Raw genomic sequence first — 72089 nt, 5'->3', positions numbered from 1 at the left:
ACAAAACCGCCCCTGCACCAATCTCAGAAGCATCAACCTCGACCTGGAACGGAAGAGAAACATCAGGTTGACACAACACAGGGGCACAGCAAAAACGACGCTTCAACTCCTGAAAAGCTTCCATGGCAGCAGAAGACCAATTAACCAAATCAGCACCCTTCTTGGTCAAATCGGTCAATGGTCTGGCAATGCTAGAAAAATTACAGATGAAGCGACGATAAAAATTAGCAAAGCCCAGGAATTTCTGCAGACTTTTTAGAGATGTCGGCTGAGTCCAATCCTGGATGGCCTGAACCTTAACCGGATCCATCTCGATAGTAGAAGGGGAAAAGATGAACCCCAAAAATGAAACTTTCTGCACACCGAAGAGACACTTTGATCCCTTCACAAACAAGGAATTAGCACGCAGTACCTGGAAAACCATTCTGACTTGCTTCACATGAGACTCCCAATCATCTGAGAAGATCAAAATGTCATCCAAGTAAACAATCAAGAATTTATCCAGATACTCACGGAAAATGTCATGCATAAAAGACTGAAAAACAGATGGAGCATTGGCAAGTCCGAACGGCATCACCAGATACTCAAAATGACCCTCGGGCGTATTAAATGCCGTTTTCCATTCATCTCCCTGCCTGATTCTCACCAGATTATACGCACCACGAAGATCAATCTTAGTAAACCAACTAGCCCCCTTAATCCGAGCAAACAAGTCAGAAATCAATGGCAAGGGATACTGAAACTTAACAGTGATCTTATTAAGAAGGCGGTAATCAATACACGGTCTTAGCGAACCATCCTTCTTGGCTACAAAAAAGAACCCTGCTCCCAATGGTGACGACGATGGGCGAATATGTCCCTTCTCCAGGGACTCCTTCACATAACTGCGCATAGCGGTGTGTTCAGGTACGGACAAATTAAATAAACGACCCTTAGGGAATTTACTACCAGGAATCAAATCGATAGCACAATCACAATTCCTATGCGGAGGTAGGGCATCAGACTTGGACTCTTCAAATACATCCTGAAAGTCCGACAAGAACTCTGGGATGTCAGAAGGAATGGATGACGAAATAGACAAAAATGGAACATCACCATGTACTCCCTGACAACCCCAGCTGGTTACCGACATAGAGTTCCAATCCAATACTGGATTATGGGTTTGTAGCCATGGCAACCCCAACACGACCACATCATGCAAATTATGCAGTACCAGAAAGCGAATAACTTCCTGATGTGCAGGAGCCATGCACATGGTCAGCTGGGCCCAGTACTGAGGCTTATTCTTGGCCAAAGGTGTAGCATCAATTCCTCTCAACAGAATAGGACACCGCAAAGGCTCCAAGAAAAATCCACAACGTTTAGCATAATCCAAATCCATCAGATTCAGGGCAGCGCCTGAATCCACAAACGCCATGACAGAATACGATGACAAAGAGCACATTAAGGTAATGGACAAAAGGAATTTGGACTGTACAGTACCAATAACGGCAGAGCTATCGAACCGCCTAGTGCGTTTAGGACAATTAGAAATAGCATGAGTAGAATCACCACAATAGAAACACAGTCTGTTCAGACGTCTGTGTTCGTGCCGTTCTACTTTAGTCATAGTCCTGTCGCACTGCATAGGCTCAGGTTTACTCTCAGGCAGTACCGCCAGATGGTGCACAGATTTACGCTCGCGCAAGCGACGACCGATCTGAATGGCCAAGGACATAGACTCATTCAAACCAGCAGGCATAGGAAATCCCACCATTACATCCTTAAGAGCTTCAGAGAGACCCTTTCTGAACAAAGCCGCTAGTGCAGATTCATTCCACAGAGTGAGTACTGACCATTTCCTAAATTTCTGACAATATACTTCTACATCATCCTGACCCTGGCATAAAGCCAGCAGATTTTTCTCGGCCTGATCGACTGAATTAGGCTCATCGTAAAGCAATCCGAGCGCCAGGAAAAATGCATCAACATTACTCAATGCAGAATCTCCTGGTGCAAGAGAAAACGCCCAGTCCTGTGGGTCGCCGCGCAAAAAAGAAATAATAATCAAAACCTGTTGAATAGGATTACCAGAAGAATGAGGTTTCAAGGCCAAAAATAGCTTACAATTATTTCTGAAGCTCAGGAACTTAGTTCTGTCACCAAAAAACAAATCAGGAATCGGAATTCTTGGTTCTAGCATCGATTTCTGATCAATAGTATCTTGAATCTTTTGTACATTTACAACGAGATTATCCATTGAGGAGCACAGAGCCTGAATATCCATGTCCACAGCTGTGTCCTGAAGCACTCTAATGTCTAGGGGTAAAAAAGACTGAAGACAGAGCTAAGAAAAAAAAATGATGTCAGGATTTCTTTTTTCCCTCTATTGGGAATCATTGGTGTGGCTCCTTGTACTGTTATGGCTGGCAATCAGGCAACACAGCGTGCAGTAATCAGCGCACATACAGAGATCTGGCAATAACCAAAAACAATAGGACGAGCTCTGAGACGTGGAATCTCTGTAGACTGCAGTACCTGATCTATCCTCACACAACTATAAAGCAGCAGTGGATTGCGCCTATAACTACCTATGCAACTCGGCACTGCCTGAGGAGCTGACTAGCCTGAAGATAGAAATACAAGCCTGACTTACCTCAGAGAAATACCCCAAAGGAATAGGCAGCCCCCCACATATAATGACTGTTAGCAAGATGAAAAGACAAACGTAGGAATGAAATAGATTCAGCAAAGTGAGGCCCGATATTCTAGACAGAGCGAGGATAGCAAAGAGAACTATGCAGTCTACAAAAAACCCTAAAACGAAAACCACGCAAAGGGGCAAAAAGACCCACCGTGCCGAACTAACAGCACGGCGGTGCACCCCTCTGCTTCTCAGAGCTTCCAGCAAAAGACAATAGCAAGCTGGACAGAAAAAAACAGAAAACAAACTAGAAGCACTTATCTAGCAGAGCAGCAGGCCCAAGGAAAGATGCAGTAGCTCAGATCCAACACTGGAACATTGACAAGGAGCAAGGAAGACAGACTCAGGTGGAGCTAAATAGCAAGGCAGCCAACGAGCTCACCAAAACACCTGAGGGAGGAAGCCCAGAGACTGCAATACCACTTGTGACCACAGAAGTGAACTCAGCCACAGAATTCACAACAGATATGCTGACTGGGGTCAGTGAGAGACTGAGTTTTTTTTTTCCTGAGAGTCAGCTTGCTGTAACTTGGTGGGGTTACGAAGGTGACAAGCGTCTTGTTGTGGATCGGCGAGTCCACGAAGTCTGCGGTGGAGCAGTATAGAGCATTGAGGAGTGCAGCTGCAGTTGCAGCAAGAGGTTCAGCAGCAGTGGCTTGTGGTTGCCAGCAGGAGCTGGAGAGTTAAAAAAAAACAAAAAACATTTTTTGCAGACTCTTAAAGGGCCAGTGCGACCCAAAGAGACTTTTTTTTTCCTATATTGTGTGAACTGGTGCAGGAGAATACCGTTGGGTGGTGTCCCTAAAAGGGGTAGTGTCCCAAAAATGGTGCGGAAAACCCAAAAAGGGATGGTTGCCCAAAAAGGGGCGGAGTCCAAAAAGGGGGCAGTATCCCAAAAGGTAGTAGATGCCCAGAAAGGGGTGGTGACCCTAAAGGGGGTGGAATCCGAAAAAAGGGCAGAGCCTCCTGAAGTTAAAGGGGTGGCACAGACTGGTGGGCCCCAGGCGCAGTTGTGCTATGCTGGTCCATGCTGTAATGTTTTGTCTCGACAGTGCTCCTTTTCTTTGGATGGAGAAAGTGTGGTGGGCCTGATAGACCCAGGGTGTGAAGCGACTTTACTGAGAACCCCTTCTGAATGCACTGTGTCACCTGGGTTAGGGACAAGAGTAAATGACACAGGTGGGGACGTTAGAGGACATTTGACAGCCTGCCTCTACATTGACACGACAGAGGAGTCCATGTACCACAAAGTAAGAGTAGTCCCAGACTTACGGTACACTATGGTAATAGGGCGATACTTGGAAAGCCTGTGGGACTGGTGGATAAAAGGGAAAGTGTCTGTGGGGTTAATGTGTATGAAAACTGTTGCAGAGAATGCACCCCATATAGTTGACAGTCCTAAGTTAGGCGTGACCAAGGAAAATGGTGGACGGTCCCAACTTACGGACATGATGTCACCTGACGTGTTCCACAATATGACTGTTTGTGATGTGGTAGCCAAAACATGTGGAGCTGAAGCTCAGAAAGAGTGTGACTTGGGGGTTCACCATACTGTGGAGTATGACACAGACTATGCGGGTGACTGTGACTCTGAGGAAATAAGGGAGTACAGTAAAGAAGAGCCCCACCAAAAGAAAAAGTCCTCCCGTCGCTGGAGACGTAAAGGGTGTATAGAAATGGTACCAGTTTCACTTTGTGAAGAAGTGGAGGAGGCCACCAAAAGAGTGGGGCCTGAAGTTGACACCCGGTTGAAGCAAGAGGAGCTTCAGAGACAGGCTGCTAAGTGCCGTGTGGGTGCCTTGGAGAAAGAGGTGGCAGCGCTCAGAAGTCACCTGTCAAAGTGGCAAATTATGACCAAGGTCCGAAAGGAAGACATAGAAGTGCTCCGAGAAGCACTAAAAGGCCCTCTACAAGGAAAAGAGGTTGTGGTCGCAGACTTACCGTGCCAGTACCAGAGTGATAACGAGGTGAAGCTGCTAATGCCCATCTTGACCAGGGGTCTGGAAGACTGTAAAGCTGAAGAAGAGTGTGCGCTAAGAGCGGAACAAGACAGTCACCCGGTCGTGGCAGATGTCCGTGAAGAGAGTGAGACCCCACTTTTCAAGAGCATAATAGACGTACCTGAAGACCTGAGAGAGGCATGTGCCAGGGAGTCTATGCATGAAGGGTTCAAGAAGGCTGTGGGGGCGTGTAAGGTGAGCGGGACCCCGGAAACAAATCAGTTAATGATACTCTCCACAACTGATGTCACAGTAAAGAGAGTAGCTACCCTGAGTGACATGCACTGGAGATATGTGCGCACAAAGTGGATGATCCAATTGCGGAATGAAGATGCTGGTAGACGACTGGAGCATGTGAGAAAAGCTCGGAGTCTTCAGGAAACTGTAATACAGGTACCTGTATCTATGGTAAAAAGAGTCATTGGAAGAAATGGTCAAGCCATGCAAGAAATGGTGGATAAATCTGGAGTGGTGAGGTTGAGAATACCTGGTGTCCACGAAGTACAGTTGCCTCGGATACAGGGTATGGTTCGCTTTTTCATTATGGGAACAGAGGAGAGTCTTGGTGAAATACGAACTCGGTTGGAATATCGTATGGCATATTTGAAGGAAATGGAGCAGCTAAGAGTTGAAGGACGATGCCTTACAGGACTGCTGTGGTCAGTTGATGGAAGATGGCTGTCACATTAGACCCGAAATGTGGACAGAAAAAGGGGTGGTAGCACTCAGCCTAATGAAAGAAGTAGTGTCACCTCAGTTGACTTAGGGATGAGTGACATAGGTGGAGGACCTTGCAGCAAAAATGTGGTGACTAAAGGTTTGGTGACACAGACAGACTGTGAGGTAAGGGCCAAAGCTCAAGGCCTATGTGTTGACCAACTGGGACGGTCCTCTCGACTGGTAGGGCAAGGTGACTTGCACACCCCGTATCGGGACCCCGGGTTTATGTCATGTGTCCACCCCAATAGGGTTGAACAAAGGGGGAGGTATCTGGTGCGGTGACCCATATTACAGCCAGGGGGTGCTGCGTGTGCACTTCAAGATGCACTTGGAGGAATAGTTGTGATGAGACAAAGTCCGGCAGAATTGTAGATGGCCAGTATGTGTGTAGCAGAGGAGGACTCTTATGATCTGGTGACCCTGGAGCTGCATGAGAACTTTCTCTGGAAAAGATGGCCACTATACTGACCGCAATCCTGAACTTAACACCACAACTAGAAGTAGCTGTGGAGTGTACCTAACACACCTAGACACCTCGTCACAGCCGGAGGACTAAATACCCCTAAAGATGGAAATAGGAATACTATCTTGCCTCAGAGAAAATCCCCAAAGGATAGACAGCCCCCCACAAATATTGGCGGTGAGTCGGAGAGGAAAAAACATACACAGGCAGAAAAACAGGATTTAGCACAGGAGGCCACTCTAGCTAGATAGGACAGGATAGGACAGAGTTCTGTGCGGTCAGTATTAAAACCCTTCAAAACATCCACAGCAGAATATACAAAAAACTTCCTACATCTAACTAAAAGATGTAGGAGCGTAAATCTGCAACTCCAGTGAATCCTACAATCAGAGCAGGAATAAAACTGAAACAAGCACACAGCAGTGTGCCACAGATACAAAAACCAAACACTTATCTTTGCTGAATTTGGCAGCAAGCAGGAGAAGCTAGAAAGTGATCGAACACTTCACAGGGAACATTGACAACTGGCAAGGGCTAAAGGATCCTGCACACCTAAATATCCCAGTCAGATTTGTAATCATCCAATACACCTGGCCAGGACTGCGAGTCAGAGACAACTGCATTCCCACCTACAACCACTGGAGGGAACCCAAGAGCAGAATTCACAACAGTACCCCCCTCTTGAGGAGGGGTCACCGAACCCTCACCAGGGCCCCAGGACGATCAGGACGAGCCAGATGAAAGGCACGGACCAAATCAGCAGCATGGACATCAGAGGCAAAAACCAAAGAATTATCCTCCTGGCCATAACCCTTCCATTTGACCAGGTACTGAAGCTTCCGCCTCGAAAAACGGGAATCCAAAATCTTCTCAACAACATATTCCAACTCCCCATCAACCAACACAGGGGCCGGAGGATCAACAGAGGGAACAACGGGCTCCACATATTTCCGCAACAAAGATCTATGGAAGACATTATGGATAGCAAAAGAGGCCGGAAGCGCCAGTCGAAAAGACACCGGATTAATAATCTCAGAAATCCTATAAGGACCAATAAACCGAGGCTTAAACTTAGGAGAAGAAACCTTCATAGGAACATGACGGGAAGACAACCAGACCAGATCCCCAACCCGAAGCCGGGAACCAACACACCGACGACGATTAGCAAAACGTTGAGACTCTTCTTGAGACAACACCAACTTGTCCACCACATGAGCCCAAATCTGCTGCAACCTGTCCACCACAGAATCCACACCAGGACAGTCAGAAGGCTCCACCTGCCCAGAAGAAAAACGAGGATGAAAACCAAAATTACAAAAGAAAGGCGAAACCAAGGTAGCAGAACTAGCCCGATTATTAAGGGCAAACTCGGCCAATGGCAAGAAGGCCACCCAATCATCCTGATCACCAGACACAAAGCATCTCAAATAAGTCTCCAAGGTCTGATTAGTTCATATCGGTCTGGCCATTTGTCTGAGGATGAAATGCAGAAGAAAAAAACAAATCAATGCCCAGCCTAGCACAAAAGGCCCGCCAAAACCTAGAAACAAACTGGGAACCTCTCCGGAATACTATGCAAATGAACCACATGCTGAAAGAACAACGGAACCAAATCAGAAGAGGAAGGCAATTTAGGTAAGGGCACCAAATGAACCATCTTAGAGAATCAGTCACAAACAACCCAGATAACAGACATCTTCTGGGAGACCGGAAGATCAGAAATAAAATCCATCGAAATATGCGTCCAGGGCCTCTCAGGGACTGGCAATCGCAAAAGCAACCCACTAGCATGGGAACAACAAGGCTTGGCCCGCGCACAAGTCCCACAGGACTGCACAAAAGAACGCACATCACGTAACAATGAAGGCCACCAAAAGGACCTACCAACCAAATCTCTGGTACCAAAAATGCCAAGATGACCGGCCAACACGGAACAGTGAACCTCAGAAATCACTCTACTAGTCCATCTGTCAGGAACAAACAATTTCCCCACAGGACAGCGGTCAGGTTTGTCAGCCTGAAATTCCTGAAGAACCCGTCGTAAATCAGGGGAAATGGCAGAAAGGACCACCCCCTCTTTCAGAATACTGACCGGCTCTAAGACCTCAGGAGAATCAGGCAAAAAACTCCTAGAGAGGGCATCAGCCTTAATATTCTTAGAACCCGGAAGGTACGAGACCACGAAATCAAAACGGGAAAAAAACAAGGACCATCGAGCCTGTCTAGGATTCAGCCGTTTAGCAGACTTGAGGTAAATCAAATTCTTATGATCGGTCAAGACCACAATATGGTGCTTAGCTCCCTCAAGCCAATGTTGCCACTCCTCAAACGCCCACTTCATAGCCAACAACTCCCGATTGCTGACATCATAATTGCGTTCAGCAGGCGAAAACTTACGGGAAAAGAAGGCACACGGTTTCATTAAGGAACCAACAGGATCCCTCTGAGACAAAACGGCCCCTGCCCCAATCTCAGAAGCGTCAACCTCAACCTGAAACGGAAGAGAAACATCCGGTTGGCGCAACACTGGAGCAGAAGTAAATCGACGCTTAAGCTCCTGAAAGGCAGAGACAGCCGCAGAGGACCAATTCGCCACATCAGCGCCTTTCTTCGTCAAATTGATCAAGGGTTTAACCACGCTGGAAAAATTAGCAATGAAACGGCGATAAAAATTTGCAAAACCCAAAAATTTCTGAAGGCTCTTCACGGATGTGGGCTGAATCCAATCATGAATGGCCTGAACCTTAACCGGATCCATCTCTATAGACGAAGGAGAAAAAATGAAGCCCAAAAAAGAGACTTTCTGCACCCCAAAGACACACTTAGACCCTTTCACAAACAGGGCATTGTCATGAAGGATCTGAAATACCATCCTGACCTGTTGCACATGAGACTCCCAATCATCGGAAAAAATCAAAATATCATCCAAATATACAATCAAGAATTTATCAAGATAAGTCCGGAAGATATCATGCATGAAGGACTGAAAAACAGATGGAGCATTAGAGAGTCCGAATGGCATCACAAGGTATTCAAAATGGCCTTCGGGTGTGTTAAACGCAGTTTTCCATTCATCACACTGCTTAATACGAACAAGATGATATGCCCCTCGAAGTTCAATCTTGGTAAACCAACTAGCTCCCTTAATCCTAGCAAACAAATTGGAAAGCAAAGGTAAAGGGTATTGAAACTTGACCGTGATTTTATTCAAGAGGCGATAATCTATACAGGGTCTCAAGGAACCATCTTTTTTAGCAACAAAAATGAACCCCGCTCCCAACGGTGAAGAAGATGGCCGAATATGCCCTTTCTCCAAAGACTCCTTAATATAGCTCCGCATGGCGGTATGTTCAGGCACAGATAGATTAAAAAGTCGACCCTTAGGAAACTTACAGCCTGGAATCAAGTCAATAGCACAATCGCAGTCCCTGTGCGGTGGAAGAAAACTGGACTTGGGCTCATCGAATACATCCTGAAAATCAGACAAAAACTCTGGAATTTCAGAAGGTGAAGAAGAGGAGATTGACATCAAAGGAACATAATTATGAACCCCCTGACAACCCCAACTAGTCACAGACATGGATTCCCAGTCCAACACAGGATTATGTACCTGCAACCATGGAAAACTCAGCACGATAGCATCATGCAAATTATGCAACAAATCGACAATCTTCCTGATGGGCTGGCGCCATGCGCATGGTCACCTGTGTCCAAAACTGGGGCTTATTTCTAGCCAAGGGTGTAGCATCAATGCCCCTTAAAGGAATAGGGTTATGCAAAGGCTGCAAGGGAAAACCACAACGCTTGGCAAACTCAAAATCCATTAAATTCAAGGCGGCACCTGAATCCACAAACGCCATGACAGAAAATGATGACAATGAGCAGATCAAGGACACAGATAACAGAAATTTAGGTTGTACAGCACTGATGGTAATTGAACTGGCGATCCTCTTTGTCCGCTAAGGGCAGACAGAAATGACAAGAGAAGCGTCGCCACAATAAAAACACAACCTATTTTGACATCTGAAACCTTGTCATTCCGTTCTATACAGAAGTCTATCACATTGCATAGGCTCAGAAATTTGCTCTCAGGATAATGCCACAGCGCACACAGTTCTGCGCTCCTGCAGGCGTCGGTCAATCTGAATGGCCAGAGACATAGAATCACTCAGATCGGAAGGCGTGGGAAACCCCAACATAACATCTTTAACGGATTCAGAAAGCCCCCTTCTGAAAATTGCCACCAAAAATCATTATTCCATTTAGTCAACACAGACCATTTTCTGAATTTCTGACAATACAATTCTGCCGCCTCTTGACCCTGATACAGGGCCAACAAGGTCTTCTCAGCTTGATCCACAGAATTAGGTTCATCATATAATAGTCCTAAAGCCTGAAAAAAGGAGTCAATATTAAGCAAAGCCGGATTCCCAGATTCCAGGGAAAACGCCCAATCCTGCGAGTCGCCACGCAGCAGGGAGATTACGATTTTTACCTGCTGAATGGAATCACCAGAGGATCGAGGTCTCAGGTCAAAAAACAGTTTACAGTTGTTTTTAAAACTCAAAAATTTAGACCTGTCACCAGAAAACAAATCAGGAGTAGGAATCTTCGGTTCTAAAGCAGGAGTCTGAACAATATAATCAGAAATACCATGCACCCTAGCAGCAAGCTGGTCTACACAAGAAGCTAATTCCTGAACATTTATGCTTGCACCAGGCTCCTCAGCCACCCAGATATTAAGAGGGAAGAGAACACAAAACAGACTGGAGAAAAAAAATGGCTCAAGAGCTTCCTTCCCTTCTTCTGAGATGCATTTAACTCATTGTTGGCCAGTTGTACTGTTATGATCCGGTGACCTTGGAGCTGCATTAGAACTTTCACTGGAGAAGGTGGCCACTATACTGACCGCAATCCTGAACTTAACACCGCAACTAGAAGTAGCCGTGGAGGGTACCTAACACACCTAGACACCTTGTCACGGCCGGAGGACTAAATACCCCTAAAGATGGAAATTGGAATACTATCTTGCCTCAGAGAAAATCCCCAAAGGATAGACAGCCCCCCACAAATAATGGCAGTGAGTCGGAGAGGAAAAAAACATACACAGGCAGAAAAACAGGATTTAGCACAGGAGGCCACTCTAGCTAGATAGGACAGGATAGGACAGAGTTCTGTGCGGTCAGTATTAAAACCCTTCAAAACATCCACAGCAGAATATACAAAAAACTTCCTACATCTAACTAAAAGATGCATGGACCAGTAGGCATGGCCAGGGACATTACGTGTCCATCGCGGTGCACTGGGTTAATGTGGTGGATGTAGGGTCCTTAGGGGACAGCCATAGTGGGACAGTTCTGCCTAGCCCATAGTCTAGGAAACAGTTGGCTGTAGGCGTTTGCCACCCCTCCTCCTTCTCCAAAAGAGAAAGCTCATCCACAGAGCGCAGTCACACGACCACTCCATCCGCAGCTGCCAGTGTTGCACACAAGGTGTCCCATTATCGAACAGCTAGTGGTAAGCGTCAGCAGGCTGTGTTACAAGTGAAGTGTTTGGGCGACAACAGACACACCGCGGAAGTAGTGGCTGAGTACTTGCGCAACAAACTCAGTCATGGCTGGGCAGTGTACATCTTGAGACAGGCAAGGTAGTCAGTGATAATGGAAGGAATTTTATGGCTGCCATAGCCCTTTCAGAACTGAAACACATACCTTGCCTGGCTCACACCTTGAACCTGGTGGTGTAGTGCTTCCTCAATAATTATCTGGAGTTACCAGCCCTGCTCCTGAAGGTGCGAAGACTTTGCTCGCACATCCGCCGGTCGCCCGTACACTCCAGCCGTATGCTGAACCATCAGCGATCGCTGAATCTTCCCCAGCACCACCTAATAATCGACGTTGCAACAAGGTGGAACTCCACGCTGCACATGGTTCAGAGGCTGTGTGAACAGAGGTGTGCTGTAATTAATTTGTGGGAGGATACACATACACGGGCAGGCACTTGGATGGCAGACATGGAGTTGTCTGGTATGCAGTGGTCGAAGCTACAAGACCTCTGTCAAGTCCTTCTGTGTTTTGAGGAATGCACACGGCTGGTAAGTGCAGACGACGCCATCATAAGCATGAGCATCCCACTAATGCGTCTGCTGATGCAAAGTTTGACACCCATTAAGGAGCTGCTGTCTGCAGCTGAGGAGGAGAGAAGCCTTGATGACAGTCAGCCATTGTCTGCTCGGGGAACTCTCCTGGACGAGGTGGCGGATGAAGAGGAGGAGGATGATGGGGATGAATATTTATGGTAGGAGGATGCTTCTCAGGGGGCAATACAAACTGGTGGTGTTGCAAGGTCATTTACAGGGTTTTTGCGGGACACAACTGATGTTGATTTGCAAGAAAGTTCTCCTCAACCCAGCACAAGCAGTGATTTGACACCTGGAACATTGACCCACATGGCTGAGTATGCCTTGCGTATCCTTAGCAGGGACCCCCGCATTATCAAAATGATGACCGATGACGATTACTGGTTGGCCTACCTCCTAGATCCACGATATAAAGGAAAATTACACAATATCATGCTACATGAGAACCTTGAGCAAAGATTGGCTACCAAACAAGCAACTCTTGTAGACCATTTGGTTCAGGCATTCCCAGCACACAGCGGCGGTGATGGTTCTCACACGAGCCGTAGGGGGCATCATGGCAGAGGTGTTAGAGGTGCACAAATCCGAAGTGGCATTGTACAGAGGGGTTTTATGACCAGTTTGTGGAGTGATTTCGCAATGACCGCTGACACGACAGGTACTGCTGCATCGATTCGAAGTGACAGGAGACAGCATTTGTCCAGTATGGTTACAAACTACTTTTCCTCCCTTATTGATGTTCTCCCTCACAGGTCATTCCCCTTTGGTTACTGGGCATCTAAAATAGACACCTGGCCAGAATTGGCAGAATATGCATTACAGGAGCTCGCTTACCCTGCTGCTAGTGTGCTATCAGAAAGAGTCTTCAGTGCTGTTCAATATTGACCAAAAAAAAGACACGTCTGGCTACCCAAAATGTTGATGATCTAACCTTCATTAAAATGAACTTCAAATTATTTTTCCCCACCTTCCCCTGCTGACACGTAGCTTGCCGGAAAAATGTCTTGCTTTTGGTCTCCTCTTACTGACTGCTCCAATTCCTCCATTTGCAGCTGCTGAATGTCCACCTTAGGCCATATGTATACCTCAGAGAAGTATAGTACTTGATGATCCAAATTAGTATTCACCGGAAATATATAACAAAAACTAATATTTACAATAACTTTATTTCAAACCAAAAAATAGGATTAAAAACTAGCACAACACCCAAACCCCTTGTAGTGGGAATGGGTCAATAAAAACCTGGCCCGATGAATAAAGGGCAACGGGTGGGAGCAAATAGATAGAGTATAGGTTCTACTCGTCCCTAAGATGCTCCCTGCCTGTCTGCGGAGGTTGGCACCCTCTTGGACGCAATATGGCGCCCCCGCTCCTCGACGCCTAACCCTGTAGGCCCTGTGAGTCCCTAAATTTATATGGGAATGCTATACTGCTAATGGTAACCCCGAATAGCCCACACCTTAGGGCCCAGAAATACTGCAAACACCAAAAGGATTCCAGGTGGAAATTCACCAAAAAATGTATCCACCAATATGGCCCGGTCTGACCGTACCAAGCCCTATATACATGTATATCCGACCTACTCTGATGGCTAGTACACCCTCCAGAGTCCCTGACCGGACGTCCCTGCACCCTATTGAACGCAAACTGGCGCCCCCGCTCCTCAGCGGCTGTCCCTGTTGACCCTCACTGAATCCCTACAAAAGTTGGGGATCCTATAAAGAAGGTGGTGCCTAAAGGGCTACACTAGTGAACCATAGCCACGGACCCCTATAACTCGGTCAGACCATAGATAAAGCCAGGATTATTTAGAAACACTTAAACCAGATAGTAAAAAACTAGGGTACTTTTTACAGCTCATCAGAGTTAATTTGCAACTATTTCAAAACATAAAGGGGGGGTGTAGCACCTCCACTCCCCAAATGAATATGCATAGATATAGATGTATTTATAGCAGCACATTTAGCCTAGTTCGGATAAATCTTATATTCTAAATTGCATAATAGTCATTGGTGTACACAAATACAAACATACCCCAGTTATAGGTCCACAAATGGTGAAAAACCAATAAACAGTTAAAAACCCGATACACTTATCTGTGTTCTGGTCTCGCCTCTACGCGTTTCCCCCCCATGATATGGTTCCTCAGGAGGCATATGGGTAAATGAAATTCCGTGTGCTTGAATCACATCAGAGATACGTGCTGTGCCTGATTGCAGGTGTAGGGATTACACTGACCAAAATGTCATTAAATAGCCCCCACTTTTAGGATAAAAATCCAGAGGCTAGTCCCAGGTAGACCCCAGATCACCTTCCATAGGGGACGCTCTTTGAAAGATCGGCTTGTACACAGCCATTATAAAAGACCAAAATATGAAGGAACCTGGCTTGATAGACGGATTAACGGTATGTTCAGGTGTGGAAATTGCTCATTCTGTGATTATATAGTACCATGTAAGAGCTTTACCAGTGCTTCCAATGGAAGACACTTTTTTTTGCAGGGATTTTGCTAACTGCAAGACCACTGGGGTGGTTTATATGGCAACGTGTACATGCCCACAAAACTAGATAGGGAAGACCAAAAGAGAATTGAGAAGGAGGATCGGGGAACACCTGGGAGATATCAAGAATGGTAGAGACACCCCCATAGCACGTCACATCTGGGAGACACACCGGGGTGACAATAGGGTACTCTCTTTCTGTGTCCTGGAGGAAATAATTTTTTTTTAGTGATTGCATAAGGCATCATTAATGCGTCATTCATCACAGTGCATAAATAAGTAACATTTATCCTTTGCAGTTCTTCTGACTGCAGTAGAAATTCAATTTTTCTGTAACTCACAGATATCTGATTTGGTGTCACTTAATCTGGCAAGGAGTCCTCCCACGCTATATATTTTTATTGCAAACAAAAATAAATCAGAGCAAGATGTTAATAATTCCAATGTGACTCCTCCACCCTTAATCTAAACAGAAATATATTATTGCATATGTCCTATGAGTGGATTGCCCCAGAGATGCTTGGAAAGTCTGACCATAAATGAACTGTTTATTAGATGTGACTACGAGGGCAATTTCATAAAGATGGACAGATTTAATGTGAAGAATAGATTGCCAGTAGTTGGAGATAAAGACATGCTAAGGACGTAATATCTTGAGATATGACACTGATAGACCTTCGCTTGATGTTTTGAAGATCAATGTGATATATGCTGCTGTTGAAGCTCCATACCGTCTGATGAAATGTTTGCACTTAATAATGCTAGCAGAAGCTCATGAAATTCTAGGACAGGTAATATCTTACAAATCATTAGCCTGAAGATTTTGGGGCCCAAGTCATAATCTGTACCTCTGCCCACCAATACCAGATAACAGCCTCACCACTTAACCATTAATGGCTCCTAATACATGGACTCTGCGGATTGTCAGTAGACTTTCTTCTTTATTAATCTTCCCTTCCTTCCTTATGTAATGACACTCAGAAGTTTGCATCAGATCCATTCATCAGTATGCTCAGGATGAGAAGATTTGTCCTAAATAGTAGAATTGGCATAGATTACATGTAGAGGAAAGGCGATTCTAGCAGATGAAAAGGAAAGGGTTCTTTACATTTGGAAATAAAAAAAAATTCTTGAACTAAAAATAGACAAAATAAATAGTATATATCAATGTAACAAAATTTTATTGGACACCAATCAAGACAAAAATAAATTTAAAAGTAAAACGACAAGACATGATAAAAGACAATAATGTACAATTAAAAACAGGGGGAGCAGGCCACCACATGCGACGTAAACATGAAGAGAGAATGCATGGCATATATAGAAAAATTGGAGAATTTACGACAGTAATATCAAAAGGTAAATAATATTCAAGTATTAAAGTGCTGTGCATAGAAGTATAGACAGTGATTAAGGGGTGCACGCGTGTGGGGTCAGGCACGCACATCCCTGCAGCAAAGCATCACGCAGCTAAGCATAGAGACGCCGCAGTTATTTCAACGGGAGTGAATTAACATCCATCTCCTCTCTTCACACAGGTACAAATATCTCTGCTTGCTGTCATCTGCTGCCTATCATCCTGCAACAATTCCTTTAATGGTACAAATATCTCTGCTTGCTGGCATCTGCTGCCTATCATCCTGCAGCAATTCCTTTAATGTGCCTGCTTAATGTTTGCTAAATTCATTGTATTACTGCATTGTATTACTTACTGCTGTACATCCATGCTGGGGTCGCAGGAGATATTATGGTGTGCAAGGTATTAAAGAGCATATGGCTGTAGCCAGGCTCGGTGCTTTTGATCGTGTAAAGTCCCCTGGGGTGTTGGCCAATTGCTAATTCATCCCAAATAAGCACCCACAATCCCTCTCACCTGATCCTTTACTCAGTCCTATAAATTTAGTAGCATTTTAAGGGGTGCATGCGTGTGGGGTCAGGCATGGGCATCCCTGCAGCAAAGCATCACACAGCTATGCGTAGAGACGCCGCAGTTATTTGAATGGCAGTTAGTCATGGCAGGAGTCAGGACCCCACTCTATGTCGCTGTCTCATTTGTGTATGTCTGCCCAGTAAGCACTTCTTATTACTTGGATCTAGCTTTTCTATTAACCCATCTTACTCCTTCACCATGTTTACATATGCCCTTACAGTGTCTGCTCAACTACTCCTCTCTCTCTCCTTTGCTATCCACAAACCCCAGCACCTTCTACCAAATAAACATCTCCCCTTCCCTCTTGCCTCCCCACCAGTCCTCCTCTGCTGACCTGCTCCTCAACCTCAAATCTGTCCGAATAAAACATAAAACAAGCTGGCCACTGTCCTTCTCCCACATGCTCTCCCTTTCTCTGCTTCTCCTCACTGCTGGAGACATATCTCCCAACCATGGACCTCTACAGCTCATACCTCCCATTACTACCCCCTCCTACTGCTCCCTATCTAACATGAACTACCACAATCTTTCCAACATAAAACCTGTGCCCCTGACACCCACCCCCCTACTCCCTCTCTCTGGAGCACTCTGGAATGCCAGCTCAATCTGCAATAAGCTTTATGTGATTCATGACCTTTTTCTCTCTCATAATCTTGCCTTCCTTGGCCTCACAGAAACATGGCTAACACCCTCTCACACCGCCTACCCTGCTGCATTGTGTTACGGTGGCCTCCACTTCACCCACACCCCTCGCCCTGGCAACAGACATGGTGGAGGAGTGGGTCTTCTCCTTTCTTCAAACTGCACCTTTAACCAAATCCCACCTCTTCCCTCCCTTATTCTCCCCTCTTTTGAAGTCCACTCTGTCCGCATCTTCTCTCCATCCAACCTCCAAGTGGCTGTCATATACAGACCTCCAGGCGCAGCCAATCACAACCTCCCCTCTCCCTCTATCCGACCACCATCTGCTCACCTTCTCATCCCTGTCCTCCTCACCGGTCACCCATGTCCAGCAACATGCACACCCCCATAGAAACCTTGCACACCTAGACACCCACACACGCTCTCTGACTCTATCCTACCACTGGCATCCATATCCTCACTCCATGACACAGACAGTGCTGCTGCTTTCTACAATGCCACTCTCGCATCAACTATTGACAGGGTTGTCCCTTTTGTTCATGGAAGAGTGTGACATATCAATAGACAACCTTGGCACAATAACACCACTAAAAAGCTCCGGCAAGTGTCTAGGGTTGCAGAGCGGCGTTGGAAGAAAACACACTCGCAAGATGACTTCACTGCATTCAAACAGGCAACACTCGCATTTAAATCTGCTCTCACCTCTGCTAAACAGGCCTACTTTACAACCCTCATATCTTCCCAATCCTACAACCCCAAACAGTTATTCAAAACCTATAACTCCTCCTTTGCCCCCCCACTGCCCTCTCCAACCTCCCTCATCTCTGCTGAGGACTTTGCCACACACTTTATAAATAAGATCGACCAAACAAGGCAAGTCTTCATTGTTCAACACCACAACCCCTTTGTTTACCAGGCCAATGCCCAAACCCCATAATCTCCCTATCCAACATCACTGAAGGGGGGGTTAATTGTCTCCTCTCCAAATCGCACCTCACCACCTGTGCGCTTGACCCCATCCCATTCCACCTCCTCCCCAACCTCACCACCACACTTATCCCAGCCCTAACCCACCTCTTCAACCTATCACTAACTTCTGGCACCTTCCCTTCTGCTTTCAAACATGCGACAATCACGCCTATCCTTAAAAAACCAACCCTCGATCCAACAGCTATGTCCAGCTATCACTCAATATCGCTGCTCCCATTCGCTTCCAAACTCCTGAAGCAGCACGTCCACGCTGAACTTTCCTCCCACCTCTCATCTAACTTAATCTTTGACAATCTACAATCTGGTTTCTGCCCCCATCACTCAACTGAGACAGCCCTGACCAAAATCACTAACGACCTACTTACAGCCAAAGCTGATGGACAATACTCTGTACTCCTCCTTCTAGACCTGTCCTCTGCTTTCGACACAGTTGACCACTGCCTCCTACTACAGATCCTCTCCTCCTTTGGCATCAAAGACCTCACCCTATACTGGATCTCCTCATACCTTTCCAACCGCACATTCAGCGTCTCCCACTCCCAATCTACCTCCTCATCCCGTCTCTCTGTTGGAGTCCCCCAAGGCTCTGTTCTAGGACCCTTACTCTTCTCAATCTATACACTTGGCCTGGGACAACTCATAAAGTCTCATGGTTTCAAGTACTAACTTTATGCTGATGACTAGTGATGGGCGAGCACTAAAATGCTCGGGTGTTCGTTGCTTGGGTTGAGCAAATTGGAATACTCGGGTACTCAGCCAGAACAACGAGCCCAATGTAAGTCTATGGGAGACCCAAGTATTTTTACCGCGATCCCCCTGGGGGTCCTTTTAAGGTCTAAAGCATCTGAAAATGATGGAAACACTGCTCAAATGACACATGGACATCATGGAGATCGACCCTGGAAGCATTCCTGACTCCTAGTTCAAAGCTTTAAGCAATTTTTTCTAAGATTCATGCCATTTTTCCCGCTGCCGCAAAAAACACATTAAAATGAAACCAAAACGGGTTTTGCTTGGGAATATGTCAAGGTACATCCTTTGCAGGTTAATGACTTGCCTGTAAGGCCAAATATTTAACACCAGCCAGAAAATTTCCTCCCCCACTTAAGCTTAGTTCAGACGCAGCGTTTTTGAATCGTTTGTCAACTTTAACATTGCTTTCAACCTCTACAAATGCATTCACTGGGAAATGTCATTGTAACATTTAACAACCCTAGCTGGCCATGTGGTGTGTGACACATAAGCAGACCCATTTTGTTTTATTTACGAAGGAGAGACTCTTAAAGTCACAGAGCCTATATTTAATGGTGCATCAGGCGCTATTAATCTTCTTAAAGGGCCATTATGAAACAGTGGGTCTCCTAAGCTGTTGTAGCCTATGCTGTGAGTGGATGGGCTGCCAAGAATTGCGACACACCACAATACCCCTGTGATAAGATGTCCAGGGGGGGACTCTTGAAAAGTGTTGCATTGAATTCAAGGCCTGCCCTGCTACCAATTCATATGCACCCCAATAAGCCTTTGAACCCACATACTGTATGGGCCCATGAAAATCCACTTCACAATATGCATTTTGTACTCCCGTACTCCTTTGTTTTACACATTGGCAGCAAGGCCAGCCCTGCTGCATAGTCAGTCATATGCACCCCATTAGGCCTTGGAACCCACATACTGGATGGGCCCAGGAACATGCACTTCACAATATGCATTTTGTACTCCCATACTCCTTTGTTTTACACATTGGCCGCAAGGCCAGCCCTGCTGCATAGTCATGTGCACCCCATTACTCCTTGGAATCCACTGACTGGATGGGCCCAGGAAAATCCACTTCATAAATGTGCATTTTGTACTCCCGTTCTCCCTTGTTTTACACATTGGCAGCAAGGCCACCCTGCTGCATAGTCATATGCACCCCATTAGTCCTTGGAACCCACATACTGGATGGGCCCATGAAAATCCACTTCATAATATGCATTTTGTACTCCCGTACTCCTTTGTTTTACACATTGGCAGCAAGGTCAGCTCTGCTGCATAGTCATATGCACCCCATTAGTCCTTGGAACCCACATACTGGATGGGCCCATGAAAATCCACTTCATAATATGCATTTTGTACTCCCGTACTCCTTTGTTTTACACATTGGCAGCAAGGTCAGCTCTGCTGCATAGTCATATGCACCCCATTAAGCCTTGGAACCCCCATACTGGATAGGCCCAGGAAAATCCACTTCACAATATACATTTTGTACTCCTGCACTCCTTTGTTTTACACATTGGCAGCAAGGCCAGCCCTGCTGCATAGTCCTGTGCCCCCCATTAGGCCTTGGAACCTACATACTGGATGGGTCCATGAAAATCCACTTCACAATATGCATTTTGTAATCCGTACTCTTTTGTTTTACACATTGGCAGCAAGGCCAGCCCTGCTGCATAGCCATATGCACCCCATTAGGCCTTGGAACCCACATACTGGATGGGCCCATGGAAATCCACTTCACAATATGCATTTTGTGCTCCATACTTCTTTGTTTTATACATTGGCAGGAAGGCCAGCCCTGCTGCATAGTCAGTCATATGCACCCCATTAGGGCTTGGAACCCACATACTAAATGGGCCCATGAAAATCCACTGGTATTTTTTAATGGTATGATGGTTCCCTCTGTGCACAATTATTTACAGGAGTATTTGGCAAGTTTATTTGCCATGTTTTTAACATTAAAGGTACCGTCACACCTAGCGACGCTGCAGCGATACCGACAACGATCCGGATCGCTGCAGCGTCGCTGTTTGGTCGCTGGAGAGCTGTCACACAGACCGCTCTCCAGCAACCAACGATGCCGGTAACCAGGGTAAACATCGGGTAACTAAGCACAGGGCCGCGCTTAGTAACCCGATGTTTACCCTGGTTACCATCCTAAAAGTAAAAAAAACAAACAGTACATACTTACCTACCGCTGTCTGTCCCTGGCGCTCTGCTTCTCTGCACTCCTCCTGTACTGTCTGTGTGAGCACAGCGGCCGGAAAGCAGAGCGGTGACGTCACCGCTCTGCTTTCCGGCTGACCGACGCTCACAGCCAGTACAGGAGGAGAGCAGAGCACAGCGCTGGAGGACAGACGGCTGTAGGTAAGTATGTACTGTTTGTTTTTTTTACTTTTAGGATGGTAACCAGGGTAAACATCGGGTTACTAAGCGCGGCCCTGCGCTTAGTTACCCGATGTTTACCCTGGTTACCAGTGAAGACATCGCTGAATCGGTGTCACACACGCCGATTCAGCGATGTCTGCGGGGAGTCCAGCGACCAAATAAAGTTCTGGACTTTCTTCCCCGACCAGCGACAGCACAGTAGGGGCCTGATCGTTGCTGCCTGTCACACTGGACGATATCGCTAGCGAGGACGCTGCAACGTCACGGATCGCTAGCGATATCGTCTAGTGTGACGGTACCTTTAGGCTCAGATACGGCTTTAAAAAAGGCTAATACTTGCAATACAAGGCAAGTTTATAGCAAAGTAAAAAATTCAAAGAATAGTATGATTGAATAGTGTGAGTGCGTACACTTCTGTATATGTTAACATACACAGTTTAATAAGTACATATAAGGATTAAATAAATATATTGATTACATATATATGAAGACTAACTGCATACAGTATACTTAGATCATCACCAAGAGGCTTTTAAACATCATCCGTCTGTAATATCAGAGAAGCAACACCAAGACAGAGAACCCCTGGGAGATTACCTACACTGAATGGGCGTCCCCAATTATGCAGGTATCAGCACACTGTACATGTACTGGTACCCCAGTTTTGGCATCTGTCTTAGTCATGTTTCTCTGGTCTTATATAGTGATTTACACTATGTAGTAACTCTAGTTTCACCCACACCTTCAAGTGGCCACTTTTCAAGGTTGGATTAAACTGAGATATCATGGAGTCATCAGACTAGGGGCGATAAACCCCTAGAAAATAAAAGCCACAAGGATTTAGATCAAACCACCACAGGCATAGTTTCAGTAAAGCTTAATGTTTTACAATGATAAACAGCAAATATATAGAGACTTAGAACTGTGTGTGAAGTGAATTAACAAACATTTCTCAAAATTGTGTCACTATGAGCACTGTCTGTCACGTCTGTAAATGTGTTACAAGAAATCCAACTATGTGATTGTCTGAATGCATTCGGTATACAGTATTTTATCCTTGGTTACAAATCGCCATTTGTATATTGGCCATTTGTACATTTAAGGCAGACAAAGTTAAGGCTCTCAAGGAGGCAAAGTAATATAGTGGACAAAGAATTAATTTTAATGAACTACTGAGCAAAACTTAAAGCATTGCTTTATCAAATTTATGTGAAGTATATTGTGTCCAATGTTAGCAACCAGGCAACACAAAAAAGGAGCTTTTCAAGTGAGCTCTTTAAGGTACACAAATGTTATAAAGTGTTTGCCAACAAGGATGTGGTTTCACCAATGTCGGGTACCTTTTGTAAAAATAGACTAGTGCCATCACAGCCCCCATTGACCAAACTTCACCAGCCTATAACAGTACAAAGCACATTCACCCTGGTGATCTAGTGGCAGTTATTCAAGAGACATTGCAGGAGACAGAGTTAAGATTTAGGCCCAGTGTAGTGTTGTGTGTCTCTGAGGCTTGTAATGCAGTGCATGATCTGCCAAACAATTCCCCAATGGGGGTATCTTTTCTAAAAGTAGACTAATGCAATCGCAGGCCCCTTGGCCAAACTTCAACAGCCTATAACAGTACAAAGCACGTTCGCCCTGGTGATCTACTGGCAGGTACAGGACAGATTGCAGGAGACCGAGTTAAGAAGTATGTCCAAAGTAATGTCATGCCCAATTCCCCAATGTGGGATCCTTTTTTTTTTTAAATAAGAGTGCCATCACATCCCCCTTGCCCAAAATGCACAGTGCAGAGCACATTCAACCTGGTTATCAAGTGGCAGTTAAAGACACATTGCAGGAGACAGAGTTAACAGGTAGGCTCAATGGAATGTCATGCTCAATTCCCCAATGTGTTGTCCTACTTTTACAAATAAAAGAGTGCCATCACATCCCCCTTGGCCAAAATGCACCGTACAGAGCACGTTCACCCTGGTGATCTACTGGCAGGAACAGGACAGATTGCAGGAGACAGAGTTAAGAAATAGGCCCAAAGTTATGTCAGGCCCAATTCCCCAATGTGTTGTCCTTTTTTAAAAAAAAAAATAAGAGTGCCATCACAGCCTATTTGCCCAAAATGCACCGTACAGAGCATGTTCACCCTGGTGATCTACTGGCAGTTAAAGGACACATTTCAGGACACAGAGATAAGAAATAGGCCCAATGTAGTGTGCGTGTCTCTGAGACTTGTAATGCAGTGCATGATCTGCCAAACAATTCCCCAATGGGGTTACCTTTTAAAAATAGACTAGTGCCATCGCAGGCCCCTTGCCCAAAATTCACCGGCCTATAACAGTACTGACCACGTTCACACTGGTCATCTAGTGGCAGTTAAAGGACACATTTTAAGAAGTACGCCAAATGTAATGTAATGCCCAATTCACCAATATGGGGTCCTGTTTTTACAAAACAAAATAGTGCCTTCACAGCCCCCGTGCTCAAAAATCACCGGCCTATAACAGTACAGAGCACATTCACCCTGGTCATCTAGTGGTTCTGGATGATGAGGATGAGGATAAAGAGGAGGATACCAACAAACAGACCAAATGTGGAAGCATATACCCATGTGTGGTTGTGAAGAGGTGCATGAGAATATACCTCCCAAAAGAGAGAATGTATTTGAGGTTGTTTTGCTGTTTTCACTTGGTGGTGTACAGACGTCTTTCCCAATCCAGGCCTTGTTCATGTTTATAAGAGTCAGCCTGTCAGCATTTTCAGTTGACAGGCGGATGTGCTTACCTGTTATAATTCCACCAGCGGCACTAAAAACTCTCTCTGACAGAACGCTAGCAGCAGGGCAGGCCAGGACCTCCAAGGCGTAGAGAGCCAGTTCATGCCACGTGTCCAGTTTGGATAACCAATAATTATAAGGCACATAGGAATCATGGAGGACGTTTGTACGATCTGCAAGGTACTCCCTCACCATCTTCCCAAACACTGCACTTCTTGTGACAGCACCCCTTGCCTTTGTGCCACCAAGATTGGAGTGTCTGAGAAAACTGTCCCAGAACTTGGCTATTGTTCTCCTGCCTGAGCGGGACTGTACTTCTGTTTCTCTTGCCTGGACTCCTTGGTTGTACAACAAACTCTGACGTCTGGTGCCAGCGTTCTCACATGGGAATTTTCTAAGTAATTCCGCTACAAGGGCCCACTGGTACTGCAACATTTTAATACACCTCTCTGCCTCATGCAGAAGAGATTGAAAGTTCTCCTTGTAGCATGGGTCTAGAAGTGTCACCAACCAGTAATGAGTGTCACCCAAAATATTGATAATCCGAGGGTCACATGAAATGCAGTGCAACATAATGTCAGCCATGCTTGCCAGACTGCTAACAGGCAAGACTTCCGTGTCCTCACCAACAGGACGACAGACCATGCAGCCCTCCTCCTCTTCATCCTCATCCTCCTCCTCCCTGTCCTCAGGCCATCCCCGCTGAACAGAAGCTAATACAGATGTGTTTGTAATACCGTCTATAGCGTATGAATGTAGCTCCTGTTCTTCCTCCTCATTGCCTACCAATCCACGTTGAGAAGACATGAGGCTGGGCTGAGTGTAATCCCCCTGTATGTTTCCAAATCCTTGCTCCATGTCCTCATGCTCCGCCTGCAATGCATCCTCTTTGATTGTGAGCACAGAGATTTTCAGAATGCTGAGAAGCAGGATGGTGACGCTAATTATGGCGCCATCGCCGCTCACCATCTTGGTGCAGTCCTCAAAGTTTTGGAGGATGTTAAATACTGTATGTCTGACATCCATGTCCACTCCTGAGGTCTTATGTGTGGAGTCTGACCTGAAATTTGATGGCCTTGTTGATGTTGGCAGTCAACAATGGCCCTCTTCTGCTCACAAATCTTTTCCAACATATGCAGCGTAGATTTCCAGCACGTGGGGACAACACACAACAGTCGGTGTGCTGGAAGCTGAAAACGCTGCTGAAGCACGGCAAGGGCGGCTGAAGCTGTAGCTGACTTTCTAAAATGGGCAGACAGATGGCGTACTTTCACTAGCAGATCCAGCAGCTCTGGGTAGTTTTTCAGAAAACGTTGAACCATGAGGTTAAGCACATGGGTAAAGCAAGGTACGTGTGTGAGCTCACCTTGCCTCAGAGCCGCCACCAGGTTACGGCCATTGTCACAAATGACCATGCCTGGCTGTAGGTTCAGCAGTGTCATCCAAACATCTGACTGCTCTTTCAGCGCTGTCCACAACTCATCTGCATTGTGCGGTTTGCCACCTATGCAGATTAGCTTCAGCACAGCCTGTTGCCGCTTGGCTGAGGCAGTGCTGCAGTGCTTCCAGTTTCTGACTGATGTGTTGATTTCAGAGATGGAGGATGAAGAAGAGGAGGAGGAGGTAGTGCAGGAGCTGTAGACTGTGGTGGCAACTCTGATTGACATAGGGCCAGCAATCCTCGGCGTGGGGAGGATGTGTTCCATCCCAAGGTTCGACTGGGTCCCGGCTTCCACTATGTTATCCCAGTGTGCCGTCATTGAGATGTACTGTCCCTGCCCACAAGCACTTGTTCATGTGTCTGTCGTTAGGTGAACTTTCCCTGTAACAGCATTGTTGAGGGCACGGGTAGTATTGTGGGACACATGCTGGTGTAATGCCAGTACGAAATACTGGTGACTGGGGACCGAGTACCTTGAGACGGCCGCCGCCTTCAGGTTGCAGAAAGCTTCAGTCTCAACAAGCCTAAAAGGCAGCATTTCTAGTGCAAGCAGAAGAAAATTATTAGAATTGAGGACTGTGCCCTGTTGGGCGTTGGCTGGGTATTTCTGCTTGCGTTCCAAAGACTGGGTTATAGACAACTGAACGCTGTGCTGGTACAAGGATGTGGACGGGCTTGCTGATGGTGCTGCTTGACTGTGGGCCACAACAGGTGCAGGGCTAGAGGCATCTTCACATGCATGGTGTACTGGGGATTGGCTTCTACGCAAAACAGTGGAAGAAGCAGTGGTGTGACCAGCAGGCAGTGGTCCTGGAGCCTGGGTTTCGGCCCACAAAGTCGGGTGCTTTGCTTGCATGTGCCTGATCATGCTGGTGGTTGTCAGGCTGGTTATTTTGCAACCCCTGCTGGTGCGGGCATGGCAGGTGCTGCAAATGGCCTGTTTGGGGTTATCAGCAGAGTCTTCAAAAAATAACCAGACTTGGGAAGATCTAACAATTGGAATGGCAACTTCCCTCATGTTGGTGTTACTGGGAACGGATGCACACCTTCTGTCTGTGGTCACCACACTGCTTCTTCCTGCCTTTTGGTGAAATATGCCTCCTTCCCCATTTGTGCTGCTGTCCTCGCTATGCATGTCTTCCTGCCAGGTTGGGTCAGTCACTATGTCATCCACCACCTCGTCTTCCACATCCGCACCCTGCTCTTCCTTCTGACTTTCTGGCAATTGTCTCATCATCATCCACCTCTTCTAACACTTTCCCACCATAGCCTTCGTGTGACCGGGGCTGGTCAAAGCTTTGGGCAGCTCTACATGCGATCTCATCTTTCCTCACTTCAAGTTGACCAGCAGAGATTTCTGAATCTTGAAATGGAAAACTGAGCAGCTCTTCAGAGTGTCCAAATGTGGGATCAGTTGTCTCAGGGCACTCGGCATGGTGGGAGGAAGGAGGATCAGGGTGAGTAATATCCTGGCCACACTCACGGCTACTCAGACTTGACCATGTGAAAGACAAGGTGGTGGTGGTGCATTATCCGCTATCCAACCAACAACCATTTTACACTGTTCTGGCTTCAATAGTGGTGTGCTGCGGTCCCCTAGAAACTGGGACATCAGCATCACGTCCACTTCCCCATCCCTTGCCCCTTGCCTTTAAATGGATTACTGCACTATTTCAAATGCTCAACACAAATATCTTAGTAGCAAAATAATATCTGATCAGTATGCCTGCAAATCTATGATTTTTCAAACCCAAACACCAGGCAGGCCTCAGCCTGACCTAACAGACTGTATTCAAATTTTTTTTTTTTGTGAAGTTAATTTATGCAAAATAGTACTGTATAGAATTTGAGTATCAGACAGCCAAAATATAAGTGCACCGGCCTACAATGCCCAAACTTGGAGCAGAGATATATGAGGGCTCTCACGGAAATTCCACACTGGTAAATCTGTGGCCTTTGAATTTTTTTATGCTAAATAGTGTTGTATAGAATGTGAGTATAAGACAGCCAAAAAATAAGTACACTGGCCAACAATTGAGTTGGAGCACGCAGATATATGAGGCCTTTTTCGGTGTATTTAAAACACCCAAAAAAAAAGTGGCACGAGGGTAGCGCAAACAACTATACTACATATGCCTGACAAACTATGATTTTTCAACAGGCCTCAGTCTGATAGAACAGACTATATATATATTTTTTTTTTGGGGGGGTGCATTTTTGTAAAAAAAAAAAAAATTGGTATATAGTAAATTGGCTGCAGCAGGCAGTTATGGGGCTTTGGGAAGGATGCAGTGGGAGCAATGGTCACTAGAGTTGAGCGACCTTGACCTTTTTAGAGTCGAGCCGGGTTTCGCGAAACCCGACTATCTCAAAAGTCGGGTCGAGTGAAATCGGCCGATTATGACGTAAAGTCTGGATCGACCGAAACACGAAACCCAATGCAAGTCAATGGGGCAGCATAGTCGGCAGTGAGTGGGGGCCAGGAAAACACCTAGAGTGCCCATTTTAATGTCAAAACCATCCATTCTTCTTAATGAAGCTTGTCAAGCGTAATTTACCTTATAATAATTGGAAGGCATTTGAAATTGGGGGTCATTTGGCTAAAGTTGTGGTGGGTACGGCTGGTTCAAGTAATTAGAGGGCCCAGGAAATCTGGACCACGTCACGGCAGTGGAGCAGGAAGAGGTAAGTATTTCAACTTTGCAAGTGCTGTGAACCTGAACAAGCAGGGGGGGCCCACTCGTTGGCATTGGCACTGGCACAGGGCCCCTCAAAGTACAGCGGTGTGTTTGCACGGCGGGGGCGCCTCCCACCGGCAGCAACACTTTTGCGTACTATGAGAGGCCCTGTGCCAGTGACGTCGCCAACTAGTATTCCTCCCCCCACCTGATGAAGGAACCTGCACTTTCATCTGCACCTTCCTCTTTGTCCCCGTGTAAGGTGGTATGGTATGCGGGAAGAGCAACCTGACTTTCAGCAGGGTCACAATGTTGTTGTGTAGCGTGCACGGGGAATGTTGCGTTATGGGTCAATGTACCAGCAGACTCATCTATCACTGGCTGGGCAATGGGCAGGATGAGGAGGAAACACAGATATAGGCCCAAAGAATAAAGTTGGCTAAATGCAGTTCAAAATTGGTAACACAGGAATAACCAGGGGGCATTGCAGTGGAGGACAACTGGAATGAGAGGCTGACACAGAGAGTAGGCCCAAATCAGTCAGTAGTCGAAATGCAGTTCAAAATTGGCAACCGTAGTAAACAGGCGGCACAGCTTTGTTCAGTGGAGGAGAACAGCAAGGAGTGGCAGACACCGATAGTAGGCCCCAACCCAACTAGTAGGCCAAATGCAGTCTAACATTAACAACTACTTAACGAGCGCCTGAAAACGGAATTTCAGGACAGGAAACCAGGAGAACAGCAAGGAGCGGCAGACACTGTTAGTAGGCCCCAAACCAACTAGTACGCCAAATGCAGTTGTTCCATTTAACCACAATTTAACGAGAGCCTGAAGATAGAAGCTCAGGAAAGGCAACCTGGAGAACACCTTGGAGTGGAACACACCATCTCTCTCCACCCCATACCCATTTTGTAGGCCTAATGCAGTGTAGTTTTCTACAACTACTAAACGAGAGTCGGAAGACCGAAGCAATGGCAAGGAAACCTGGGGAACACCTTGGAGTGTAACACACCATCTCTCTCCACCCGATACCCATTTTGTAGGCCTAATGCAGTGTAGTTTTCTACAAATACTAAACGAGAGTCGGAAGACCGAAGCAATGGCAAGGAAACCTGGGGAACACCTTGGAGTGTAACACACCATCTCTCTCCACCCGATACCCATTTTGTAGGCCTAATGCAGTGTAGTTTTCTACAACTACTAAACGAGAGTCGGAAGACCGAAGCAATGGCAAGGAAACCTGGGGAACACCTTGGAGTGTAACACACCATCTCTCTCCACCTGATACCCATTTTGTAGGCCTAATGCAGTGTAGTTTTCTACAACTACTAAACGAGAGTCGGAAGACCGAAGCAATGGCAAGGAAACCTGGGGAACACCTTGGAGTGTAACACACCATCTCTCTCCACCCCATACCCATTTTGTAGGCCTAATGCAGTGTAGTTTTCTACAACTACTAAACGAGAGTCGGAAGACCGAAGCAATGGCAAGGAAACCTGGGGAACACCTTGGAGTGTAACACACCATCTCTCTCCACCCGATACCCATTTTGTAGGCCTAATGCAGTGTAGTTTTCTACAACTACTAAACGAGAGTCTGAAGACCGAAGCAATGGCAAGGAAACCTGGGGAACACCTTGGAGTGTAACACACCATCTCTCTCCACCCGATACCCATTTTGTAGGCCTAATGCAGTGTAGTTTTCTACAACTACTAAACGAGAGTCTGAAGACCGAAGCAATGGCAAGGAAACCTGGGGAACACCTTGGAGTGTAACACACTATCTCTCTCCACCCGATACCCATTTTGTAGGCCTAATGCAGTGTAGTTTTCTACAACTACTAAACGAGAGTCGGAAGACCGAAGCAATGGCAAGGAAACCTGGGGAACACCTTGGAGTGTAACACACCATCTCTCTCCACCCCATACCCAATTTGTAGGCCTAATGCAGCCTACTTTCCGACAACTACTAAACGAGAGCATGAAGATCGAAGCTCAGGAAAGGCAACCTGGGGAACACCTTGGAGTGTAACAAACCCTCTCTCTACACCACGGAAGGGCTGATTCTTAGGAAGGAAGGCTGTCGGAAAGAAGCAGGGCGCGTCCGAGGGTGATTATATTCTTATTAGGTATATACTCGCCCTCGGACGCGCCCTGCTTCTTTATTTGTAATGAATGTTTATTTGCAATGTGGTTTTGACTTACTCTATTTTTTTGGTAAATAATGATTTTATTATTTTCATTGTTTTGCATCGTCTTGGCAATAATATAAAGAAGACGCGACAGGACAACACTCGGTGGATGCCATATCTGTGTTTTAAATTGAAAAAAACTTTCAGTTAACTACTTGCAGGAGAAAGTTATTGTAGCTGGTGGCCATTTTTAGTACTGTACCAGATTTTTGTTGTATGTGTTTGTTTTTAATGTTAAAATGTCTGCATTTGATATCTCTCCAGTATTTTCTTTTTTATAAGCAAAATACTTATTTTTATATTTTCTGATGTTGGTTCAAGGGGTACATGGGCAGCAGTAGACAGGTCAGTGGAGGCCTAGTGGAAGGAGGGACCGCAGACAGGCTTCGAAGCCCTAACATAATAAATTGGGCTGGCTGTAGGCAATTTAAAATTGGTTCCAGGGGAACACGGGCGGCAGTAGACAGGTCAGTGGAGGCCTAGTGGAAGGAGTGACCGCAGACAGGCTTCGAAGGCCTAACATAAGAAAAATGTCAATACAATGGTATTGACAGTGCCAGGCATTGAAGGATGTCAGCGCATAGACTAAACATTGGTGGAGCTGTGAGAGAAAATTTTGCAAGTCGTAGAGCACTGTTTGACCTGGGGGGGGGACTGTCTTGTGGCCGGCGGTACAGGCCCAGGGCCCCTCATATTACAACGGTGTGTCTGATGTTGGGTGCGCACCACCACCGCCAGACACTTTATTGTGCTATGAGGGACCTAGTGGCAGTGCCGTCGACCAAAAGCGGGCACATCCACCTCTTCAGACAAACAGTACTCTCACGGGTGCTGGCGCCAAGTGGCGATACCACGGCCCCGTGTGGGGACTTTGGCCATTTAGGGAGGTGTTAACATGTCGGATGCTGGACAATCAGGTGCTGCAAATTACGAGATTGGAAAAGTCGTTCAGAATAGTCCACAGGCAAGACCTTTACATAGGAAAGCTAGGTGTCAGCCGGGCAAGGTGGGGCAAAAGATTTCGAAATCCAGTTGTGGTTCATTTTAATGAAGGTTAGATCATCTACATTTTGGGTAGCCAGACGAGTCCTTTTTTCTGTTAGTATTGAACCTGCAGCACTGAATACTCTTTCTGATAGGACACTAGCTGCCGGGCAAGCAAGCTCCTGCAATGCATATTCTGCCAATTCTGGCAAGGTGTCTAATTTTGATGCCCAGTAATCAAATGGGAATGACGGTTGAGGGAGAACGTCGATAAGGGATGAAAAATAGTTAGTAACCATACTGGACAAATGTTGTCTCCTGTCACTTTGAATTGATGCTGCAGTACCTGTCCTGTCTGCGGTCATAGCAAAATCACTCCACAACCTGGTCAGAAAACCCCTCTGGCCAACGCCACTTCTGATTTCTGCCCCTCTAACACCTCTGGTCTGCTGGCCCCTGCAGCTCGTGTTAGAACGATCACGGGCGCTGTGTGCAGGGAATGCCAGAAGCAAACGGTCAATAAGAGTTGATTGTTTGGTTGCTAATATTAGTTCCAAGTTCTCATGTGGCATTATATTTTGCAATTTGCCTTTATAGCGAGGATCAAGGAGGCAGGCCAACCAGTAATCGTCATCGTTCATCATTTTTGTTATGCGTGTGTCCCTTTTGAGGATACGTAAGGCATAATCCGCCATGTGGCCCAAAGTTCCAGTTCTCAAATCTGTGGTTGTGCTTGGTTGAGGGGCAGTTTCAGGCAAATCCACGTCACTTGTGTCCCTCCAAAAACCAGAACCCGGCCTTGCCGCGCCAACAATTTCCACTGGCCCCGGAAAAGCTTCCTCATTAAAAATATAATCATCCCCATCATCCTCCTCGTCCTCCTCCTCCTGTTCGCCCGCTACCTCGTCCTGTACACTGCCCTGGCCAGACAATGGCTGACTGTCATCAAGGCTTTCCTCTTCCTCAGCTGCAGACGCCTGATCCTTTATGTGCGTCAAACTTTGCATCAGCAGACGCATTAGGGGGATGCTCATGCTTATTATGGCGTTGTCTGCACTAACCAGCCGTGTGCATTCATCAAAACACTGAAGGACTTGACACATGTCTTGAATCTTCGACCACTGCACACCTGACAACTCCATGTCTGCCATCCTACTGCCTGCCCGTGTATGTGTATCCTCCCACAAAAACATAACAGCCCGCCTCTGTTCACACAGTCTCTGAAGCATGTGCAGTGTTGAGTTCCACCTTGTTGTCTATGATTAGGCGATGCTGGGGAAGGTTCAAAGAATGCTGATGGGTCTGCATACGGCTGGAGTGTACGGGCGAACGGCGGATATGTGAGCAAAGTCCACGCACTTTGAGGAGCAGGTCGGATAACCCCGGATAACTTTTCAGGAAGCACTGCACCACCAGGTTTAAGGTGTGAGCCAGGCAAGGAATGTGTTTCAGTTGGGAAAGGGAGATGGCAGCCATGAAATTCCTTCCGTTATCACTCACTACCTTGCCTGCCTCAAGATCTACAGTGCCCAGCCACGACTGCGTTTCTTTCTGCAAGAACTCGGACAGAACTTCAGCGGTGTGTCTGTTGTCGCCCAAACACTTCATAGCCAATACAGCCTGCTGACGTTTGCCAGTAGCTGCCCCATAATGGGAGACCTGGTGTGCAACAGTGGCAGCTGCGGATGGAGTGGTTGTGCGACTGCGGTCTGTGGACGAGGTCTCGCTTCTGCAGGAGGACGAGGAGGAGGAGGAGGGGGTGCGAACGGCTACAGCCAACTGTTTCCTAGACCGTGGGCTAGGCAGAACTGTCCCAAACTTGCTGTCCCCTGTGGACCCTGCATCCACCACATTTACCCAGTGTGCCGTGATGGACACGTAACGTCCCTGGCCATGCCTACTGGTCCATGCATCTGTTGTCAGGTGCACCTTTGTGCTCACAGATTGCCTGAGTGCATGGACGATGCGCTCTTTAACATGCTGGTGGAGGGCTGGGATGGCTTTTCTGGAAAAAAAGTGTCGACTGGGTAGCTCGTAGCGTGGTACAGCGTAGTCCATCAGGGCTTTGAAAGCTTCGCTTTCAACTAACCGGTAGGGCATCATCTCTAACGAGATTAGTCTAGCTATGTGGGCGTTCAAACCCTGTGTATGCGGATGCGAGGCTAAGTACTTCCTTTTTCTAACCATAGTCTCATGTAGGGTGAGCTGGACTGGAGAGCTGGAGATCGTGGAACTAGCGGGGGTGCCGGTGGACATGGCAGACTGAGAGACGGTGGGAGATGGTATTGTTGCCGCCGGTGCCCTAGATGCAGTGTTTCCTACTACGAAACTGGTGATTCCCTGACCCTGACTGCTTTGGCCTGGCAAAGAAACCTGCACAGATACTGCAGGTGGTGCAGAAAATGGTGGCCCTACACTGCCGGAAGGGATGTTGCGTTGATGACTAGCTTCATTGGCCGAGGGTGCTACAACCTTAAGGGACGTTTGGTAGTTAGTCCAAGCTTGCAAATGCATGGTGGTTAAATGTCTATGCATGCAACTTGTATTGAGACTTTTCAGATTCTGCCCTCTGCTTAAGGTAGTTGAACATTTTTGACAGATGACTTTGCGCTGATCAATTGGATGTTGTTTAAAAAAATGCCAGACTGCACTCTTTCTAGCATCGGATACCTTTTCAGGCATTGCAGACTGAGCTTTAACCGGATGGCCACGCTGTCCTCCAACAGGTTTTGACTTTGCCACGCGTTTTGGGCAAGATACGGGCCCGGCAGATGGAACCTGTTGCGATGTTGATGCCTGCTGCGGCCCCTCCTCCTCCGCTTCAGAACTGCTGCCGCCTGCACCCTGTTCCCCCAATGGCTGCCAATCGGGGTCAAGAACTGGGTCATCTATTACCTCTTCTTGTAGCTCGTGTGCAACTTCGTCTGTGTCACCGTGTCGGTCGGTGGTATAGCGTTCGTGATGGGGCAACATAGTCTCATCAGGGTCTGATTCTTGATCAGCACCCTGCGAGGGCAATGTTGTGGTCTGAGTCAAAGGACCAGCATAGTAGTCTGGCTGTGGCTGTGCATCAGTGCACTCCATGTCAGATTCAACTTGTAATGGGCATGGACTGTTAACTGCTTCACTTTCTAAGCCAGGGACGGTATGTGTAAAGAGCACCATGGAGTAACTCGTTGTGTCGCCTGCTGCATTCTTCTCTGTTGTTGTTTTTGCTGAAGAGGACAAGGAAGCGACTTGTCCCTGACCGTGAACATCCACTAACGACACGCTGCTTTTACTTTTACCAGTTTCACGAGAGGAGGCAAAAGAGCTAGAGGCTGAGTCAGCAAGATAAGCCAAAACTTGCTCTTGCTGCTCCGGCTTTAAAAGCGGTTTTCCTACTCCCAGAAAAGGGAGCGTTCGAGGCCTTGTGTAGCCAGACGACGAACCTGGCTCCACAGCTCCAGACTTAGGTGCAATATTTTTTTTCTCACGACCACCTGATGCTCCACCACTACCACTACCCTCATTACCAGCTGACAATGAACGCCCCCGGCCACGACCTCTTCCACCAGACTTCCTCATTGTTTTAAAAACGTTACCAAACTAACGGTATTTGTTGCTGTCACACAACTTACACGGTGAGCTATAACTTCAGTATGATTTAGCTACCCCTTTACAGGTGGGTGAGACCACAACGAAAATCAGGCACAATGTTACACACTCTGTTGTTGGTGGCAACAAATGAGAGAGATGCCACACACGCAGGACTGTCACTGAAGCGCAAATGTAAATATTAATCTCCCACTGATTTTTTTTTTTTTTTTAAAAGGGAAACTTTAGAAAAAAAAAAATAATAAAAAAAAATGATTTTTTAAGGAAGAATTTATAAACCAAATAAAATGAAATGATTGTTTCAGGGAGAATTTAGAAAACAAATAAAAAAAAAATAGGCTTTCTATGGCCCACTGAGTGAGAGAGGACGCACACAGGAGTCAGGAGTGGCACACAAGCCCAGAGGCCAATATATATTTCCCACTGATTGATTTAGTGATTTTTTCAGGTAGATTTTGGAACCCAAATCAAGCAAAAAAATTAATAGGCTTTCTATGGCCCACAATTGGAGAGAGAGAGAGATGGCACACCCAGGAGTCAAGACTGGCACACAAGCAGAAAGGGCAATATTAATCTCCCACTGATTTGATTTTTTTTTTTTTCAGGGAGACTTTAGAAAAAAAAATACAAAAAAATGAATTTTTCAGGAAGAATTTAGAAACAAAATAAAATAAAATGATTGTTTCAGGGAGAATTTAGAAAACAAATAAAAAAAAATAGGCTTTGTAGGGCCCACTGAGTGAGAGAGGACGCACACAGGAGTCAGGAGAGGCACACAAGCCCAGAGGCCAATATTTATCTCCCACTGATTGATTTAGTGATTTTTTCAGGTAGATTTTGGAACCCAAATCAAGCAAAAAAATTAATAGGCTTTCTATGGCCCACAATTGGAGAGAGAGAGAGATGGCACACCCAGGAGTCAAGACTGGCACACAAGCAGAAAGGGCAATATTAATCTCCACTGATTTGATTTTTTTTTTTTTTTTCAGGGAGACTTTAGAAAAAACAAATACAAAAAAATGAATTTTTCAGGAAGAATTTAGAAACAAAATAAAATAAAATGATTGTTTCAGGGAGAATTTAGAAAACAAATAAAAAAAAATAGGCTTTGTAGGGCCCACTGAGTGAGAGAGGACGCACACAGGAGTCAGGAGTGGCACACAAGCCCAGAGGCCAATATTTATCTCCCACTGATTGATTTAGTGATTTTTTCAGGTAGATTTTGGAACCCAAATCAAGCAAAAAAATTAATAGGCTTTCTATGGCCCACAATTGGAGAGAGAGAGAGATGGCACACCCAGGAGTCAAGACTGGCACACAAGCAGAAAGGGCAATATTAATCTCCCACGGATTTTATTTATTTTTTTTTTTTTCAGGGAGACTTTAGAAAAAAAAAATACAAAAAAAATGATTTTTTCAGGAATAATTTAGAAACCAAATAAAATAAAATGATTTTTTCAGGGAGAATTTAGAAAACAAATAAAACTAAAAATAGGCTTTATAGGGCCCACTGAGTGAGAGATGACGCACACAGGAGTCAGGAGTGGCACACAAGCCCAGAGGCCAATATTTATCTCCCACTGATTGATTTATTGATTTTTTCAGGTAGAATTTAGAACCCAAATCAACCCAAAAAATAAATAGGCTTTCTATGGCCCACTATTTGTGAGAGAGATGGCACGCTCAGGACTGGCACACAAGCCCAGAGGCCAATATTAATCTCCCACTTTTTTTTTTTTTCCAGGGAAAATTTATAAACCCAATAAAAAAAATAATAAATAGGCTTTCTATGGCCCACTATCTGAGAGAGAGAGATGGCACGCTTAGGACTGGCACACAAGCCCAAAGTCCAATATTAATCTCCCACTGATTGATTTATTGATTTTTTCAGGTAAAATTTAGAACCCAAATCAACCAAAAAAATAAATAGGCTTTCTATGGCCCACTATTTGTGAGAGAGATGGCACACTCAGGACTGGCACACAAGCCCAGAGGCCAATATTAATCTCCCACTTTTTTTTTTTTTTTCCAGGGAATATTTATAAACCCAATAAAAAAAATTATAAATAGGCTTTCTATGGCCCACTATCTGAGAGAGAGAGATGGCACGCTTAGGACTGGCACACAAGCCCAAAGGCCAATATTAATCTCCCACTGATTGATTTATTGATTTTTTCAGGTAGAATTTAGAACCCAAATCAAGCAAAAAAATTAATAGGCTTTCTATGGCCCACTGACTGAGAGATGGCACACACAGGAGTCAGGAGTGGCACACAAGCCCTGAGGCCAATATTTTTCTCCCACTGATTGATGTTGTGATTTTTTCAGGTAGATTTTGGAACCCAAATCAAGCAAAAAAATAAATAGGCTTTCTATGGCCCACTGAGTGAGAGATGGCACACACAGGAGTAAGGAGTGGCACACAAGCCCTGAGGCCAATATTTTTCTCCCACTGATTGATGTAGTGATTTTTTCAGGTAGATTTTAGAACCCAAATCAAGCAAAAAAATAAATAGGCTTTCTATGGCCCACTGAGTGAGAGATGACACAGACAGGGATGGCACTCTAGCAGAAATGCCAATCTTAATCTCCCACAAAAAAAAAAAAAAAAAAGGAACTGTCCTTCAATTACTATCTCCCTGCAGTAATCTCAGCCAGGTATGGCAGGCAGCAATAAGGAGTGGACTGATGCACAAATTAAATAAAAAGTGTGGACAAACAAACAAGATAGCTGTGCAGAAAGGAAGGAACAAGAGGATTTGTGCTTTGAAAAAAGCAGTTGGTTTGAACAGCGGCGTACACACAGCAATGCAGCTATCAGGGAGCCTTCTAGGGCAGCCCAATGAGCTACAGCGCTGAGGAAAAAAAAAAATGTAGCTTCCACTGTCCCTGCACACCGAAGGTGGTGTTCGGCTGTGGAAATCGCTACAGCACAAGCGGTTTGGTGGTTAATGGACCCTGCCTAACGCTATCCCTGCTTCTGACGAAGTGGCAGCAACCTCTCCCTAAGCTCAGATCAGCAGCAGTAACATGGCGGTCGGCGGGAACGCCCCTTTATAGCCCCTGTGACGCCGCGGACAGCAAGCCAATCACTGCAATGCCCTTCTCTAAGATGGTGGGGACCAGGACCTATGTCATCACGCTGCCCACACTCTGCGTTTACCTTCATTGGCTGAGAAATGGCGCTTTTCGCGTCATTGAAACGTGACTTTGGCGCGAAAGTCGCGTACCGCATGGCCGACCCCGCACAGGGGTCGGATCGGGTTTCATGAAACCCGACTTTGCCAAAAGTCGGCGACTTTTGAAAATGAACGACCCGTTTCGCTCAACCCTAATGGTCACACATACAGTGCCTGCAGCCTTTGCTCTGATGTGGATATGCTGTGCCCTGCCTGCCTAGCGCTGCAATATCGGGACCCACAAATTAGCCCTAAAAAGGACTGTTGGTTTCTCAGGAGTTGTGGATGTAAGAGATGCAGACCTACATTATCTCTAAAAACCAAGATTCTGACCCTATATCGGCAGCAGCTCTCCCTACTCTCATTGAGCCCTGGTGACTTGGAGGATTTCAATAAGGATCTCGATAAACACTGTGCTGGTTGGGAGAAGGAGATTCAGGAGGTCAAGGTGAAGAAGTTTGCAGGATTTTAAGACCAATTCCATATAGATGGTATAAACCTCAGACCAACACACGGTCTGCTTCCTTTTCGTCTGTTTCATCCATTGAAGAGAGATCCGAATCTGGGGATACTCAACGGTCCTTCTCTACAATTAGAACTAAGCGTAAAAGTGGCTATCATACTCGTAAAACTAATAGTAAGAAACGAATAATGGATAATAATCCTGGACCTTCCAAGTTAAAGGTATTAAATTTGTCTCCTGTTGAACTAACTGATTCACAAATTGATGTACTCAGTTTGGGTCTTGCCTTTTCCCCATCTTCATCTTTTGATTTTTTCACTACAGTGAAAGACTTGCACTTGTTTGCAAGAAAATTGGTTTTAAAGAAATTACATGCCAAAAAATCAGTTGATAACTCACAGTGGACACTGAAGGAGCAGGAGGCAATCTCCATTTTGAATGAGTTATGTGATGATTCCTTTACTGAACCTACGATTTTTATGGGTAAGTTTGAGATTGCTAAGCCAAAAAGCTTTCCCCCCTTAGCTTGTTCCCGGAGATCGAGTTATTTGTAAAGATGGTTACTGAGGAGTTTCGCAGGATACCATGGCATATTCACAATGACAATTTGACTAGGGAACAAAGACTTGCATTAAAGGGACACTGTCACCTGAATTTGGAGGGAACAATCTTCAGCCATGGAGGCGGGGTTTTTGGGTGTTTGATTCACCCTTTCCTTACCCGCTGGCCTCCGTAGTACATGCCTGCATAAGGCAATCTTGCCTTGCGCAGGCGTGTACTATGGCGGACAGAGAATGAATTTCAATCCAATACTGCAGCCAGCATGCAGCCAGCGGGTAAGGAAAGGGTGAATCAAAAACCCAAAAACCCCGCCTCCATGGCTGAAGATTGTTCCCTCCAAATTCAGGTGACAGTGTCCCTTTAAAGGATTTAAGTAAGCTTAAAGGGGTTGTAATCAAACAGGCAGACAAGGGCGGCAATGTCGTTGTCTGGCCTACTAACCTATATGAGAAAGAGAGGCCTTTCGGCAGTTGAAGGATGTTGAATATTATAAGAGATTGACTTTTAACCCCTCCTTTGCGTTCCAGGTGGAACTTGAAAATATTCTCGAGGATGCATTTGTGGATGGTGTGATCTCTAAGGAGTGGAGAGATAACTTGATGCCCGCATGTTCAAAAACACCTTGTTTATACTTACTCCTGAAGGTTCATAAAAATCCTGTATGTCCTCCAGGTCGTCCGATCATTTCCGGGAATGGGGGTCTGTCTGAGGGAATAGGAAAGCTATTAGATCATTATCTTAAACCCATTATTGAGACTCTCCCTTCTTTTTTGAGAGATATGGGGGATATACTTTCAAAGATCTCTAACATTTGTTTGGAACCCGACATGTGGTTGATAACCCTAGACGTCGAGTCCCTTTATACTTGAATCCGTCATTGTGATGGTTTGGAAGCTGTCAGATTCTTTCTTGGTACCACTGACATGGACGATTGTTTGGTCCGGTTTTTGCTATTCCTTCTTGAGTTCACATTGTCACATAATTATTTCATCTTTAAAGGGAACCTGTCACCTGAATTTGGCGGGACCGGTTCTTGGTCATATGGGTGGAGTTTTCAGGTGTTTGATTCACCCTTTCCTTACCCGCTGGCTGCATGCTGGCCGCAATATTGGATTGAAGTTCATTCTCTGTCCTCCGTAGTACACGCCTGCGCAAGGCAATCTTCCTGTGCGGCATCAATAGTAAAAGAAAGTAATGTTAAAAATAGTATAAAAACAAAAAAACTGCTATACTCAGCCTCCGTTGTCCGCTGTGCAGATGGGCGCGCGGCTGCCGCCATCTTGCGTTCCCAGGATGCTTTGCAAAATTACCCATAAGACCTAGCCAGGAAAATATTATAATGAGGGTCATCCATAGACCCTTGAAGGCATTAACTTGCGGACCTGATTCAAATATTGAAGATTAAAAACACTTTATGTGGTGCTATAATCTGGTGGTGTGAAAAAGCTGGGGCTAATCCAAGCTTTGTTCAGTTTTATCAGAGTGTGCCTTTCAGCACTTTCTGTTAAGAGGTGAAAGCTCCTGTCTATTATCACCCTTCCCCTGTGGCAGTAAAAGCCCACTCATACAAGATGCCAGAGGCAAAGCAGCACAACACCTCAAATGCATAGAGAGACAGTTCATGCCAGGTGTCCAGCTTTGAGACCCAATAACTGAAAGTAGCAGAGTAATTAGGGAGTACGCTGTTTTGTCGGCCAAGTATTGCTTGTCCATCTTCCTTTCTTACGAAAAATGCCTGGTCATCAGGGCCTAAATGCTAGGAGGATGTCATGAAATTTGCCCAGGCCTTTGACAGTGTACCCCTCCCTCTGCTGTACCTCTTATGTGTGTCAATTGCCTCTCCTCCTTGGTTGTACAAGGAAGCTGGCCCCCACCCATTAGCATTGTCTGATGGGATTATTTGAAAATAATGGCCTTCTGGAAGGAGAGATGCAAGGTTCTCCTTGTAATATGGGTCTAGCAGGGTAAACAATCAGTACTCTTTTTTTGGCCAAGATGAATGTAATGCAAAGGTAACATGAAAGGCAATGCTAAAAAAAAGTTTGCCATTTGTGCCAAGCTCCCTACCGCTAACACTTCCCTGTCTACACCATGATGGCTACTCTCCATTTTCTCCTCCTCATTGCCCTACTCATCTCTTTCACGTAGGAGAAAGCTTATGTGGGTACTAGCCTCTTTTGCACTCCTGTTCCTTCTCCTCAGCCTCCATCTCCTCATTGCTACCTAAACTGCACTTCGCAGATGAAATGAGGCTGGGCTGATTAGTATCTCCCTGTCTCGTGTTTTCCTCCATCTCCACCTGGTCCGCATGCAAATCTTCAGGCTTAACTGTCAGCAGCAATGGTTTAAGTATCCATAGAAGCATTATCGTTGCACTGATTATGGCATCATTGCCGCTCCCCATCTTTGTGTAGTTCTCAAAGTCTTTTAGAGCTGCACAAATGTCCAACATCCATGCCCACTCTTCAGATGTTATGTGTGGAGGCTGACTAGAATACCGATGGGCGTGTTGGAGCTGGTATTCCACAACTTGCCTCTGCTGTTCAAGAAACAATGCCAGAATGTGCAGTGTGAAGTTCTAGTGTATGGTGACATTGTACACCAGACGGTGAGCTGGCACTTGCAGATGCTGATGCAGCATTGCCAGAGCAGCGGTAGCCTTGGTCTGTCAAATCTGGGTAGGTTTTCAGAAACCGCTGAACTACCAAGTTGAGAACATGGGTCAAGTATGGTATACTTGTGAGCTTGCCAAGCTTCACAGCCGCCACAAGACTACGGCCATTATTCTTGTAGGTTCAGTGGCGAGAGTCACAGATCTGATTGATCTGCTATTCCTTTCAATAACTGCCATGGTCTGCAATTTGTCTCCTAAAAAGGCAGTGCTGCAGAGCTTTCAGTTTCCTGCAGATGTGGAAACGTGCTCTGAGATAGCACATTGGAGACGAGGAGGAGCAGGTGCAGGACCTCTTCATCAGGAAGAGGTCCTGCACTTACCTCAAAATGCGTTGACTTTGTAAACCTGTTAAAATAAAGTTTCTAAGGACACATTCATTTAGTTCAATTATCAGGAGCGCATCCAGATACACTTCACTTGAATATGTTCTTCCTCTAAGTCCTTAAGACTCGTGTCTTGCAGCAGCTGTTGTTTTGTTGCAACACCACCAGGTGAGCAGATTCATGTTGGTTTATGTGTTGTTTTAACATTTAAGACCCTATTTTGCGCTCTTCATTTTCCATGTTTGCCTTACTACAAATTTCATCAGTTCATAGTTATGAAGGAGAATCATCAGTTTTCATGGTTAATAGCTATTAGAAATAATTGATTCATAAATAACAACTAAACACAGATGAAAGAGGGGCTGGAGGTACAATGCACTCTAAGAAATAAATTACATGCCAAGAGGAATACACAAGTTAATTTAATAAATAAAATGCTGGAATGAGAGGTAGTTAATGTATTATATGGACTAGTGCCTCAAATGGTATTATCAGCATAGTGTAATAGGAGGAATACATGAAAATGTATGTCAAGGTAAAAAGTGACAAGTGCCCAAAGTGGCTGGTACTGAGGGAAAGAAGGAGAAAGTACCGAGGAAACTGTGAGTTGATAATGCTTACTCTCTCTCTACCATGACATACATTTATATTTGACTACCAGAAGCTGAATGTCCAGACTATTCAGGATGCTTACCCTCTTCCATGGATCAAAGAGTCATTGTCCGCCCTGAGTAATGCAAAATTCTTCTCGACTCTCGAACTGGCAAGTGGGTATTGGCACATACCGGTTGAGGAGAAGAACAAGTCGAAGACAGCTTTCATCCTTCCCATGGGTCTCTACGAGTTCAGTCAGATGATTTTCGGACTGTCCAATGCCCCTGGAACATTCCAGCAGTTGATGGAGCATTGTCTGGGCGATCATAACTTTGAGTCATTATTGATATACCTGGGTGATGTGCTGGAGTTCAGGACCTCCTTCGCGGATCACCTCCAGAAACTGTGGCAGGTCCTAGGGCGACTGTGAGTCCTTGGACTACAGATCAAACCCGTGAAATCTGAGCTGTTCCAACACCAGATAGAGTACTTAGGACATATCGTCACCCAAGAAGACATACAATCGGCTGCCGGCAAGGTGGAGGCCGTCCAGAAGAGGCTGCAGCTGAACACTTTTTGGAAGGAACGGGCTTTCTAAGTCTGGCCAGATATTATCAAAGGTTTATACCAAAGTTTTCAAATCTAAGTAGCCCCTTAAACGAGTTGCTAAGGGGCACGGCTGGGGGTCGAAGACTAAGCTCACCGAGTGGGGACCATGACAGCAAGAAGCTTTTGAGGCAGTAAAGGAGGCCCTTATGACTGCCGCGGTTCTGGCTTATGCATGGTTCCATGCGTGCCCCATTATTGTTGTACACTGACTGGAGTCTACATGGTCAAATTCAAGATGTTTGACAGAGAGTAATTGCTTACAACAGCCGGTTTCTGAGAGAATTGGAGTGCAACCCCAACAACTATAGCTCCTTTAAATTGGAACTTTTGGAGCTGGAACTCTATTCTCTGGGATCATATGGTATATTTGCCACTGCATATGAGGTTTACTGCTCTGGGAGAATTTTATAGTTTTGGTCACAGAGGGTCTGCATTTATGGGGGTATTTGCATATATTTAAAGATAATTATTTTATGATTATTATAAAGAATATTATATACAGTACCCTCTATACCCTCTTCATGGACATATGTGTGGGATCTTATTGTGCATATAATTGTGGCCTATATATCTATCTTGTTAAGGCCACTTTGTACTCTCTTTAGGTTGTGATTACATAGGGACTGTTGGTCTGGTATCATGTGGTGTCCCTTACTGCATTTCTTTGATTTTTTACCTTTTAAATAGTTTTTTAATTAATTATTAATAAATATGGTTTTATGATTACTATGTATGGGATCTCTTCTTTTTTCCACATCCATATATATGTGGGAATTGTTGTGTTAGTAATTTGAAGTGCCCTTCATTAGAGGAAGTTTTGTATTGATCAAGAGTACCTGATGGATTCTGAATAAGGTCTGAAGTGACCTTAATGATGACAATAACCCATCAGCACACCTGGAGAATGCCAAGCTAGGGGCAGTTGAACAGTGGTGGTGGGCTCGCTTCTCCAATTATCAATACCACATCTAATTCCTGTCAAGAAAGGAGAATGGCAATGCTGATGCACTTATTTAAAGGGAACCTGTCACCCCGTTTTTTCAGATTGAGCTATAAATACTGTTAAATAGGGCCTGCGCTGTGCGTTACTATAGTGTATGTAGTGTACCCTGATTCCCCATGTATGCTGAGAAATACATTACCAAAGTCGCCGTTTTCGCCTGTCAATCAGGCTGGTCTGGTCAGGTGGGCGTGTTCACAGCGCTCTTTTCTTCCCCAGCTTTCCGTTGGTGGCGTAGTGGTGTGCGCATGTCCAAGGTCCGAATTCCCTGTGCCCACGTGAAGACACAGCGCGCGATCTGCGCTGTCATCCCTTTCATCAGTGGGGGCGGCCATCTTCCTGGGGCCGCGCGTGCGCAGATGGAGTGCTCTGCTGCACGGGGCTTCAGGAAAATGGCCGCGGGATGCCGCGCGTGCGCACAAGAGATCGCGGCGGCCATTTTCCCAAAGCCGAGATGCAAACTCGGCTTTGGGAAAATGGCCGCCGCGATCTCTTGTGCGCAGGTTAGCTCATCTCTGCAACGAAAGAGCGACTAAACACAGGTTGGTAAATCCTGAGCTCAGGCCCACTGCAAGGATTACGATTGGAGGGTGCATACACACAGTTTGGCGCCAAAATCAGATAGGCAGATAGAGGCACTTGAATGCATCCATGGTCATCAGACTCAGCATTCTGATCCACTTGTGACTTACAGAGGCTACAGAATTAAAGGGAATCTAACAAAGAATACAGTGGTGATCCGAGGAGCGAGACATTGCAATCACATGATCCTTAAATTTTACACGACGGTGTATAATTCAATAACTGGGTTCTACCTAGGGGGTTTAGAGTCATCTTGCTAAGTTTGTAAGCTGCTTTGCTGCATCACTAATAGGCCACCCCTTGCATTCATTTGATTGTTCCAGTTTTCCAGGTAAATGCTCTGTAGCCACACTAAGCGGGGTGGGCCGCTATGGTAATGGGACTGGAGAGTTGGAGCAGTAATGCTGCAGCAGAGAATAATCAGCGTTAGACAGGATAATGATCAGTTTGTACCTTTTACTGAAGTTCTGCAAACAGTTCCAGCTTACATATGATTCACATACAGGGTTTTGGTCAGACCTGCTTAGTGAGGGTTCAGTTTCTCTGCTATAAGGTTGTATAGCATTCCTGCTGCCAATTATACCTCTGGTAAAGGATTATTTGGATTCCCAGGGGTCCAAGGTAAACGGTTACTGGATCTGTGATGCCTTCCATATAGCAGCATAGCAGGTACAGACTGGGACTAAAATTCAGCCCTGGCATTTGCAATCACACAGGCCCATGTTGTCCCATTTCCAAGCAACAGATGGGGATATATTATTAACATTATCGTGGATGGAGGAAAGCAAGATTTACAAGACCAATATTTCTAATGATACCTGTGGCCTGCTGAGGTAAGTGACGGAGTCAGCGACTTTGTGCTCCATCACAACTGTTAACAGTATGGGAGTCTTGAGAACACTGATTCTGCTAACAACATAGCAGACAAGGCAGCCCATGACCAGACAGGCCCTTCTGGCATTTGCCAGAATTGCCCAATGGCCAGTCCGGCCCTGAGGCAATGTGAATCCTGTCAGCACACTTACTTTGTCTTACAACAGTATCTCTGATTCCATGCAGTTGCTAAGCTCTAAGCAAAAGCACTCTCCTGCTCCTTATATGAAACCCGAGCAGGCTTTCAGTTTAGCATAGACTCTGGAAGTCTCTGTACTCCAAGAACTGGTACCCTGCCTAAGGCTTCTTTCACATGTCAGTGTCTCCAGTACCTGTGGTGACAGTTTTCACAAGTACTGGAGACACTGACACACATAGACCCATTCAAATGAATGGGTCTCTGCACATACCTGTGTTTTTTCACAGACCATGTGTCCAAGTGACCCACGCGTAGACATGTCCGTTTTTGTGCAGCTGCACGGATCACACGGACCCATTCAAGTCAATGGGTCTGTGGAAACACATACCGCATACGGATGCTGTCCGTGTGATGCATCAGTATCACATAATAATCTTTATTTTTTATATGGCGCTAACATATTCCACAGCGCTTTACAATTTGCACACATTCTCATCACTGTCCTTATTGGGGCTCACAATCTAAATTCCCTATCAGTATGTCTTTGGAATGTGGGAGGAAACTGAAGTACCCAGAGGAAACCCACACATACATGGGTAGAACATACAAACTCCTTGCAGATTTCGTCCAAGGTTGGATTAGAAGCAAGGACTCCAGTGCTGCAAGGCTGCAGTGCTAACCACTGAGCCACCGTGCTGCCCCTACATGGTGTCATGCCCTCAGCCACAGGTCTGGTCTCCGCTGCGCAGGGAGACCGGCGCCTATCACACAGCCTTACTCACCCAGTCCATGGCTCCAGACGATCAGCGGCTCCTTTCTCTGCTAAGAACCTGCATCCTCTTGGCAGCTCTCCTGGAAATGCTCTTAGGAGTAGCGCCTCGGTTCCTGCACATACTTGAAACAGCAAGGCACCTGTTTGCTATTAGGGCTGTCTGTGTTATGATGATCTGTGCATAAAAAGCACCCTCCCCTCAAGGGAGGTGCCTGGGCAACGTGTTCATTCTCTGGATTGTTGTCTCAGTTTCAGGCCACGCTCTGCTGTGCTCTGCACTTTACTTACACCTCTATTTTCACAGAGTCCTCTTCTGTCGATTCCCATCCTGGACTCCACTGGTCTCTCTGGTTTCCACTCCAAGTTGGTGGGATCAACCTTTCTGGATTTCATGGAGCTTCTGGGATTCTCTCCACCAGCAGGCCTAAGTATTCTACAGTGTTGCTAGTTTGTCAGTACCGGTCATCCTCTGGTCCTGGATTCGTGGCATTCAGGTCACCTGGTGTTGTGACGGGGAATCTCTGTATAGGGGTACACCTTGCCCGGTGCTCCACTACGTGGTACAGTGTTGTGATCCAGAGGTTCTTTCCCTCTGACACTTTTTTTCCTTTTTGTTTTTACCTTGTTAATTAATATCTTTTGGTTTATGAGATCCACTCTCTTGTCTTTTGAGTATCGGGTATACAGCCACCACTGCACCATTAGTGGTCTCGTGAGTCCACTATACCTTGTCACACCTTGGGGGCATTGCACATGGACAACCACCAGGGAAGAAGCGCTACAGTAAGCGCTGTTCCCCGGCGTCTGGTGCTGAAGCCGGCTCTCATTATTCTCCCTTGCTCTGCCAGTGATAGGTGCGAGCAGAGGAGAATGATGTCTGAACGATGACATCAGGCAGGGGCTTTTGGGACTCTTACCCCCTCATCCAACACCTGCTGCCACTAATAACAGTGACAGCAGTAGCGGTGATTGAGGTATTCCACAGCCGCCGCCTGTAATATAACTAAATAAATCAATGAAAATTCTGACGTGGGTTCCTCCCTATTTTCTTGAATCAACCAGACAAAACTCACAGCTGGGGGCTGCAAAGCCTAAGCTGTCAGCATCTGCAAGGCTGGTTAACAAGAATAGAGAGGTCTCCATGCTATTTTTTAAAATATTTCAATAAATAATTAAAAAAACGGCATGGGGTCCCCCCCATTTTTGACAACCAGCCTTACTAAAGCTCCCAGTTGGGGGCTGCTATTCTCAGGCTGGTAAGGGGCCATTGATATAGGCCCCCCAGCCTAAAAACAGCAGCCTGCAGCTGCCCAGAAAAGGTGCATCTATTAGGCTTTTATCACTTATGCAGCTGTCCTTGCAGAGAGCATGCTGCTTTTATCTTTGCATCTAGGACCTTCATCATCCTACTTCTTCCTCAAAAGTACATTTTCTCAAAAAACCCTCCTCCCCTCTTAGGGATTGTGCACAATTCTTAGTTCAAGCAAATGTGCACAGGCTCTCAGTAAGGGATCAGGTAGCAGTATGTGGATGCAATTATAACAGCAGTGATATTAGCCGTCACTGTAGGTGGCAATACATGTAAGTATACAACTATATCACACATGCAGGCATTTTGTGGCTTAAAGACTAGGGAACCACAGAACCATGACCAGTCTGAGTTTATCAGTAAAAGTTAATTCGACAAATGTAGTGTTTACTGCTATCCTTTTCCATGGCTCCGCTGTATCCTGGGGAGCCCACCTCGGTCCACGGCTTACATTTACATCTGCATGAATGCTCCTTAATGGATCAGTAGCATCTGACAAGTGTTATGCACCTCTGTGCACAACATCAGAAATCTTACTTCAGTCTCTGACTGGAATACAATTTCTGGATTAAGGAATGCTACAGCTCATCAAGAATTAGACAAGCTCTGGTGTCACACACCCTGCCGCACCCCATCGCAACCCAGCCATTTTGGCAGAAATGGGAAAACAAGTGAAAATGCCAAAAGTCGCTAAATTTTGCTTTTCAGAGAAATTTACTCTATATTTATGGCGAAATTGATTTGATGAACCATGGTCTTACTCTCTACTTGACCTTTCACAATTCGAGCTTCTCTTTATGGAAATTAGACATGCCACCCAGGGAAGAAGAGTAAAAAGTAAGCCAATTTTCCATTGATCAGTTTGAGTTTGAATCCACATTAGAATGCAGAATGTGAGCTTGTTCAAAACACATAGGTTCATCAGTTCTAGATCATGAGAGATCAGAATTTTAATACCTGCTCTTCGTTTGAGGTTTTCTATCATGGTGAGAGTGAACAGAGAATAGTTTGATCAAGGAAAAACATCCAGTGAGAGAGGATGTTGTGGACCTAAACAATTCGATGATGAAAAGAGTCGTGAGGATATGAGAAGTATTGTTCTGATGAACAGTTGGTGCACAGTTAAAAAAAATCACAGACAAATAGTATCGGTAATCCAGCGAGTTTGAATGTACAATTCATTGTTCCTCAGCATGGATGGGCTATAACAGTATATTATCACTCAGTTCTAGTACTCTTATTTTCTAAAGGAAACAAATAGATAATTAACTGTTCAAATGAATTTAAATGTCAAAAATGTTCAGTGGAGATATTTTCATGACACCATCCTGGGACCTCTGATATCTTTAGATGAATGTTTGGATAGCAAGGCTTGTCTAAGCATAGTGGCCAATCAAGTTCACTCTTTCATGGTCTAGAAACACTTTCAGAAGGATCATGCTCTATGCAACAAGGTTCTCGTAGTTAAAGGGAACCTGTCACCTGAATTTGGCGGGACCAGTTTTCGGTCATATGGGCGGAGTTTTCGGGTGTTTGATTCACCCTTTCCTTACCCGCTGGCTGCATGCTGGCCGCAATATTGGATTGAAGTTCATTCTCTGTCCTCCGTAGTACACGCCTGCGCAAGGCAAGATTGATGCACTACAGAGGAGGTCAAAAGTGCTGCTTGATGGATGTATGTAATGAAGTGGTTAGTTGGTGTAGATCCTATACAACATGAGAGAGATGTCCTGTTACCTGTGGTGGTAAGTAAAGCCAAATCTTTCATAATTATGGCAGGTGCTCTGATGTATTCAACAAACTGAACTTTGCTGCATCTTTACTCAAAGAAAATGCATGAGAATGATAAAGGGGACCTGATATATTAACCCCTTCATGACCCAGCCTATTTTGACCTTAAAGACCTTGCCGTTTTTTGCAATTCTGACCAGTGTCCCTTTATGAGGTAATAACTCAGGAACGCTTCAACGGATCCTAGCGGTTCTGAGATTGTTTTTTCGTGACATATTGGGCTTCATGTTAGTGGTAAATTTAGGTCAATAAATTCTGCGTTTATTTGTGATAAAAATGGAAATTTGGCGAAAATTTTGAAAATTTTGCAATTTTCACATTTTGAATTTTTATTCTGTTAAACCAGAGAGATATGTGACACAAAATAGTTAATAAATAACATTTCCCACATGTTTACTTTACATCAGCACAATTTTGGAAACAAAATTTTTTTTTGTTAGGAAGTTATAAGGGTTAAAATTTGACCAGCGATTTGTCATTTTTACAACGAAATTTACAAAACCATTTTTTTTAGGGACCACCTCACATTTGAAGTCAGTTTGAGGGGTCTATATGGCTGAAAATACCCAAAAGTGACACCATTCTAAAAACTGCACCCCTCAAGGTACTCAAAACCACATTCAAGAAGTTTATTAACCCTTCAGGTGCTTCACAGCAGCAGAAGCAACATGGAAGGAAAAAATGAACATTTAACTTTTTAGTCACAAAAATTATATTTTAGCAACAATTTTTTTATTTTCCCAATGGTAAAAGGAGAAACTGAACCACGAAAGTTGTTGTCCAATTTGTCCTGAGTACGCTGATACCTCATATGTGGGGGTAAACCACTGTTTGGGCGCACGGCAGGGCTTGGAAGGGAAGGAGCGCCATTTGACTTTTTGAATCAAAAATTGGCTCCACTCTTTAGCGGACACCATGTCACGTTTGGAAAGCTCCCGTGTGCCTAAAAATTGGAGCTCCCCCACAAGTGACCCCATTTTGGAAACTAGACATCCCAAGGAACTTATCTAGATGCATAGTGAGCACTTTGAACCCCCAGGTGCTTCACAAATTGATCCGTAAAAATGAAAAAGTACTTTTTTTTTACAAAAAAATTCTTTTAGCCTCAATTTTTTCATTTTCACATGGGCAACAGGATAAAATGGATCCTAAAATGTGTTGGGCAATTTCTCCTGAGTACACCAATACCTCACATGTGGGGGTAAACCACTGTTTGGGCACATGGTAAGGCTCGGAAGGGAAGGAGCGCCATTTGACTTTTTGAATGAAAAATTATTTCCATCGTTAGCGGACACCATGTCGCGTTTGGATAGCTCCTGTGTGCCTAAACATTGGCGCTCCCCCACAAGTGACCCCATTTTGGAAACTAGACCCCCCAAGGAACTTATTTAGATGCCTAGTGAGCACTTTAAACCCTCAGGTGCTTCACAAATTGATCTGTAAAAATGAAAAAGTACTTTTTTTTCACAAAAAAATTATTTTCGCCTCAATTTTTTCATTTTCACATGGGCAGTAGGATAAAATGGATCATAAAATTTGTTGGGCAATTTCTCCCGAGTACGCCGATACCTCATATGTGGGGGTAAACCACTGTTTGGGCACTCGGCAGGGCTCGGAAGGGAAGGCGCGCCATTTGACTTTTTGAATGGAAAATTAGCTCCAATTGTTAGCGGACTCCATGTCGCGTTTGGAGAGCCCCTGTGTGCCTAAACATTGGAGCTCCCCCACAAGTGACCCCATTTTGGAAACTAGACCCCCCAAGGAACTTATTTAGATGCATATTGAGCACTTTAAACCCCCAGGTGCTTCACAGAAGTTTATAACGCAGAGCCATGAAAGTAAAAAATAATTTTTCTTTCCTCAAAAATGATTTTTTAGCCTGGAATTTCCTATTTTGCCAAGGATAATAGGAGAAATTGGACCCCAAATATTGTTGTCCAGTTTGTCCTGAGTATGCTGATACCCCATATGAGGGGGTAAACCACTGTTTGGGCGCACGGCAGGGCTCGGAAGGGATGGCACGCCATTTGGCTTTTTAAATGGAAAATTAGCTCCAATCATTAGCGGACACCATGTCACGTTTGGAGAGCCCCTGTGTGCCTAAACATTGGAGATCCCCCAGAAATGACACCATTTTGGAAACTAGACCCCCAAAGGAACTAATCTAGATGTGTGGTGAGGACTTTGAACCCCCAAGTGCGTCACAGAAGTTTGTAACGCAGAGCCATGAAAATAAAAATAAAAAATTATTTTCTCAAAAATGATCTTTTAGCCTGCAATTTTTTATTTTCCCAAGGGTAACAGGAGAAATTTGACCCCAAAAGTTGTTGTCCAGTTTCTCCTGAGTACGCTGATACCCCATATGTGGGGGTAAATCACTGTTTGGGCACATGCCGGGGCTCGGAAGTGAAGTAGTGACGTTTTGAAATGCAGACTTTGATGGAATGCTCTGTGGGCGTCACGTTGCGTTTGCAGAGCCCCTGATGTGGCTTAACAGTAGAAACCCCCCACAAGTGACCCCATTTTGGAAACTAGACCCCCAAAGGAACTTATCTAGATGTGTGGTGAGCACTTTGAACCCCCAAGTGCTTCATAGAAGTTTATAATGCAGAGCCGTGAAAATAATAAATACGTTTTCTTTCCTCAAAAATAATTATTTAGCCCAGAATTTTTTATTTTCCCAAGGGTTACAGAAGAAATTGGACCCCAAAAGATGTTGTCCAGTTTCTCCTGAGTACGCTGATACCCCATATGTGGGGGTAAACCACTGTTTGGGCACATGCCGAGGCTCGGAAGTGAAGTAGTGACGTTTTGAAATGCAGACTTTGATGGAATGCTCTGTGGGCGTCACGTTGCGTTTGCAGAGCCCCTGATGTGGCTTAACAGTAGAAACCCCCCACAAGTGACCCCATTTTAGAAACTAGACCCCGAAAGGAACTTATCTAGATGTGTGGTGAGCACTTTGAACCCCCAAGCGCTTCATAGAAGTTTATAATGCAGAGCCGTGAAAATAATAAATACGTTTTCTTTCCTCAAAAATAATTATTTAGCCCAGAATTTTTTATTTTCCCAAGGGTTACAGGAGAAATTGGACCACAAAAGTTGTTGTCCAGTTTCTCCTGAATACGCTGATACCCCATGAGTGGGGGTAAACCACTGTTTGGGCACACGTCGGGGCTCAGAAGGGAAGTAGTGACTTTTGAAATGCAGACTTTGATGGAATGGTCTACGGGTGTCACGTTGCGTTTGCAGAGCCCCTGGTGTGCCTAAACAGTAGAAACCCCCACAAGTGACCCCATTTTAGAAACTAGACCCCCCAAGGAACTTATCTAGATATGTGGTGAGCACTTTGAACCCCCAAGTGCTTCACAGACGTTTACAACGCAGAGCCGTGAAAATAAAAAATCATTTTTCTTTCCTCAAAAATTATGTTTTAGCAAGCATTTTTTTAGATTCACAAGGGTAACAGGAGAAATTGGACCCCAGTAATTGTTGCGCAGTTTGTCCTGAGTATGCTGGTACCCCATATGTGGGGGTAAACCACTGTTTTGGCACACGTCGGGGCTCAGAAGTGAGGGAGCACCATTTGACTTTTTGAATACGAGATTGGCTGGAATCAATGGTGGCGCCATGTTGCGTTTGGAGACCCCTGATGTGCCTAAACAGTGGTAACCCCTCAATTCTACCTCCAACACTAACCCCCCCACACCCCTAACCCTAATCCCAACTGTAGCCATAACCCTAATCACAACCCTAACCACAACACACCCCTAACCACAACCCTAACCCCAACACACCCCTAACCCTAACCACAACCCTAATTCCAACCCTAACCCTAAGGCTATGTGCCCACGTTGCGGATTCGTGTGAGATATTTCCGCACCATTTTTGAAAAATCCGCGAGTAAAAGGCACTGTGTTTTACCTGCGGATTTTCCGCGGATTTCCAGTGTTTTTTGTGCGGATTTCACCTGCGGATTCCTATTGAGGAACAGGTGTAAAACGCTGCGGAATCCGCACAAAGAATTGACATGCTGCGGAAAATACACGCCAGCGTTTCCACGCGGTATTTTCCGCACCATGGGCACAGCGGATTTGGTTTTTCATATGTTTACATGGTACTGTAAACCTGATGGAACTCTGCTGCGAATCCGCAGCCAAATCCGCACCGTGTGCACATAGCCTAATTCTAAAGGTATGTGCACACGCTGCGGAAAACGCTGCGGATCCGCAGCAGTTTCCCATGAGTTTACAGTTCAATGTAAACCTACGGGAAACAAAAATCGCTGTACACATGCTGCGGAAAAACTGCACGGAAACGCAGCGGTTTACATTCCGCAGCATGTCACTTCTTTTGTGCGGATTCCGCAGCGGTTTTACAACTGCTCCAATAGAAAATCGCAGTTGTAAAACCGCAGTGAAATGCGCAGAAAAAAACGCGGTAAATCCGCCATAAATCCGCAGCGGTTTAGCACTGCGGATTTATCAAATCCGCAGCGGAAAAATCCGCAGAGGACCAGAATACGTGTGCACATACCGAAACCCTAACCCTAACCCTACCCCTAACCCTAGCCCTAACCCTACCCCTAACCCTACCCCTAGCCCTAACCCTACCCCTAACCCTACCCCTAACCCTACCCCTAACCCTAACCCTAACCCTACCCCTAAACCCTACCCCTAAACCCTACCCCTACCCCTAACCCTAACCCTATTCTAACATTAGTGGAAAAAAAAAATTTCTTTATTTTTTTATTGTCCCTACCTATGGGGGTGACAAAGGGGGGGGGGTCATTTATTATTTTTTTTATTTTGATCACTGAGATAGATTATATCTCAGTGATCAAAATGCACTTTGGAACGAATCTGCCGGCCGGCAGATTCGGCGGGCGCACTGCACATGCGCCCGCCATTTTGGAAGATGGCGGCGCCCAGGGAGAAGACGGACGGGACCCCGGCTGGATCGGTAAGTATGATGGGGTGGGGGGGGACCACGGGGGGGGGGGGGATCGGAGCACGGGGGGGGGATCTGAGCACGGGGGGGGGGAATCGGAGCACGGGAGGGGTGGAACGGAGCACGGGGGGCTGGAATGGAGCACGGGGGGGCTGGAATGGAGCACGGGGGGGTGGAACGGAGCACCGGGGGGTGTGGATCGGAGTGCAGGGGGGGTGATTGGAGCACGGGGGGGTGATTGGAGCACGGGGGGAGCGGACAAGAGCACGGGGGGGAGCGGAGCACTGGACGGAGGGGAGCCGGAGCAGTGTACCGGCCAGATCGGGAGGCTGCGGGGGCGATCGGTGGGGTGGGGTGGGGGCACATTAGTATTTCCAGCCATGGCCGATGATATTTCAGCATCGGCCATGGCTGGATTGTAATATTTCACCCGTTATAATAGGTGAAATATTACAAATCGCTCTGATTGGCAGTTTCACTTTCAACAGCCAATCAGAGCGATCGTAGCCACGAGGGGGTGAAGCCACCCCCCCTGGGCTAAACTACCACTCCCCCTGTCCCTGCAGATCGGGTGAAATTGGAGTTAACCCTTTCACCCGATCTGCAGGGACGCGATCTTTCCATGACGCCGCATAGGCGTCATGGGTCGGAATGGCACCGACTTTCATGACGCCTACGTGGCGTCATGGGTCGGGAAGGGGTTAATGGAACTCTCCCTCAAGGTTCATTTCTATTCTTTCCCTCCAATCTAGATTTGACATCAGAAATAAATTCACATGGAACTTCTATCTTTTTTCTCCATTTCTATCTCATTATCTGCAACTTTGAGAGTTGTGTTTGTGTCTAAACAGAAGAATCTGGTTCCCTGGAATGTAAATGAAATGTTTCTTTCTCATTTTATTTCTCTAGCTAAATATTCTCTGTGTGAACAGTTTGTGATTGAGCCGCCTTATTTGAGATGAATGCCGCTCTCCAGACACAAACCTTGCTATTCGGTAAGAGGTAAATTGCTTTGTAGAGGACGTATTCAGCCCAGAGAAAACAGCAATGGTATTACCATCAAAATAACTTTACACATGTTGAATTCTTTATGCTGGTGCCAGCATGCTGCTTAGCTTTTTACAGTTTTTGTTTGTTCTCCACATATAAAGATGATCCAATAAGTCAGCTGGATGGAATCATTCTCTGGATTATTGCAATATCGCACAGATGATGGCTACATTATTCACAAATTAATATCCAAATAATTGCAAAAAAAATTCAACCTAATGAATGGTCAGCAAAAGTTTTCTCATCATGATGTTGACATCAGAATATAAAGCTGTCAACAGATTTTGCTTCCAAAGAACTACATGCCCATGTATGCAGTTTGGGAGATTGGGGAGGTGGTTAGATGTTACTCATAGACTCCTATTAAAGTTTACCTTAGCTGATATTTCAGAATGAGCTGTCATATGTGTTAGGGCTGGCGGAATGCACCAAATAATATAGAGAAAGATATATGGTGCATCTGGGGTCCACCGTGCAGAGATGACACCTGCTGCTCGGTAATGGCGGACTATATGGCGGTATAATGTGAACACACATGGGTTAACTTCACCTGATAAGTAAGTAGGCGAACCCTGTTGCTTCACAGGGCCGCAGTACCGCTGAGTGAACCCTAGTGTTAGGTCACAGGACTCTGCCCCAAGGACACAGCTTTAAAGTCCCTCGAGTCCCACCAGTGCTCAGCGCCACAACTACGGTGCCAAGGAGAAACCTAAATGATAAGATTTAGCGCACTGTGTGGTAAGCTGACTACAAAGTCCATCCCGACCATTTCCCAGGGCCTATCTACCACTGGCAGGGGGTAATGTAGCCCAGCAGACCATTGCCATGGAGACCGGTTCTTGGTGCAGGAAACACATGCCCGAATATAGTCTCCGACGTCACGGGCCATATGCGGCCACCAGTACGTCCTCACAAGGAGCTCAGATGTCCTCTTAGTCCCAAAATATCCAGCCACCCTGGACAAGTGAGCCCAAGAGAGAACCTCCAGTCACAAATAAGGTGGTACAAAAATCTTGCCCAGAGGCACAGACTCTAGGGAGACCGGGGCCAGAGTTTTCAGGCTCTCTGAGGGGACAATTAGCTGAGGCTCCTCCTTCTCCTCCACTGATAACACTAAAGAGTGGGAGAGTTTGTCGGCACTGATGTTCTTCCCCCGGAAAGATAATGGAGGGTAAAGTGGAAGCGGGAGAAGAACAAGAATCATCTAGCCTGGCAAGAGTTTAGCCACTGAGCGGTCAGTAAATAAACCACATTTTTATGGTCGATATATTTTTGGAAGGGAAAACGAGCCCCCTCCAGGAGGTGTCTCCACTCCAAGAAGGCCAACTTCACAGCTAGCAACTCCCTGTCCCTGATGGAATAATTCCTCCCTGCTGGTGTGAAGGTCTTGGAGAGAAAGAAGCAAGGATGCTTCCGACCTTGAGCATCCTTCTGGAAGAGGACTGCTCCAGCACCGATGGATGAGGCATCCACCTCCATTATAAAAGGTTTATCTACATTGGGGCGATGTAGGATGGGAGCGCTAGCGAAATTGGACTTAATAGAGAGGAAGGCCTTGGAGACCTCCTCCGACCATAATTTGGGATTTGCTCCCTTGTTGGTGAGGGCTACCAAGGGAGCTACCAAAGTTGAGAAGTGGGGAATGAGCTGACGATAATAGTCAATGAACCCCATAAAGCGCTGCACCACTTTGAGAGAATGGAGTTCCTGCCAGTCCATCATAGCCTGTAGCTTGGCAGGATCCATAGCCAATCCCTGAGCGGAGATGATATAGCCCAGGAAAGGCAAAGACTCCTGCTCAAGCACACACTTCCCCAACTTGGCATAGAGGGAATTTGCCCATAGGAGGTCGAAGACTTTGCAAACATCTCTCCTGTTGGAGTCTATATCTGGAGAGTAGATGAGAATATCATCCAGATAGACTATGACTGTGGTGGAGAGCATGTCCCGGAAGATGTCGTTTATAAAGTCTTTGAAAATGGCAGGGGCATTACAGAGCCCGAAGGGCATCACCAGGTAGTCATAATGGCAGTCCCTGGTGTTAGTTGACATCTTCCATTCGTCCCCCTCACTGATGCGAATCAGGTTGTAACCACCCCGCAGATCAAGTTTAGTAAAACAAAACTCGCTCCCAGCAACCTATCAAGCAACTCAGATATCAGGGGCAGAGGGTACCTGTTCTTAACGGTGATGGTGTTAAGACCCCTGTAATTTATGCATGGACGTAGTTCTCCGTTCTTCTTCTGCATGAAGAAGAACCCCGCCCCTGCAGGTGACACTGACTTCTTAATGAATCCTTTTGCCAGATTCTCCTGGATGTACTGAGTCATTGCCTCAGTCTCCAGAAGAGATAGTGGATAGACTCGAACCTAGGGAGGCTTAGTACCAGGCAAGAGGTCAATACGGCAGTCATAGGGGCGGTGAGGCGGAAGGGTCTCCGCAGCCTTCTTGGAGAACACGTCCGCATAGGGCCAATAGTGTTTGGGGAGAGAGGAGAGATCTGCTGGTACCTCTATAGTTGCAACCTGAATGCACTCCCTCTGACATCTACCCTCACAGGATTTACTCCATCCCAGAATTCTCCGTGAGGACCACTCAATATGAGGGGAGTGGTAGCGTAGCCATGGTATCCCTAAGAGGACTTCATCAATTTCCTCAGGAATGACTAGCAGGGAGATGATCTCCTGATTAGATGGAGATATGGATTGAGTAAATGGGATGGTCTGATGAGTTATCTGGGAGGGCATTATCGACCAATTTATCACCTGTGCGGTCACTGGTTTTGTGAGCATCACCAGGGAAATTGCGTGCCATTGGGCGAAGGCAAATGACAAAGTTGCCCTTCGCCAAGGAATTCACACAAAGCTCTACCATATGAGTGGATGGGCCAATGGTAATTGTCCCCTTGAAAGACAATTTGGAGGAAAATACCGCTGTGTCTAGTGAACCTCCTCCAATAGTTACTAGACGTGATCGTTTTCCCACCGCTGAGGACATTTCCTGGCATAATATCCCAAATGCTGGCAGACAGTACAAACCATGGGTATTTGTTGTGAGTTCTGTTTTTGGGCTCCCTCTGGTGGTTACTGATGGTACTGGGTGATTTGTGTTCTGCTGTCTCTGGTGTCCACCTGTTCTATTAGGATTTGGGAGTTTCCTATTTAACCGGGCTTTCTTGTCATTTCCCCGCCGGCTATCAAGGTTATCAGAGTGTTTTGTTACCTCAGCTTCTGGCTTCAGTAATCTTCAGGACAAGCTAAGTTTTTGTTTTTCTTGTTCCACGTTTTGCTTTATTTTTGTCTTGTCCAGCTTGCATATAATTGTTTCTTTGCTGCTGGTTGCTCTAGCGGGCTGTAATTGCTCCTCATGTTCCATGAGTTGGAACATGAGTTCAAGTAATTACAGGATGGTTTTTTGAAGGGTTTTTTGCTGACCGCGCAGTTTACTTTTGTATCCTCTGCTATCTAGTTTTGGCGGGCCTCATTTTGCTGAATCTGTTTTCATACTGTGTATGTGCCTTCCTCTCATTTCACCGTCATTATATGTGGGGGGCTGCTGTTTCTGTGGGGTGTTTCTCTGGAGGCAAGAGAGGTCTGTGTTTCTTCTAATGGGGGAAGTTAGATCTTCGGCTGGTGCGAGACGTCTGGGATCAGCGTGGGCACGTTCCCCGGCTATTGTTATTTGTGTGTTCAGGTTTAGGATCGCGGTCAGCTCAGGTTCCATCACCCTAGAGCTCGTTGGTGCTTGTTCTTTTGTGATTCCCTGCCATTGGAATCATGACAGGTATTCAATTGACCCGAGGCTTAGGTCCCGCTCGAGAAACCTCCATGGCCTCGTGTGGGTCAGACGCCTGAACTGGAGATTCCAGAGGTCTGGCGAAGGTGGAAGCCAGCCTAAACCTCTGCCAACACTGGACTTGCGCCAACCTTCGCTCGTTAAAACGAAGGTTTATGTAGGTAGATATTGCTATTAGCTCCACCAGTGTGGTGGGAATCTCCCTAGTGGACAAAGCGTCCTTCACATGGTCATCCAGTCCCCCCCAGAAAACAGAGATGAGGACTTTTTCTGGCCACCCCAGCTCTGATGCTAAAGTCCGGAAGTGGATGGCAAAATGGCTGACCATTGACTAGTATTCAAGAATCACCCGGCACTCAAAAACTGTGAAAAGTAACAATTACAGTTTATTATTATCCATACATAGAACCAGTTTGTTTGTTGAACGTTTTCGGTCCCAGATGGACCTTCTTCAGAACAGTTCAATTTATCTGGAATGGAAGGATAATGCGTATGGCCAGTAGGGGGATCCCTCTGACAATATAATGGCTATCACCACACTAAATGCAATGTGTACATCTGGGGTGTGTAGTGCACAGCAGCGCTACAGAGATCTGGAGGTCAGCACGTGGTGAAGCTGCAGCACTGGTGGCGTGCTAGGTCGCCGAGGGGGATCTCTGTAGCGCCGCTGTGCACTACACACCCCAGATGTACACATTGCATTTAGTGTGGTGATAGCCATTATATTGTCAGAGGGATCCCCCTACTGGCCATACGTGTTATCCTTCCATTCCAGATAAATTGAACTGTTCTGAAGAAGGTCCATCTGGGACCGAAAACGTTCAACAAACTAACTGGTTCTATGTCTGGATAATAATAAACTGTAATTGTTACTTTTCACAATTTTTGAGTGCCGGGTGATTCTTGAATACTTGTGACTGAGGGTTGGATACCCTACTCGAGCACCAAAACTCACATCCTCACAGAGTGCCGTGTTTATCTACTTTTATTCGGATTGACCATGGACTAGCCCTGTGTCAATGCCAGCAGCTGGAATGCCGTATCATGGGTGAGACGAGGTCCCAAAATGAACTGTTTCAGTTTCAGAGTGCTCAAGAAACATGGAGCACTCTGCACCACATGATCGTTGCACTTCCACAGTGGCGTAGCCCACTCCAACATCCTGTCCGACAGGAGGGATAATATAAATCCCACCTTAGCCCGCTCCGTGGGAAAACGTGCAGCCAGGAGCTCAAGATGTATAGCACACTGGCTCACAAATCTCCGACACAACTTACTGTTACCAGTAATCTTATCTGGCAACGGGAGGCGGGATAACGTCAGAGCAGGGGTGGCAGTGGACAAACTAGCTGCAGCCACGCTAGCAGCCTGAACAGCTACTGCGGTAACATCCACAGCCGAGGTTGTACACTTGAGAGCCACCAAACTGCCCTCCAGCTGCTGGATTTACCGCTGTAGTCGCTGTTCATCTGCTATTACTAGCCAGACCCTGGCACTAGTATAATGTTAGGGCTGGCGGAATGCACCAAATAATATAAAGGAAGATACAGTGACTTGCGAAAGTATTCAGCCCCCTAGAACTTTTCAATATTTTCCCACATGTTATGCTTCAAACATAATGATACCAAATGTAATTTTTTTGTGAAGAATTAACATCAAGTGGAACAAAATTGTGAAGTTGAATGAAATTTATTGGTAATTTTAAATTTTGTGGATATTCAAAAACTGAAAAGTGGGGCGTGCAATATAATTCGGCCCCTTTACTTTCTGTGCAGCAAACTCACCCCAGAAGTTCATTGTGGGTCTCTGAATGATCCAATATTGTCCTTAATACCTAATGATGATAAATATAATCCACCTGTGTGTAATCAAGTCTCCGTATAAATGCACCTGCTCTGTGATAGTCTCAGGGCTCTGTTTTAAGCACAGAAAGCATCATGAAGACCAAGGAACACAACAGGCAGGTCTGTGATACTGTTGTGGAGAAGTTTAAAGCTGGATTTGGATACAAAATGATTTCCAAAGCTTTAAACATCCCAAGGAGCACTGTGCAAATGATCATATTGAAATGGAAGTAGTATCATACCACTGCAAATGTACCAAGACCCGGCCGTCCCTCTAAACTGTCATCTCAAACAAGGAGAAGACTGATCAGAGATGCAGCCAAGAGACCCATGATCACTCTGGATGAACTGCAGAAACCTACAGCTGAGGTGGAACAGTTTGTCCATAGGACAACAATCAGTCGTACACTGCACAAATCTGGTCTTTATGGAACAGTGGCAAGAAGAAAACCATTTCTCAAAGATATCCATAAAAAGTGTTGTTTAAAGTTTGCAACAAGCCACCTGGGAGACAAATCAAACATGTGGAAGAAGGTGCTCTGGTCAGATGAAACCAAAATCGAACTTTTTGGCAACAATGCCAAATGATATGTTTGGCGTAAAGGCAACACAGCTCATCACCCTGAACACACCATCCCCACTGTCAAACATGGTGGTGGCAGCATCATGGTTTGGGCCTGCTTTTCTTCAGCAGGGACAGGGAACATGGTTAAAATTGATGGGAAGATGGATGGAGCCAAATACAGGACCATTCTTGAAGAAAACCTGTTGGAGTCTGCAAAAGACCCAAAACTGAGACGGAGATTTGTCTTCCAACAAGGCAATGATCCCAAACATAAAGCAAAATCTACAGTGGAATGTTTCACAAATTAACGTATCCAGGTGTTAGAATGGCCAAGTCAAAGTCCAGACCTCAATCCAATAGAGAATCTGTGGAAAGAACTGAAAACTGCTGTTCACAAACGATCTCCATCAAACCTCACTGAGCTCGAGCTGTTTGCCAAGGAAGAATGGGCAAGAATTTCAGTCTCTTGATGTACAAAACTGATAGACATACCCCAAGCAACTTGCAGCTGTTATCCCAGCAAAAGGTTATAAAGGCACAGATGATTGGCCTCGGGGAGACCAAAACATCCAACACCGCGGAGACACCATCACGTGTTTCTCAACGCAGTGATTCCAGAACACTGCCCCCATCCCTTATGGGAAATATGCAGATGCATGTAAAGAAGCTGCGGAGACACCATCACGTGTTTCTCGACACAAGCAGTGAATAGCCAGGCCTTTCCCCGGGAAGGAACAACCACAGGAAGGGCAGCATGTGACGGGGTGTACGGCAGAGCAAGAAGGGGCAACAGGCCAAGGGATGATTCCACAGATTTATTATCAAGAACGCTGGAACAACACATGCAGGTAGATTTACAGAGTCCACAATTAGTCCAACGGAACAGGTTCGGGGGCACCTCCCGATAATCCTTGTGCCAGCTAACAAAGCAATAGTCCACATGAGTCCAAGGGATCCCAAAACAATCCCACGAACGACGAGATATGTCCTCAGCTCAAGTTTCGCCCCGTTCGCTTCCGCAGTCACAGCTGGATGTGGGGTCTTGCCTCAGCTAAGAATCCCCACTCCTTCTCCTTCAAGGATCAACTCACATCTGATCTCAAAATAAGAATGGATTGTCTGAGCTCCTGGGATCCGCCCATGAAGGGGGGTAGGGGTCACCCCTTCTATTCAATGGTTGGGTCCACCAGAAGATTCTAGACTGGTGGGCTCCGCTTAATCTATGTAGTATGTACATTTGACTAGCCACCTGCTGTGAGGAAGAATGGCTATTCCTCCACTAGTGATGTTGACAAAGCTTAATTACATTATAGCTTAGGGCTGCAAGTATTGGGGAAGGAGACATATTGTTACAGGTGATCTCCCAGCACAAGAAAATACATAAATTACAGCTAATAGAAATAATTACATACATCAAATGGCATATTATTCAAATACAGGACAGGGCAAAAGTACATATCATGACAATCCCTTCCCCTTCCAGTTTGTGTACGTACCAGGGACCTCTACAGGTCGCTGGTTAAGTACACACAGGCAGAGCGTAACTTACATGTGGCTTCATGCAGCCACGAATTGGCATCGTAGCTCTCCCACATCATTGCCCAGGCACACCACCCATCACCCCAACCACACATCGCCTGACCCCAAAACCAAAGTTCAGATCCACAGTGGCTGTGGGAATAGTCCTCCATTGTCCACCAGCCAGTTCAATGACAATCCCAGGTCCTCGATGGATTGCCTCAGGCCGAACCACTCGGGGATCAGCCAGTGTGAGGAAAGCCCCTGAGTCACAAAATCCAATAAGTCTCTGTCCATCCAGCACGACCTCCTGCAAGTGCTTACCTCGATGAGCAGAAGTCGTCATAGCTGCAGGTCGCACACCATAAACTCCTAGTGGTGCAACATGGGTGGGTGAGGCACAAGGCCAGTCCTCCCGTAGTGGTGACACGTCGTCCTCCATGGCACTTGGCTGTGCATAATTAATAATACGACTGGGTACAGGATCAATCCTCATTTGAACAGCTGGGCAGGAGGCTTGCAGATGCCCCGGCTGTCCACATCGATAGCATCTGTGCTGGGTCCACTCCATCCAAGGCGTCCTCTTGGGCGAGGGGTAAGGGAACCTAGAGGCCGGCCCCCACCTGAAGGTGCTGTAGGGTTTTGAGGACCACTCCTCCATGGGCTGGCTGGGCATGAGGCCTGCAGATGCCCCAGATGCCCACAACCATAACACCTGCGCTCTGCTACTTCCTCTCCTCGTCGTATTCCAGAAAACGCAGTAGAAGCAACTGGAGGCACATTTACACGGGTATCAGCATGAGGTGGTGGCTTAGAGGAACGGGGAACAATGGGGACAGAAGAACAGGGGGCCACCGGTGTTGTGGAGCTGGTAGGCCTCTCTCCATCCTCCAACAGAATCCTCCACTGAGGCTTGATGGTGAGAGCCTCATCAGCTAGAGCTGCAGCTTCCTCCACAGTGACTGGTCTCCTCTCATGCACCCATTCCCGGATCTCAGCAGGGCACTTGAAGTAAAACTGCTCTTTTAAGATAACCTGGAGGAAGGTCTCCCAGGTTAAGGCCTCCTCTGCCTCCAGCCAGCGATGACATAGTTGTTTGAGTCTGTGGGCATACATCTTGAAAGACACTTCCTCATCACAGGCTAAAGTACGGAACTGAGTCCTGTAAGTGTCTGGGGTAACAGCATAATGTTCTAGAATAGTCCGTTTAATCTCCGCATATTCACAGTTTCCCTGAGGGTCCATAGCTCTATAGGCTGCGGCAGCTCCACCCTCTAAGAGCCCCACCAGATGTCGGACTTGGTCCCTTTCCAGGACTTCCATTAATCGACACTGATGCTCAAAGTCCTGGAGGAAGCCCTCAATGTCGCCTGCAGCCTCATTAAAGGGCTTGAAGTCTTTGCGGGACACTCTGGGGAGTTCCCTCATGGTGGGTGCTGGAGTTAGAGTCTGTCTGGAGCTTCTAGCTGCTTCCAAAGCGATCTGCCTCTCCAGCAATGCCATCTCCTGAGCTCTGTCCTCGGCTCTGTGAATGGCCTCCCTCTCCCTCTCCTCGGCTCTGTGAATGGCCTCCCTCTCCCTCTCCTCGGCTCTGTGAATGGCCTCCCTCTCCCTCTCTTGAGCACGGTGAATGGCCTCTTTCTTATAGTCTATGGTGGCCTCTTCTCCCAGCAATGCCAACTCCTCCTTGTACCACATTACCCACTGACTTTTTTGGGTATTTACCTCCGGCTGCAGTCTTTCCTCCTTTTGCTGTGAGGATCCTTCCTCAGCGTCATCTTGCAGGCGAACTCCTCCCAAAGCCTCAATAAGCTGCTACTTGGAGAGTCCCTTAAAACGGACTCCTACTTCACGGGCCTTTGATTGTAGGCTCCCCAAAGTCCAGTTCTTGTCCTCTGCGGTGTTGGTTCCCGATGTTGATGGGCCTTTGTCCTCCATTCCTTCTGCTCTGATCCCACCGCTTGCCACCAGTTTGTGACGGGGTGTACGGCAGAGCAAGAAGGGGCAACAGGCCAAGGGATGATTCCACAGATTTATTATCAAGAACGCTGGAACAACACATGCAGGTAGATTTACAGAGTCCACAATTAGTCCAACGGAACAGGTTCGGGGGCACCTCCCGATAATCCTTGTGCCAGCTAACAAAGCAATAGTCCACATGAGTCCAAGGGATCCCAAAACAATCCCACGAACGACGAGATATGTCCTCAGCTCAAGTCTCGCCCCGTTCGCTTCCGCAGTCACAGCTGGACGTGGGGTCTTGCCTCAGCTAAGAATCCCCACTCCTTCTCCTTCAAGGATCAACTCACATCTGATCTCAAAATAAGAATGGATTGTCTGAGCTCCTGGGATCCGCCCATGAAGGGGGGTAGGGGTCACACCTTCTATTCAATGGTTGGGTCCACCAGAAGATTCTAGACTGGTGGGCTCCACTTAATCTATGTAGTATGTACATTTGACTAGCCACCTGCTGTGAGGAAGAATGGCTATTCCTCCACTAGTGATGTTGACAAAGCTTAATTACATTATAGCTTAGGGCTGCAAGTATTGGGGAAGGAGACATATTGTTACAGGTGATCTCCCAGCACAAGAAAATACATAAATTACAGCTAATAGAAACCAGAGAACAGTTACATACATCAAATGGCATATTATTCAAATACAGGACAGGGCAAAAGTACATATCATGACACAGCATCCTATGAAGGAAAGCCACCTATGCCAAGCATGGTATCCATCCACAGACAGCTGTTTCGGGGTGTTTGCCCCTCATCAGTGTGGAGTAGGAATCTGGCTATTAGGAGCAGTGCCTAGTAAAAAGGCTATAAAGGCACAGATGATTGGCCTCGGGGAGACCAAAACATCCAACACCGCGGAGACACCATCACGTGTTTCTCAACGCAGTGATTCCAGAACACTGCCCCCATCCCTTATGGGAAATATGCAGATGCATGTAAAGAAGCTGCGGAGACACCATCACGTGTTTCTCGACGCAAGCAGTGAATAGCCAGGCCTTTCCCCGGGAAGGAACAACCACAGGAAGGGCAGCATCCTATGAAGGAAAGCCACCTATGCCAAGCATGGTATCCATCCACAGACAGCTGTTTCGGGGTGTTTGCCCCTCATCAGTGTGGAGTAGGAATCTGGCTATTAGGAGCAGTGCCTAGTGAAAAGGCTATAAAGGCACAGATGATTGGCCTCGGGGAGACCAAAACATCCAACACCGCGGAGACACCATCACGTGTTTCTCAACGCAGTAATTCCAGAACACTGCCCCCATCCCTTATGGGAAATATGCAGATGCATGTAAAGAAGCTGCGGAGACACCATAACGTGTTTCTCGACGCAAGCAGTGAATAGCCAGGCCTTTCCCCGGGAAGGAACAACCACAGGAAGGGCAAAAAGGTGGCGCAACAAAGTATTAAAGGGAACCTGTCACCTGAATTTGGCGGGACTGGTTTTGGGTCATATGGGTGGAGTTTTCGGGTGTTTGATTCACCCTTTCCTTACCTGCTGGCTGCATGCTGGCTGCAATATTGGATTGAAGTTCATTCTCTGTCTTCCGTAGTACATGCCTGCACAAGGTAATCTTTCCTTGCGCAGGCGTGTACTATGGAGGACAGAGAATGAACTTCAATCCAATATTGCAGCCAGCATGCAGCCAGCGGGTAAGGAAAGGGTGAATCAAACACCCAAAAACTCCGCCCATATGACCCAAAACCAGTCCCGCCAAATTCAGGTGACAGAGTCCCTTTAAGTTAAAGGGGCCGAATAATATTGCACGCCGCACTTTTCAGTTTTTGAATTTCCACAAAAATTTTAAATAACCAATAAATCTCACTCAACTTCAAAATTGTGTTCCACTTGTTGTTGATTCTTCACCAAAAATTTACATTTGGTATCTTTATGTTTGAAGCATGATATGTGGGAAAAGGTTGAAAAGTTCCAGGGGGCCAAATACTTTCGTAAGGCACTGTATGTGGTGAGTTCACAGCCTGGGGTCCACCGTGCAGAGATGACACCTGCTGCTCGATAATGGCGGACTATATGGCGGTATAATGTGAACACACATGGGTTAACTTCACCCGGTAAGTAAGGAAGCGAACCCTGTTGCTTCACAGGGCCGTAATACTGCTGAGTGAACGCTAGTGTTAGGTCACAGGACTCTGCCCCGTGGACACAGGGTTTGAGTCCCTCTAGACCCCTTAGTGCTCGGCGCCTCAACTGCGGAGCCATGGAGAAACCTAAATAATAAGATTTACAAGATGCGCACGGCGCCATAATGGCGGATGCTGCAGAGATGACGCAGTGTAATCATGCCTGGTGCTGGATGACACAGACTGGCGCTAGTCAGCTCCAACACCCGAACCATATACAACACCGCTAGGGAGGGGATTGATTAGGAGCTTTCACCAGATATCAAACACTCATACACACACACGATATAAGTTTTATACTAGCGCGTGGCCGAACTGCCATGCGATCCTTTTATAACAGCTTCCTTCCAGGACCTTCCCAGTGGTCCAATCAGGGCTGCTTCAGGACCTGAGCATGTGACCCAATGGGAGGTTGACCCACGGACATGCTCAGTTGAGAAAAAGCAGGACATAGTCCCAGGATCGTCTGCTTGCCGCTGACCACTGTTGGTTATAATAGCAGAACCAGGAATGACAGTGGTAACCAGATGCACAGGACAGCATCAGCTTGAGCAAGGCGTCTCTGCTGAGCAGGCTCCTCTGCACCTGGGGAAAAATGGGACCGCAGGTGACATGGTTTGAGATTCCCCCTGTGCAGCGGTGGGAACTCGAACTCTAACAATGTGTAGCTATTGATTGTTTTTTATCCTGAATTTTTCACCATTTCATAGTATCTGCTGAATCTATTTATAATTTTCAATTAACTCAGTTAGTTAGTGAAAACTTGCTGTTATGATGTCTCTCATGCACAGAACTCAAAAAGATTAGTGGTTCCTGTTTCCTATTCTCTATGTAGCACATATAGAGAAGCAGCAGCAAAGTGGAACACACATCAAACAGCAGTACTGAGCAGTGTAGCTGGGAATTCAGCTCTCAGTAAACACTTACTAAAAGGCAGCAGCGGGGATCTGTGTATGGCTTTCTCTGCACAGTGAGGATCGGAGCACAGCTGTGGAGGAGGCAGAAAATAATTTCTCCATCTCCTCCCTTGCCGGCGTCGGCGTATATCCAATATCCGACATCTGAGTGCTGTGTGTTGTTTCATTCCCACCCATAGACTTATATTGGTGCAAGTCAGCTGAGTCTCACCGAGTCTCGCTGCCAATCTTTATTGGGCAATTCGCCATGAGAAAATAATCGCAAATGTGAGCTGCCCCATAGACTAACACTGGGCCAAGTGCTATGCAATGTTTTATCGCTTAACACTCAGCCGAATTTTATGGTAGTGTGATTCTGGCCTTACACAACCACTATGTGTGAACATTCCCTAAGAGTTTAGTTAAATGTAGAAATGTAGAGGTTAGAGATGATTGAATCGATTCAACACAAAACTTCTGAAATTCACAGGTAACAGCAAATTTGTACATGCATACTGTACACCTATCTACTTAGCATTTTTTGGCAGGTTTTATTTTATTAAGGGGTAAATAATTGGGGTTGAAAAAGTTGTCAAAAGTTCATTCTAGTGTTGTATAAAAACTATGGTAAACGAAAAAGTGGCAATGGACAGGGGCGTGTATAAGCACCACCACTACTTGCTCCAGCTGTCTAGGCAGTAGTAATCTTTCATGCAGGCCACAATTAGCCTCCTTTACCTCCAGCTAACATATTAATGGGGAGCAAGTGAAGGGCATTATAGAGTATTAGATGGTGGCCCGATTCTAATGCATCGGGTATTCTAGAATATGTATGTATGTATGCATGTATATAGCAGCCACGTAGTATATAGCACAAGGAACTTATCTAGATGTGTAATGAGCACTTTGAACCCCAAAGTGTTTCACTAAAGTTTATAATATAGGGCCATGAACATAAAAAAATATATATATTTTCCACAAAAATAATCTTTTTACCCCCCAAATTTTTTTTTTTCCAAGGGTAACAGGAAAAATTATACCCCCAACGTTATTGTGCAATTTGTCCTGAGTACACCGATACCCCAAATGTGGGGGTACACCAGTGTTGGTGTGCACGGCAGAGCTCTGAAGTGAAGAAGCACCGTTTGACTTTTTCAAGGCACAATTGGCTGGAATTGACATCGGCTGCCATGTCGCGTTTGGAGAGCCCCTGATGTGCCTAAACAGTGGAAACCCCCTATACTAATTCCAACCGCAACTCCAAACACCCCTAACTCTAATCCTAACCATAACCCTATCCACAACCCTAGCCCCAAAACACCCCTAACAATAATCCCAACCCTAATCATAACCCTAACCACAAACCTAACCCTAACACACCCATAACCCTAATCCCAACCCTAACCCTAGCCCCAATCCTAACTTTAGCCCCAACGCTAACCCTAATTTTAGCACCAACCCTAAACCTAACTTTAGCCTCAACCATAACCCTAATTTTAGCCCCAACCCTAACCTTAACTTTAGCCCCAACCCTAACACTAACCCTAACTTTAGCCTAACACTAACCCAAACTTTAGCCCCAACCATAACCCTAACTTTAGACTAACACTAACCCTAACTTTATCCTAACACTAACCCTAACTTTAGAATAAACCCTAGCACTACCCCTAACCTGCGTTATCTGTTTTTTTACTTTATAAGAAGAACGCTGACTGGCACATCTGTTGCCAGCAGCACTTGTCACACTATTTCTCCTCTAATCTCTCACTGACAGGACATCAGAAGAGAAACAGCGTTATTATGAGGCAGATCCCTGGGAAAGTTCGATGATACAACAAACTTTCCCAGTGATTTGTCTCATTGGCAGGTGTGATGCTGACGCCATCGGGAGCTGAACCAATCAGGTCTCAATGAGGTCGGGGGTCACAGGAAGCATTGTGCACTGGAATCCCCTCGTTATAAGGTGTGTGAGGGTCTCGGTGAGCACAAAACCGCCAACCATAGACAAACGTTGGTGCTGCAGAAAGCCCTGCTAGCACCAACGTTTATCTACCATTGATGGTCACAAAGCGGTTAATCAGCACCAGTAGTAGACTGTTAGCAGATCCAAACCAGGCCCAGGGAATTATCTGGCTGTAGCAGAGGACTGTTCCTGTGGCCGCTATTTCCAGTGTAGACATACAATTTAGGCTGTGGACTGGGGCTGTGCTTCAGGGAATGGAGACAGCTAGTGCCTAGCGGGAAATACCTGTCACCCCCCACTATTATAGAGATGACGAGGGGGATGGGCCTAGTACTGAGAGTGGAGAGTGACACCTGTGAAGTTGAGACATGAGGGCATTAACAGTAGTTTAACTGCTAGATAACAAGAACAGTGTATGTAATACAGCGTTGCATACAGGGGTTAATATACCGCAGGTGCAGCCGGCGCAAATGCACAGGGGCCTGGAGCAGGAGAGGCCCGGAAAAAACTAATGGCGGTTGTGCATAATCGAACACACAGCTGGTGGCAGCATCATCTCTAACAGGAGAGGCAGGGTCCACTTTGCTGCACACTACACAAGATTATGCTGAAAATGGGCCCTGTCCTCACCAGTAAAGTATTGAAGCTGCTGTCCGTTCCAGCCACACTGAGCCTCACACTGTGTGATTCCCTCTGCTGCGGAGACCAGCCAGTGCCATGCTGCTGAGCTGCTGGGAGGGACAGGGAGGTCACTGAAGCAGGACATTATCCATGATCTGATCACTATAAGAAGGGGTCTCCTGAGTGTCCCTCATACAGCTTTATTGAGTTACACAGTGACATTTGTGCCTCATTGCCTGTCAGTCAATCACAGACCTTGCCTTATAAGCACATCTGTGATTGGCTGAGAGGGGATGATATTCAAGTGTCTTCTGTTTCCTGGAGTCACAGCTTGTAGCGGAATGCTTCAGCAGAAGACAACTGTGGACTGGACTGACAGGATGGTAAGACATCCAGCATTTCCTGTGGAAGGTCTGTAACAGTATTGTTTTAAAAAATAAAAATTAATTTCTATATGAACATATATGAACATGTTGGCAGCAGTAGTCACCGGAGAAAAGTGTCTGTCACATATCCACAATTCGTGTGCACATCAGCCTGCCAGTGACATACACTAGTGAGATCTGTACCCAGCAGGTGCAGGCTGCATTCTGAGATAGACCAAAAGTCTGTATGAAGCATTGCTCATGCACCTTAGTACAATGGTTCTTATGGAGTCAATTTGCTCTCCGTTGTGCATGGGCATCATACTGACTCATGATTCTTTGTACGAGTGGGCAGTCGTACGATCGCTTGTATGTGATTTGCAGACTTCTTTCCTCCTGCTTCTCACTATTCTCTCCAATTGAAACAAGCCAAAGGCATCTACTCAGCATGTGACCAAAGCCGAAGGCATCTACTCAGCACGTGACCGAAACCGAAGGCATCTACTCAGTACGTGACCAAAGCCGAAGGCATCTACTCAGCACGTGACCGAAACCGAAGGCATCTACTCAGTACGTGACAAAAATTGAAGGCATCTACTCAGCACGTGACAGAAACCAAAGAC

The sequence above is a fragment of the Ranitomeya imitator genome, chromosome 1, assembly GCF_032444005.1.
Source record: "Ranitomeya imitator isolate aRanImi1 chromosome 1, aRanImi1.pri, whole genome shotgun sequence".
NCBI lineage: Eukaryota > Metazoa > Chordata > Amphibia > Anura > Dendrobatidae > Ranitomeya > Ranitomeya imitator.
The sequence above is the reverse complement of the archived record's forward strand: the minus strand, read 5'-3'. Positions refer to the sequence as shown.